This window comes from Papaver somniferum, chromosome 11, assembly GCF_003573695.1.
Source record: "Papaver somniferum cultivar HN1 chromosome 11, ASM357369v1, whole genome shotgun sequence".
Taxonomy (NCBI): domain Eukaryota; kingdom Viridiplantae; phylum Streptophyta; class Magnoliopsida; order Ranunculales; family Papaveraceae; genus Papaver; species Papaver somniferum.
Window position 1 is genome coordinate 25,892,022 of NC_039368.1, and position 72,089 is coordinate 25,964,110.

Here is a 72,089-nt window from a genome sequence, read left to right on the forward strand (position 1 = left end):
AGTAATGAATCCTAAACACTTTTAACTGAAAATTGACCTTTTTAGTCTAGCAACCAAATAAGAGAATCATTTCCTATAACAGGAATATTCATTGCTAGAATTCTATTTGCAAAATAAGGTTCAAATAAGTAATGAATTAGAAGATAATTCCAGTTCCTAGTTCCATCATAAAAGAGCTCAGAAACATAGGTGTAAGAAATAGTGTTTACTAGACCTTCATCATGAACAAGGGGATCATCCAAACCTATAACCCAACAGTCAAGCCAAACATTAATCTTAGTTCCACACCTGACATCCCAAACACTACTGTTCTTAATAATGTCTATGCCCCTATATATACCCCTCCATATCCAAGAACAACTTTTATTAAGTTTCTACAGATGTAGAATACTACAATTGTTAAAGTATTTAGCACTCAAAATCTGAACTCACAATTCATCTTGATCATTAATGATTTTCAAAACCAATTTACATATGAGAGCAACATTAAAAGTCTCTAAATCTCTGAAATCTAGACCCCCAAATCCTTAGACTTGTTAATGTTATCCCAAGCAATGTAGTCAATCTCGGCCGAGATGACTGAGATATCACCGATAATATCGGTTCAGTGTTATCCGAGATGCCGATATTGTTGATATTTCACCAATATTCTCCAATATTTCATCGAAATATCGTATTTCGGCCGTGGAAGATATTCACCGGAATCCGATAATGACCATTACTAAATTTGATCCTTTACCAGTTTTGTGACCCCACCAAAAATTTCTCTGTAAAGAATCAAGCTTACTGATAAGAGTAGTTGGAATTCTATAACAACCCATTTGATAAGTAGGCAAAGAGTTCAAGGCCGATTTGATCAAAGTAGATCTATCATCTTGGTTAAGAGTGGTACCCATATAATTCTTAAGCCTAGCTTCAAAATATTGGACTATAGGATCAAAAAAATTCAGAATGACCAAGTAACAAAGGAGCTCCAGGATATTTCTATGAATCAGTAACTATAAACATATTAAGAGCATTATCAAGATCAACACAAGTACCATGACCAATATTCTTAATAAAATACACACAATATTTATCAAAATTGATCATCTAACCAGAAAGCTGCCAAAATCCTTAATAATCTGTAAAATATATATGTTCAAACTGATCTCCGGGAGAACCATTAAGCAAGACATTTATACTAGTAGTGGAGACACACTGCATAATACTAAAGCCAAAACTCACAAGGACCTTATTGAGAAAATTCTATTAAAAATCAAGTTTGAGTGCCATTGTACCACTAAAACCTTCCTTTTGTTTCATAGAATGAATCATTTCATGAGCAACAATAATATTTTCATGAATGACTCTTCCTTGTAGAAAAGCTACCTGGCGGAGAGAAATTAACTTCTTTAAAAGAGGTTTAATTCTGTTAGCCAAAATCTTAGACACAATTGTATACCAATTGGTCTAAACTCATATGGTAATTTTGGACTTTCACACTTTGGAATAAGTGTAAGTCCCGTTAAGGATTCTAGGCATGTGATGAGTATGAAAAAACCTTCGAACCACACCAACAATATCCTTACCAACAAGATGCCACTGGGATTGATAAAACCCTGCTTGGAATCCATCTGGACCACGAGCACTCCATGCAGGCATGTTTTTAACAACATTTTCAATTTCCAATTCACCAGAAATAGCATAAAGCATTTCATTATCAACATTAGTAATAAGTCTAGGTACAATGTCAAAATAATGATCAGGTAAACCAGGATTAGAAGTACAAGATACAACACTAAAATGATTGGTAAGAAGCATATTCCTATCCCTGAGCCAATTACCATTATTATCACATAGAGCAGAAATACTATTAGTGTGCAATCTTTAATTTACCATGAAATGAAAATGTCTAGTATTATTATCCATATCAAATACAAATTGATCTCTAGATTTTTCTTTACAGAAATCAGATTGAATTTTATACCATTTTTCCAGATCACTGGTAATACAATAAAGCTAGAATCATTTTGAGCAGATTCTAACATATTTTGAAGATTATTGATTTTCTGTTGGATATCACCAAACTCCATCCTATTCCATTGGGATAAAGTTATTCATGCACTTTGTTATTTTTGGTTCAATTTATAAACAGGACTACCGTAAACATCAACGGTCCAAGAATTTTCAAAATTATGCTTAAAAGTGCTATGTTCTGTCCAAGTGACACTCCGTTAACACTAATATGATCTAACACACTCATTCGGTGAAACATGGTTTTGGTATGGAATTTACTATTTGCAAAACGTAGCATACACACTTTTGGTGCATAGAAACCACCGTTGAATTATTCGTTGAATTATTCGCCTAGGATGACCTATGCGCATGGCTCAGCCGCAGACTTCGCTCCACTTTAATTTATTAGTTTTAGAGAATATCTAGCGGTTATCAAGACCGTACATTTTGGGATATTGCATTTTCAACCAAATATAGATACGCAGCTTTTTGTTGATAAACATTACTACTATTTAGGGTTGGTTCCAATAGTTCAGTTTGTAGCCAAAACAGCTCCAAAATCTGAAATTTTCACCAGTTTCTTCTTCTCAAAAGGCTTAAACAGTTAAAAGTGGGTGATCAACCAAACAAAATTAAGGTAAAGTATGAACTTTTCTTTTGATTTATTTAATTTTAACACAAATTTTAACAGTATTGCTATTTTGCTGAACTATATTACTCACTTATGTTTATGATGATGGAAAAAGATTTACTCAAATGTTAGATGCTTTTTACAGATTTGTTAGTAAATTTTGATGATTTGTTAGTTGAATTAAACTTAATTGGCTTATAGAAATTATTCATGAAACTGGGTGTTGTTGCTTTTGCATTATGTCTCAGGACAGAAGATATGGATCAGTACCCAGTGAAATGCAAAAACATGTGTGATTATGCTAGTTTAAAGGCTATTAACACATTAATCAAGGAAGATAGGTTCCTCCTTGTTCGAAACGTGATTACTGTGAAGACTCCATTTGGAGAATTACTAAAGCTGGATCATAAAACAAGTATTCAAAAATTTCTTTCCCTTAATGCTATCAAGGCATGGAATGGTGAAAAGCTTGTTATTGGAGACCAGGAGTATGAAATTGATTCGGAGTTGGTCAAAAAATCTTTAAGTTTGTCTATTGATGGAACAAAAATTATAAAGCCTAATAGGGATGAGAATCATGTTCCCATCTTCATCAAACATGCAATGCCACAAATGTGCAAGGATAGAAATAGAAAGAAGTTTAATAAACATGTGGTTGCTGTATTTCGGTTCGAAGGATGACGCCGGGGTAATTGGTGAATTTGATGAGATCGTTAAGCTGAGTAAACTTTATGTTGCTCTGATATTCTCAGCACTGCTATTTCCGAGAAGTAAGCGTATTCCGTTTGAGTATTTGTATTTGTTAGATGATTCTCACTTTGACGACTTAAAGTCTTACAGATTTTTGATATAGAGGTAGCAAAGTTTCAGAGGGACGGCATTCAAACAGCCAAGAATGCAAAAACTAGATCTGCAAGTGTGAGCGGCTGTTTGCACATCATTGAGTGTTTATACTCTCAAGAGAAACTTTCCATGACTCCTATTCAGAATAAACGTGAACGATAGAAGGAAAACGATGTAGAGCTAAATGAGTCCACAGCAGAGACAGATGCTCCATTGTCGTTAAAAAGACCAAGGAGTAATAAACTTCTCTGAAGAGTATCGTCTCAAAAAGGAGCCACGGCCAGAGGATCCTGAGACAGAGGTTATTGACATTGAGGATAGCAGTAGTGAAGAGGATGTTAATGAAGAAGAAGTAACTGACGATGAAGTGCAGTCCAAAGAGGTGCCTAAGCCTTTTATGACATTGAAAAGACAGACGGATGATGAAGTTCAGTCCAAAGAGGTACCTAAGCCTTTTATGACACTGAAAAGAGAGACTATCGACAAAGTAACATCATCATTTGAGTATATGGGTCCTGGTCAACCATTTGTAGGACGGCATAGCAGTGATTGTGTGGTTCTAAATGATGGAAAATGTGAAAATGTAGGAGGCTTCAGTGTTCTTAAATCACATGCAGGGTTCTATGAGAAAATATGGATGAAATATGGCCATATCGCTTCGAACAAAGTTCTAAAAGATTCGTATGCCCAAGTACCGGTTGTCTCAGGAATAATGGATACTATTGTTCATATGCATTATTGTCGTTTTCCTGAGCTGACTTCCAGGATTATTGAGCGCTGGGAGGATAACATAAAGAACGCTGAGAAACTTGAATTCAACATTGGGTGGGTTCGTGACTGGTTAGAGTATGTCAAAAAAGTTTTTTCTGGAAAGGAAAAGCTTGCGGCTGCATTTATCCAGCAGGACGAATTACTGCAGGCAGAAAAGAAAAAGTCTGTAGAAGCAAAGAATGCGTATGAGGAGGCAGAAAAGAGTATTGTTGCTTTGGAAACAAAAATGAGTCTCTTGATCAGGGAAAAGCAAGAGTATGAAGAGAAAGATAGTCATTTACTCTCCCTAGAGTGGTTGCAGTAATTTGATGAGCATAGATGGTGGTATTTTGGTTGAATTAGACTTTTTGGATTGTTCAAAAAAAATAAAAAAAATCTGTTATCTGGAGACAGAAACACATAATTTCTGATCATTCAAATGTCAAAAAAAAACTTCTGTTCTAATCTAAGAAAAAAAGTCAAGAACTTCAATGAAAAACAGAGATGGAAAAGTTAATGACTAATGCAAAAGACATTCACAATCACCACTAAAGCAACCCCTCGAACAGTAGACTCTTACCTTTCCTTAGGAAAATTTCCACGTCTGCTAGTACAGTACTCTCTAAAACGGCCTTTTTCTCTTGTGCCCTCACCAATTCATCTTTAGCTGCGAGCAGCCCCGCCTGCAACTTCTGTACTTCATCATCTGCTCTGGCCACCCTCGCTTTTGCATCCAATAAAGATTGATGGTGCTCCTCTAGTTCAATTTCAAGCTTTTGCACCCCATGGAAGTCTTTTTTCACCTCCTCGTGGCGCTCTCTGAGCCACTCCACTTGGAAATCCAAACTTTCAGCCAACTTTAGTTTCTCCTCCCACGTGTTAATTATTTCTGTAGACAGCTCGTGTAGATGGAATTGATGCATCTCTTCAATGGATTTCATAATTTCGGAAACAATCAGTACTTGGGCAACATAAGAGGCTGACAGAATCTTGCTTGAAGCAATATGATCATATTTTACCCAGATCAGTTGTTTTTTTTTTGAACAAAGAAACAGGGGATTCATATTGATAAAAGCTCTAAAGAGCAAATACAGACCCCGAAAATAACTGACGTACCGAACAAATGACACCGTACTAATGACCCATATCGTAAAATTTTTAGCGAACAACAATTGCACATCCCCATGGCATATTAATGAGGGCAACTGAAATCCACACGGGAACCCAATACAAAAGATCGTACGATACATCAAACATCAGTCTCTAAAGGTATCACTAACAAGACCCAACCGTCGAGAACAAAGAAACGGTAGAAAGAAAAACGTCAACAATGTCTTCATATGTGTCATCCATTTGGCTGTGTCTCCCTTCTTCAAACAACTGACCAGCTCTTTGACTCATAAGCAAGGACACTGTTTCACCTGACTGTGTTGCTGGTTTAGGGTCTGTAGACTCATTTATAGTTGGTGCGGCATCTTCAACCCGTGGAGATGGCTTTACCACTTGCTTCTCTACTTTTACTTCTGCCGAGGGTTTAACTACTCCCATTCTCTCAGGTTCATTTCTTTTCCCTTCCTGTTCGGTTTGTGTCTCTGGCACTGGCACTGACTGCGTGACTGATGGGAAGGTGTGACCACAAACAGTAACCTCTGCTTCAACTACACAAGTATCATTTACGAGATACCACTAAGAGGCATGATCGATGAATAACCGCATTTAGTTTTTTTTTTTGCAGTAAATTGGTGGTCTGTGTATAATACAATATGCAGGAGGTTAAAGTTATCATTAGATTACAAGAGCAGTGATACAAAACTACCAAATACACAAATATTTCTTGAAACACAAAGAGACCAATTTGGCATAATAAACATATAGCTCTGGTTGTAACAATATTCACTGTTTAGGTCTACTAAGCAGAAATATCTTATCAGATTTACAAATTATGTTTGGGTGCTACAGCGACAAAAGCCTAAGTACTACCATAAACTAAAGCTAGCCTTTTCAAAAACTTATCATAACCGATGTTTGGTCAATATCTCAGAGATGCATCATTTTTTAGTATTCTTTTTTTTGTAAACAACCCCAGAACTTTCAGACCTTTCCAAGGAACGATACCCTTGGCCACAAAATTAGACAAATACAAGCATAACCCACAAAGAGGATACCTTTTCTCACTGTGTCCTTGTTATGGATTTGATTGACGATTGCCAAACTGAACTGTGCATGCCTACTCCACCCATATGGCAAATTACCCCAGTCCACAGCAACAAGGTCTATCTTGTGATTTAAAGGCAAATTTTGTGTCATTATATAGCAAATTTTAATTTGGCGGAAATTTGCATGACAAATTTTGGGCCGTAATAAAAAGTCACGCGAATCGTGATGTATATTGGAACGCAATGGTCGCAATATGGCAAATATTGAGCCACTTGGAAAATTTTGACCCCGATGTGAGCTTAGTCTATGTTGATTGGGTTCCTCCTACATGTGAACTTATTAGTGATGTGGCATCTAGTGGAATGGACACTGCAGGAGTGGGAGGTGTTATTAGATGTGATTCATGTGAAGGTTGTGGCTCGCACTATGCCATACGATGATAAAACTTTGTAAGAGCGAGAGCCAGATCCATGCTTGTATCTGAAATGTATAAATCAACTAGTCAGCATGATTCTGCAAGATTAACGAAGGAAGCAACAATAGATTATCTAGATACAAGATCGGTTTCCAATCCTTCCGTGTAATTCTCTAGAGACCGTAAACGGACAACCTATGTTGAGCAACAAATGCACAAATTCCAGGATTCGATCTAGCGTGATCCACCCATGGAAAATTGCTTTTAGTTGTTTGTCTTCGCATGCTCTGAGATAAACTAATGAAAAGAATGGGGCTGCTGTTTCCTCTGCTAAGTAAGCATGTCATGCATGCAGCTAACATAGTATTTTCCATTGGTTACTTGGTTATAGCTTACGGGTAGTAGGGGCCTAGTACATCCAGCTAATATTTGGTAATCCGGGTAGCGTTTTTACATTAGCATATTTCCACCCCACCTGTACGAACTCTCTCACTCGACTTGATTTCTTTAGCAGCTACTTAACAGTTGACACTAATAAATGTTAGCCTTTGTGCAAAAACCATGTATTCGACCAGGAATTTGAAAAGTCTACATGGTGTTGGGTGCAATAATCAAAAACAAGGAAAAATCAAATAAACAAAAATTATTGATACTTAGCTCATTTATAATGGAAGTGATTGATTTGATGAAATAGACGAGCTCCCCATATCTCAGCAACAACAACAAGGCAAAACTTTGAAAAAAACAGAGTGAGTCACGTGTTCAACACGTTGCCCTTAAGATATTAGCGCCCGGCTACACTCAAGAGTGATGCTATAGCCCTCACAGGACGGATATCTCCAGGATAAAACACCCTACTACACCTACTACTAGCATATGTAGTAGATGCTCAACTTGAGCTTGGCAACTCCGGGAAAAAAAAATCATAAAGGAAAATCTCGAACACTTGAGAAAACAATATAAAATATTTTTTCCCTTAGGGGTCCCTCTAAATATAGAGCAACCCCTTTCCCATCTATTTTACAAAAGTAGTGAATTTGTTTATATAATTGACAAATACAACTTAAGAAGAAAAACTCCCCGATGTGGGACTAAAAGATTTATATAGTTTCTTAAAACTACAAAAATTGGAAACTCCACAATGTGGGACTAATAAGTTTCATTCACAAAAGAAAACAATAAATTATAACTTTTATTAAAACTTTAAAAAATTATTTTTTATTAATCGCTTTCCAACAATCCCCACATGAATGAAAACTCAATAAAACATGAAAACACAGATAGATCTTGGTAAATCAACATCCCAATCTCACGATCCAAACATACTGATCGTGCAAGTGTTGAAATCATACTAGTCATTTCTACGTCCTCTCTCTCACACAAAAGTGTATTGACCCCAGGGTCATACTATGGATTGCACGAATCATAATAGTATTGAGAGATTTCATCTTTAGTTCTCACATGGTGAGACTATATGTATCTTTCACCAAAGTGAAAAAGCATGAACTAGTGAACCCTTAGTGACCTTTAGGTCCTAAGTTCCAGTAATACCAAAACCATCAAAACGAAAATCACATAAAAAACGCAGGAAATACCATTTTAGGCAGAGGTGTCCATGAGGTCTTAAACCTTTGCTTAGTGAGATATTACCGGAATTACTTGCTAGAGACAGTGAACTATGTCTTGAACTGCTAGCATTTGATGTAATTCGCGATAACAACCACGGGTGATATCTCCAAGGTTGCTGCCAAGCTCGTGCCGTTTTTTCCAATTTGGCCCTGGACATATCATGTCTCTCAGAATGCTCTAGAGAATCAAAGCTCATATTCTCATAGGAAGGGGCCCACTTCCTCATTCAGATAGGTGAGTTTCCATAAAGAGTGTTACTGCTACACCTCACTTCAATATTAAATTGAAACTATAGAACTCATTAAGACTTCTTAAAAGTCATCCTTCACATGCAGTCACACTATGACGTCTACACCATAGGGAAGGGATAGAGAATAAAATTCTCTGATAGTGTTTACCTTTACCCACCACAAATTAGTTGTCTCATTCGAAACCTTGATCTTGGGATCTCCAGTCAGCAAGGTTGAGTATCCTTCATGGCAAGTTTAATTTATGAGCTTAAGCCCCTTCCCCTCGATGCATTTCTAACCTTCTCTTGGGATAAACCTTTCGTCAAAGGTTGCGCGATATTCTCCTTGGACTTTATCCAATCAATGGAAATAACGCCGATTGAGATTAATTATCTTCAGCTTTAGCTATTATAGCTTGGATAACACAATGTATAGATATAGATGGAACATGCCTATGCCAGAGAGGAATGTCTTCTAAAAACATCTTTGGCACTCGGCCCCCTCTCGTGCTTTATCTAACTCAATACTCTCAGATTCCATGATGAATTGAGCAATATATGTTTGTTTGTAAATCTTCCAAAAACAAACCCTCATGCTAGAGTGAAACATATCCAGTCATAGACTTAGACTCCCTGAATCAACTATCCAGTTTACATCACAAAATCCCTCAAGGACAGCAAGATACCTTTCATAAATCAAATAAAAGGTAATAGGGTATTTTAGGTACCATAATACTCTACTCAGTGCATCTGAATGCTATTGCTCTGGACTACAATTATATCTACTTAAGTTACTCACAATATAGGCAATGTATGGACTCTTACAATTCATTAAATTCATCAAACATCCTATAACTCTTGAGTATTCAAGTTAAGATACTCCATTACCCTTTTTTTTGGAGTCTACAAGAATAATCTTACGGAGTACAAGAAGGCTTACAATCACAATGATTGTATCTCTTAAGCACAAATTCAACATAATGAGAATGACTAAGACTACATATGTTAGATTATTTTCTAATCCTCATCCCTAAGATTACATCAACAGGGCCTAAGTCTTCAAGTCAATGTTCTCATTCAGCGCATGTTTTTAGTGGAATTAATCACATCTATGTTTGTATCAAGTATAAGCATATCATCAACATACAAGCATACAATCACACAGGCATCCTTAACAAGTTACTTGTAAATATACTTATCAGATTCATTAACTTAAATCCACTATAAATTATCACATGATGAAATTTTCATGTCACTGTTTACGTGCTTATTTTATAAACCATACAAAATTTTGTTCAACTTACAAATTTTGTCATCATAACCTTTCACTACAAAGTCCTCAGGTTGGTCTATGTAAATTTCTTTATCTAATTCACAATTTTAGAAAAGTTGTCTTAACATCCATCTGATGTATCTCTAATTTGTTTATGACAGCAATAACAATTAGCATCTCAACGGAATTAAATCTCGTCACATGTGAATAAGAATCAAGGAAATATACACCTTCTTTTAGTTTATAGCCTTTAGCTACCAACTTACCCTAATATTTTTCCACTGTTCCATATACCTAATGTTTCCTCTTAAAGACTCATTTACATCTCATGGTCTTACTCTCTGGAGGTAAACTAGAAACCTCCCAAGTCAGGTTCCGAAGAACTGAGTCCATTTCACTAAATGAAGCTGCTTACCAGAATGGGGTTTCAGTAGATATCAAGGCTTCTTTACAAGTCCATGGCTTAGACTAAGCTAGGCATGTTATGAAGTCGGCTTCATAAGAAGTCTCAAGTCTAATTTTTTTACTTCTCTTAGGCTCAACCTTAACTTTATCTTCCTTTAAGATAAGTTCTGACTATTTGAAAATAAATTTAGGAGATCAACAACACATCTCTAATGAGGTACAGGTTTAAGAATAAACATGTTCAAGGAACTCAACATCCCTAGATAATGTAATAGTATTCACAACAAAGTCAGAAAAATCACACCAAAGTATGAAAAATCAGAACACACAACCAAAAATCTATATATAGAAGTATACTCAGCATACCCTATATGAAGACACAATCAATCATTTTTGGTTTATATCTAGTTCTTTTAGGAAGAGGAATGACAATCTTAGTCAAACACCCCCACACTTTGAGGCATTCATAAGAAGGTCATCTACCTTTCCATAAATCATATGGAGTTTCATCTGATCCTTAAGGGTACTATATCCAGGATATACTAGTTAAGAGGACTGCCTCCCTCCACAAGCCCGCAGGTAATCCTGAACTAATCAACATGGCAATTATCATCTTCTTAAGGATACAATTGTTATGTTCAAGGCTTCTAATTGGTTTTGAACTTCAAGTTTATACATCTTAAGGCTTCTAAGGCATCATCCTTATCCCTAAGAAAGTATACAAGATAGTACCTCGTACAATCATCCATGAAAGTTATAACCATCTTTTACCATAGTGGTTTTGGGTTGAACTCATGTCAACTAGGCCTAACTGAATTAATTCTAAGGACTTAGAATTACTCTGAACATTTGTGCTAAAAGATTTTATAGCATATTCATTTCACTTTTGTGTCCAAGATCCGAACTAAATTTGGGTACGAAGCCTATGCTAGGCAGTTTATGCATTGACTTATAATTTTACGGTTCCAAGTCTACCATGCAAAACATTCAAAGACACACAAAAGAAAGCATAAGAATCAACTATGTTCACTTCATCAGATTTTCCTTTAAACTTATATAGACCCTATGTCCTATAACTGTTGCCTAAAAAATCAATGTCGTTAGTTATAACAAGTTTTCCACATTTAATTAAGATCTTCAATCTTTTACCATCTTCAATAGAACAAGATACAAGATTCTTTCATATGCTCGGAACATGAAAACTTCATTCAGTGTGATAATATTACAGATATAAGCCTATGCTCGACCTTTCCCTTTTATGCAACCTCTGTCGCAGATGAGTTACTCATATAGAGTTTCTCGAAATCCCTTATCCTCTGGTAAGAGGTGAACATGTCTCTATTTCAACAAACATATTTAATGGCTCCAGAGTCCACCCACCAGTCTCTCACATTGGTTATTATTATTAAAATAATTTCCGACATCATGTCAATGAACTCGTTCTAATTTGTTTCAACTAAATTAGCATTAACTTTCTACTTATTAAGGTTTTATGTTGTCTACACTTTACTGTCGTATGGCCAGGAATTTTACAAACATAACAATCACCCTTAATTAAAGTAATGTCAGATTCAGTTTTACGAAACATACCTTTCTTATGAAGACTACGCTTAGAGTTGTGTTTGATGTTCTCTCCTTTGTAAGCTTTGGAAGACTTGTGTTCATCCACATGCGCATGGTAGCCATGTTCCTTTTCAATTTCATGTCACAAACTTCGTTTATACTCTGACCACGGACACGGTAATTTCCCAATCACCTAATACAACACATCTCACAAACCTTAGTTCAGATAAAATATGAGTTTTGAAGATAATATCTATATTTATAAACTTAGTTTGAACCACCATATCAAAAAACTCATGGTTACCCCATAAAAACTACTTTAGTTAACAACAAAATTCTGCCCGTCAGAATTTTTCAGGAACGTTTCTCTGTTTTGTAAAATATCAAAAAAATACTTTTACAACTCCAAAAATTCTGAAATTTTACATGGGTAACTATCAGGATGTCTAATACGTTGTGTCAAAAGGGTTCATCGAAATTCCTTATAGGTTAAGAGATAAACTCGAAACTCTACAGCTGACCAAAAATTCGTTTTTGTTTTTCACTCCACAATTAACATCCATGATTCACAAACCAACCAACCATTTTCGATTTTTTTACAAATTTATAATGTCTTAAGATTGTTGGGTGCAATAATCAAAAACAAGTAAAAATCAAATAAGCAAAAGTTATTGATACTTAGATCCTTTATAATGGAAGTGATCGATTTGATGAAACGGACGAGCTCCCCATATCTCAGCAACAGCAACAAGGCAAAACTTTGGAAAAAACAGAGTGAGTCACGTGTTTAACACGTTTCCCTTAAGACATTAGCGACCGGCTACACTCAAGAGTGATGCTATAGCCCTCACAGGACGGATATCTCCAGGATAAAACACCCTACTACACCTACTACTAGCATATGTAGTAGATGCTCAACTTGAGCTTGGCAACTCCGGAAAAAAAAACCATAAAGGAAAATCTCGAACACTTAAGAAAACAATATAAAATATTTTTTCTCTTAGGGGTCCCTCTAAATATAGAGCAACCCCTTTCCCATCTATTTTACAAAAGTAGTGAATTTGTTTATATAATTGACAAATACAACTGAAGAAGAAAAACTCCCCGATGTGGGACTAAAATGTTTATATAGTTTCTTAAAACTATTAAAAATTGGAAACTCCACAATGTGAGACTAATAAGTTTTATTCACAAAAGAAAACAATAAATTAAAAATTTTATTAAAACTTTAAAAAATTATTTTTTATTAATCGTTTTCCAACCCATGGAAGTTGAGAAGTTCAGAATTTTCCACCGTTTGCTTATATTCGACCTTCTCACTCACTCAACCATTATTAATTCCTGCTTTGGAAATTTAATTTTTACATTTTTTCTATGCTAAGGTGCAGATATACTAGCCGTACGACTCTTTATGACACGGTTTCAAGACTTGGTTTCAATCTGGGGAATATCAAACGGTTGGCATGAGCAAGATCCATCAAAAGAAGGGAAATGCAATGCAAAGCCTTCAATCAAAAAAAAAAAACTTTAGCTATCTATTTATTGATGAAAGATTTCTATGCTAGAGTTCTTGCAATAGTTCGGTGCACATAACAGGTTTCCTGACAAGGTTGAGCGTTGCTTATCAACCAAAAGATATTGAGGTAAAATCCGAACATTTCCTTAGATTTATCCTTCTTTTTTCACATCCATATTCATTCCTTAATCCAGTTATGTTTATGATATTATATTAGAGCATCTCCAAACTTATAAGTGAGTTTTTGATGATTTACCATACGAATTAAACTTATTTGCTTTTACATTATCAACACGTTACTTAACCAAGACAAATTCATCCGTGTTCGAGAAAAGATTCGTGACAAGACTCCTTTTGGAGATCTATTACAGATGGATCACAAACCAAGTAATCAAAAATGTGTTGCTCGTAAGGCGGTGAAAGCATGGAATGTTGAAAGTGGGAAGCTTGTTATTGAAAACAAAGAGTTTGAAATTGATTCCGAGTTGGTCAAAAAAATCTCTAAGTTTGTCCATCACTGGAGATAAAATCATAAAGCCTAGAAATGAGAATCAAGTCCCCAGCTTCATTGAACATGCAATTGGATAATAGGAAGTTTCATTTACAAGTGATTGCTATATTTCAGTCCAGAGATGTCGAGGTAATTGACCAACTAGAGGTCGTTAAACTGAGTAAACTTTACATCGCTCTTTTGTTCTCTGCACTGCTATTTCCGAAGCGTCAGCGCATCCCGCTTGAGTATTTTTATTTGCTAGATGATGATCATCACTTTGAAAACTTGAAGTTTTACAGATTTGATATAGAGGTTGCCAAGTTTCTGAAGGAGGGCATTGTAACCGCTAAGAAAGCAAAATCTAGATCTGTGACTGTGAGCGGCTGTTTGCACATCATTGAGTGTCTATACTATCAAGAGAAACTTCCAATGATGTTTCATATTCAGAACAAATGGGAACGGAAGGAAGATGAAGTGGAACCGGATGAGCCCATACCGTCTTTTAAAAGACCCAGGAATAATATTGAAACTTCTCTAAGGACTACCCGGTAAAAACGGAGCCACAGTCAGAGAATCCTGAGATAGAGATTATCGACATCGATGATGATAGTAGTGAAGAAGATGCCAATGATGAAGACTATGATGAAGAGTTAGACAAAGTACTTTTGCAGTATTTTATGACTCTGAAAAGAGAGACGATTGACAAAGTAGCATCGCCGCTTGAGTATACGAGCAGTGGTCAACCATTTGCAGGACAGCATAGCAGTGGTGGATGTGTGGTTTTAAATGATGAAAATGTAGAAGGCTTCAGCGTTCTTAGAACACAAGCAGAGCTATATAAGAAAATATGGTCGAGACATGGCCATATCGCTTCAAGCAAAGTTCTTACAGATCCGTATGCCCAAGTACCGGTCGTCTCAGGAATAATGACTACCATTACTGAAATGCATGATACTCGTTTTTCTGATCTGAATTCCGAGATGATTGAGGCTTGGGAGAAAAACATAATGAAATGTGAGAAAGTTGAATTCAACATTCGGTGGGTTCGGAATTGGTTGGAGAAATTCAAAAAAGTTTCTTTGCAAAAGAGAAGCTTGAGGTTGAATTAACAGAGCATGATGATTTATTGAAGGAAGAAGAGAAAAAGTGCGTTGCAGCGAAGAATGCACTGAAGGAGGCAGAATACAAAATTGTCGCTTTAAAATCTAACATGAGTCCCTTGAACAAGGAGAGGCGAAAGTGCGATGAGAAAGAGAGCTGTTTACTCTCGGAATGGTGGTTGCAGTAGTAGGACGAGCAAAGTTTTTGGTATATATTTTGATTGGATTAGACTTTTTGGATGCAACTAGAAACTCTTTTCTGTTAGAAAGGAAAAAAAAAGGCCTATTTTCCTGAGAGAAAATCACAAAAATCTCTGAGCACTCAAATGACACACTTTTTTGTAGTGTCTAACATTGAGATAATCCAGTAGTTTTTGTTAATTAGAATTTGGGGTTCTAAATACAGGGAGTGGTTTCATCAAATTCAATTGCTAACTGTATATACACTGTTTGACAGATGCACAGATAAAAAAAAAATTCAAGTTAAACCAGAAAGTAGTAAAACTTCAATGAGTGTGATGGTTAAACTTCACATGTGAAGATACGTGCGAAGTATGGTCTGTGCGAGAACGAGTGATTGTACATGAGCGAGTGTATCGCATAGAGATTCCGAAAATAAAGGACATCTTAGCTGTCATCCACTATGTAAACACCTATATAAAGAGAAAGGTATGAGAGAGAAAGTATGATCAAGAGAGGGAGGACACACTTGTAGAGAAAGAGAACAAAATTTGTATTATTATTGTCTCCTTCTTCTTCCTTCACCAACTTAGAGCTCCAAATACTCATTAATGGGGTCTCAATGTAATCCAAATGTAATTTCAACAATCCTAGTGAACCCTAATCCCGTGGATGTAGATCACATTGATCGAACCACGTAAATCTTGTGTCTTATTTTACATTTCCATCATTTTTATCTTCATTTTCATGTTAAATAAGTTTAGATTTAGAAATTGTTAAATGGATGTTAGTTGTGGGATTTCCTGCAACTACATTTTTGGCGCTAGAAACAGGGAGGAGTAAAGGATTTTATCCTACCTGCAACAAATCTTACCAGTTCTACAAATTTTAGAGGAAAAATCCAAAGTTTTAGTGGAAGATTTTGATGTCAGGAGAAAGAGCAAAAGGCAAATCGTTGAAGGAAGTCGAAGATAAGGATAAGAGGCAGAAGCTGTGGTTTTTGTCACAAACAGAAACCTGCACAGATAGTTCAAGGTTGAGCGAAGAAACAATAGATCATGGGTTCGAGTTCGCACAAATACATATTTTTCATTTTCTTACCATTTCGAGAGGCATATAAAAGATAAGATAAAACATAGTAGTTCCCTTTGCACAGATGCAGGCAGTACAGATGGTCACAAGCGAAGATAAGGAGTTGATCATCCCATGTTCGAATCTCACCTTACTCATATTTTTTACTAGGGTTGCTCCCAGTGAGAATATCAGAATAAGAAAAATATGTTATACGTTTAGCTGTCATCCACTATGTAAACACCTATATAAAGAGAAAGATATGAGAGAGAAAGTATGATCAAGAGAGGGAGGACACATTTGTAAAGAAAAAGAACATAATTTGTATTATTATTATCTCCTTCTTCTTCCTTCACCAACTTAGAGCTCCAAATACTCATTAATGGAGTCTCAATGCAATCCAAATGTAATTTCAACAATCATAGTGAACCCTAATCTCATGGATGTAGATCGAAGAAGATCCAAAGAAATTAGAGAAATCAAAGAAAAAGAGATAAAGATTTTAATCCGGAGGGGACAATAGCAGCAGTGAAACAAACATGACGACATCAGAAATCAAATTCAAAAGGATGAATTCCGCTCGTACTTTATTCTTTCGATTCCCAGATCTAGAAGCATCAACAGGGGGAGAAAAGAATAAACATAGAACAAGGGGATGAAAACAACGCGAACATGAAAAAGAAACGATGGATAGGAGAAGATCCAATTCACATAAACCATATGAGGAAAAGAAAGAATTGCTCTGTGCGAAGACAAAAGGAAAAATTCCAGCTAGTAGAAACAAAGAAAGGGAGTTACTATTTTCTTATGCGAAGAGGACACACCTTGAAGAGCAGGGAAACAACGATGCTACTAATAACAAAGGAAAGGTACCATCTCGCGCAACACAATCTAAAAATTCAAGGAGACAAAAAGCTAGGGTGTCCGAATAAATTCACCAGTTTCGTGCGAAGTATATATGAAGAAAAGAGACTATGCGAAGAAAGAAATGGACATCTACAAATGCGAAAGGAACGCACCTGAAATAACGAAACTAACTCAAACCAATAGCACCAGTTTAGCTAAAGCTAGAAACTTCAACGGGGGAGAAAGAACAAAGAGATCGATTCCAACTCTTCCTCAGTTAAGTCAGGATGCACAGCTCGAAGGAGACACGAAGAGAAGAGAGTGTGGGAAATAAAACATTCATAAGAGCCCAAAAGATTTCAAGTTTGTCTCCTTAACCATTCCGACATATCGACTTGTCTGCGAACAGCCCAACACTTCATTCCATGATAAACCAATTCAAAACTGGATGAGGACTTGTCTCGTCTATGATAAACCAGTTCAAATGATCATGATGTTGGAAGCAGAATTGATCAACTCATTGTCGAAAGCACCAGCCAGTTCCACCCGAAAATATATTACATGAAAAGAATCATCAATGATGAGATATGGCATCTACGAAAAGCTCGCATATTAAAGGCAACCTCGTTAGTAGACAATAAGGAAGAGAAGTAAAAATGAAAGGAAGAAAAAAAGAAAGAAGGAGATAGATTGTATCGCATACAATCTTTGTGAAAATGAATACACGCGAAGATAGCGAATAAAATGGCGGAAGTTCCATTGTTCACCACAAACAAGAGCCAGTATAGATAGTCCATAGAAAGGAGTACGAGATTGAGGTCAAGAGATCGATTCTCATCACCTCACTAATATTTTTTACGCATTGTGTACAAATGTCGGGAAGAAAAATTAGAATAGGTGTGCGGCTACGACTTTCTTTCCCAAACAGGAGACAGAGCAGATGGTGAAGGAAGAAGAAGAGAGTAATAACATGGTCATGGCTACGACTTTTGTGCCTTAATTTCGCACAAAAGATGTAGCACATATGGTTAGAAGGGAAGACTACAAGCCAGAGGTGATGTGTTCAAATTCGCACTCACGCACATTTTTCACGATATTTTTGAACTAAGAGCGAAGATGTGGATCAAGATACAATATTGTTTCATAATTTTGCGCAAAGGATGATGCACAGATGGTCAAGGAAAGACGGTTCAAGCCACAGATCCAGAGTTCAATTCCTACCTCCTACACATCTTTGCAGAATTTTTCTAAAAAGAGGTTATCATCGCATGCAACATACTAAGAAGAAAAGAAACAACAGAGATATAAAGGTCGATATCAACGCACCAAGAGAAACTCACATCAAGAGAAATAGAGAGCTACAACAAGAGAGAAAATCAAAGAAGAAAAGTCAAAAAGTAAGACCTTATAATAAGACCTTAATAAAAGGCACCAGAAATGATATTTATTATCAGATAGACTAGCAATCCGAATGTGGCGTGCAACCTAATTCGCATACATGCAAGAGGCAAAAAGTAAGACCTATCACACGTCATAGTCGGAGAAACCTCGAAGGCATGACTCAAGGAAAGGCTACATCAACCCCGGAACTTGAGTCATGGAGATTTGGGGCGAGAAAAACGATGATGCCCATTCGGGAGAGGTACCTTAAATTTTCAATCTAAGATAATAATCTTAGATTGAGAGACTAAGGTGAGAAAGTCTCTCCCAAGGAGTGCAGAAACTCGATCAAGGCGTCGAGGTACACGGTTGAGTCAAGCGTGCCGGGTACGTCTGGAGCGTATTCCGCCACTCTTAACAAGTCCTGACTATGATGCACTCAGTCCGAAGATACCCACTTAGGGTGCAGTCTCGTAACCATAAAACCTATAGGTAAAGGGAAAAGAGACCGCGAACTCAACTGGTTGTTGAAATGCCGGATGGGAAGAACCATAATCTTAACCCGATAGAGGTAAGCTTCCTTGATGGGGCAACCAGAGGGGAAGATAAGGACGACACCCTCCATTAGGGAGCTGAATTGTGTCAAAAGACGTAAGTCATGAGGCTTTTTATTCGCAAGAATATTAATACTTGTCATATTTATGCACGAGAAAACCTGCAGAGGCAAAAATAAAAGAGATGATAAGGCAAGATCAATGGGTCATTACTTGAAAGGGTAAAGACCACCTACGATTTTGCCGCCCGACCAAATAGAGGCAAACATAAGACCTCTACATAGGGAGGGGAAATAAGACCACACTAGAAACACATAGACCTATATATTGTGATTATATTATTATGTGATTCTAATAGTGCAGGAATAAATAAGAGAGGTAATAATACAATGCGATACGATGAACTAAAGATGGACAAAGAACAAAGGTAAGTAACTCAACATTATTTATACATTACATGAAAGCATCGCATAAACATTACATGACATAAGCATCGCATACACATTTCATTGCATAAATATTTTGCTCAGTTCGCATAAGCAATTTAAAGACATTATACTCAAAGAAGAAAGACGTGAAGATTAATTCACTCATCCAACACTTTCTCAAGAATTGTTCCCTCATAGATAAATAACAGAGGCAACTAAGGATTATCAAGAAAATATTTTTTGTTCTTTATCTTCTCGGTCAAAATCATTTCCAAAGAAGACACTCATTCATGAATAACAAGAATACTCACCAACAATGGAGTAAGAGAAATAGAAGACATGTAATAGAAATCACACACAACAGTTTCGCATGATTGACAACAACATCAAATCACATGAAAGCTAGCATAGCATGAGGCAAAGAACATGGAGCAATAATTTCGCACGATTAGTTCGCAATACTTCTTGTATTTCGAGGATTAGTACTTCTATACTTCTTAAAGGATACTTCATACTTCGCATACTTCAAGGAATGATACTTCATACTTCTCAATGCTTCGGAACTTCACAAAAGAATAGAGGCAAATACGTACTTTTCAAGAAAAGTATTCTTTCGCGTAGTTCCTTCATCAACCCTACTCCAACAACTATAACAATGGATTTTTTTCTTAAAGATAGCTCTTCAAGCAATATTCAAGAAAAAAGAGGCAAAATGTAGGAGTAAAGCATCGCTCATTCAAATTATGCGAAGAAAAGAAGATATAAGGAGAGCGAATATGATCGCACACAGTTAAGTCAAGATGACGTATCAGATGAAGTCAGCATAATCAAGAGTAAAATGTGAGAATCTGTGCGAATTATGGAAGGTCTGCGATGTTAGCAGATATAAGTGTGCGATAGTCGCGCACGGTCATTCCGAAATAAAGGGATATCTTAGATGTCATCCCCTGTGTAAACACCTATATAAAGAGAAAGGTATGAGAGAGAAAAGGGAGACACACTTTAGAGGAGGACACATTTGTAGAGAGAGAAAACAGAATTTGTATTATTATTATTATCTTCTTCTTCCTTCACCAACTTAGAGCTCCAAATACTCATTAGTGGAGTCTCAATGTAATCCAAATGTAATTTCAACAATCATAGTGAACCCTAATCCCGTGGATGTAGATCACATTGATCGAACCACGTAAATCTTGTGTCTTATTTTACACTTCCATCATTTTTATCTTCATTTTCATGTTAAATAAGTTTAGATCTAGAAATTATTAAAGGGGTGTTAGTTGTGGGATTTCCTGCAACTACACTAAACAAACTAATTAGCATACCTCCTCTGCACGTAGCGTCCAGTATTGATCATTGATGTTCTCGATCCTTTCACTGAGCGGAAAAATCTGTATGATACAAGTTCAGTATTATTGACAAAAATTCATAAAATACAGAAAATAAACTTGCATGACTCGGCCTTGACAACATTAAGTTGGGCCTCAATTGCATCACCAGGGAAACCTACAACAAGCATCATTTGTCTGGAAGACGGCATGCAACTGTAAAAGTTTCTCTACTTCAGAAAGATCTGCAGAGTCTCATAACAGTTGCCTTGAACAATTTAAGTTTTGGTGGCACTCTGTCTTAGTCCGACCAAGTTGGGAAAACCAACAAGGATATTACCTCCATATTTGATATTTGACACTAAATAAACTAGCTCCACTAGCAAAGAAGATGTGATACAGATAACTTTAGCGTATATGTAACTAACACATTCAAATGCTAACACAGTACCTTATAAATCTTGTGGTAGAAAACTTCCAACAATCTAAGTTCCGCATCGGGATGAGACAGCTCAACCTTCAGAGAGCTAATACAGGCAAACAAATTTGTATAAGGGAAAATAATTGGGATTATCCTGTAACATCTTTCGGCTAGTAAGTACAAAAGGTAATTCTGTAACCTGAATGAAACATCTTTCTGCTAATAAGTATAACGTGACAATGTTTCAACACCTTGGTACTTAATAGCTTGGGGTTTAGGTTGCTGAGAGTAACAGTTATGAGGGGTAAGTCTGATCTTGGTTGGGTAATCCAAACCAAGATGGTGAGCATCTCTTTCCGTGACATCATCATATGTTAAGACCTTTGACCTGCATAATTACAAAAAAATAAAAAAGCGAAATGAAACTCAAATAGACAAATAAATCACAGAACACTTTTTAGGTATGGAAGTACTTACAGCTCTAAACAAAAATCATCTTCCTTTGGCTTCTCCAAAGATCGGAAATGCACAACCTAACAGGCCAAAATCAATAAAGACTTTAAAATAGGTTACAATTCATGAATACACTCAACATCATTCTACTGTGTCAATTTTCCTGCCACCAATTCTGTTGTTTAATCCAACTACTGATCATACAATAATGTGTGTCACAAATACCTGATGGTTATGAACATATTCCAGAAAAGAAGGAACATCAGGATAGCGGCATAGTGTTATACTATCAACTGAAGCAGGCTTCTGGAAGCAAATAATGTCTCCATCTTCAAGCTGAACAAAAGAAGGCAATCCAATAAGCAAAAAGGAATCATAAAAACAATAAATAAAAACATCCCAACAGGTAGAGATTATGCTCTTCATCTACATTACATGGCTAGCACGGAATGTAAGCTTCTTGTCTATGTGCTCACACATAACTGTGGGCTCAAACTTTATTTCCTGGCATCAGAAGATGAGCCCTAATCAGATGCATGCATTAATGTATATTTAAAGCTTCAATATCTGGGTAGAAGACTACTGAACAGAAAACTAAATACAGAAACAAGTTATTGAGTCACTCCAAATCTCAAAGAAGGGCAAACCTCATAAAGTTCTATTTCTTCATCTGGAGAAAACCCAGCCATCTCATTAAGCTTTTTAAGAATTTCCAAGGGCTTACCACTACCCTTCACAAAGAGTCTCCCCACATACCTGATATATCATTTGAGTGTCTCAAAACTCATAAGGATAATAAATTCTGACCAAATGAAAAATATGACAACTCAAAACTCAATACATACCGAAGTTCTTCTTTTTCAGCATCATAAAGCTTGAAAAAAAGAAGAATATCTTCTTTTGTTCTATCAGGAGGAGGAATGGGATGTGATTCCTGTTGAGTAGTACATATGAGAACATAGAACAATAAAATGCATAGATCCAAACCAGATTGATGTGTTATCCTAACAACTTAGGAGGACAACTCGAATTAAATTAAATAGTCCAGAGATCAATTTTCTATATATAACAATTACCAGCCCAAGCTCAATTTCCAAGAATAACTTTAGTTCCGCATTGTGAGCCTTATTTGGAACTTCTCTCAACTGTCCAACCTACAATTCAAGAGGAAACATGATGAGCCGTGCGCTGGGTTTTTCCATGTTTCGCCTCAGTCAAATAATGGAGATTAGAAGATCTAGATTCTAGAATCTAGTCTTATAAAGAAGTGGCTCATGAGTCATGAGAAACTCAAAGAGCAAGCGTGTTAGTACTTCAGCAGAAGGAAATACATGAAAAATGGCAAATATTTATGGCCAAGTAGTTACAGATTGTGTCTCCTGTTGAGGCGTTAACGGTCGGTTTGGACGATAAGTATGATTTTGACGCTTTGCTCATAACCAAAACCGCTGAAATTGCACAGGTAACCAAACTCTTTAGCAACCTCCTCCTGCAAACAACTTCAAGTAAGAAAACCGCTATATCCCAGAAGACAAACAAACTATGAAGCCAGCTACAATCTTATTTTGTTAAGAAGATTACAAGTAAACATAAGTTTCAAAATACTGGTGAATAATGAATATAATAAGAAGATACCTTGAAGAGGTTAAAAGGCATCTGTTTCTGGATACGAAAACTGCGAACTTTGTTGTGATCAACAAGATCAAAATAGATATCTCTCCCAATCTGTTCAAAGAGGTCCTCATTTCGAGCAACCTAGTAGCAACAATTACCACACTCAGCATCTGTGGGTCAAAAACTAGATACAGACAACAAGAGAAGGGTGAATGCAAGTACCTTTATAGTAGTATAGAGGTGAGCCTCTCTGCTTTTCCCTTTTTCATTTTCTTCCTCTTCTTTCTTCAACCCAATCTGTAAGATGATTATTAGTTCAAGTCAGCGTTAGCCCTTCAAGAGGCCATTGAAAGAACATATGCCTGGCATCCTATCCCTCAAGAAACAGTTGTTTATGGTTTCAACCATCTCACTCTTTCAAGAGACGACGACATAAATTAGGGTCTTCTCTGTTTTTGTAAAGTTGAAATTGGGGTTTCATTTGTATGATTTATATTTGGGGTTTCACATGTACCTTAGTGATTAACTTGGTGATTGTGATTAGGTTTTAAAAACCAATGACAAATCAGAAATCTTACCTTGGTTTGATAATCTATCTGTTGCCGATTTGGGGTTGTGAATCGCAAAATAGTTCACAAAATAAATAAATAATAATAATAATTGAGTCGGTTCGAGATGTGAGAGGGACTAGTAGATATCTAGAAAATAGTGACTGAACAAGCAAAGCGGGAAGTAGATACAGCCTTCGGATTTGTAAACCGAAATAGATATCGGTCCGTCCAAAGGCAGAAAAATTCTTTTAGTAGGACGTGGACAGGTTGACTGGTCTACTCCATGACCCGATGACCGTAGTCCTCAAAAGTCAAACCGACCGCTGGTTTTTTTAACAGACCCCACCTGAAACACCGGTCTTCTCTGAAATCACTAATGAGTAGGGCTGCACATACCGGACCCAACCCGTACCCGACCAAAAATACCCGCACCCGATCCAACCCGCCGAGGCATGGGTCGACTATGAGTGAGGCACGACAGAACCCACCTATTTTGGATCGGTTGCGGATAGAAACTTCCGTCACCCGAACCGACCCACCCACCCGCCCAAAACTAACGTAGGATTCCTGACCCTTAGATCTAACCTAGGATGAATTATCAGAGCCGTTGAATTGATGTATAAAAGTAAAAGACCTAACCTAATCGCATTTTCCTTCTCTTCTCTTCCGCGGCCTCTTCTGAGTCTTCTCTCCTTCTCAGACAGACTCCAATCTCCATCCAAGTCTCCAACTCCGTTCTTTTTTCTTCGCTCAGTCTCAGATTCGCTTTGTGGATCATCGGCATCACCAGAAGCAAACCAATAACGGAAGGTAAGATTAGGAACCGTTGTAAACTTGTAATTTTTTGATGATGTGATTTCTTGTAATTTTCAATTTAGGGTTTATCTGTTTAGGGTGTTGTTTTTTAATTTCAGTTTGGAATGAATTGGTATGATGTTACTATGTTAGAACTCAGTAATGAAGAGTTTAATCAGTAGATTCAAAGGATTCTTGAATGTTTATGTGTTTAGGCAGCGCTCAATTTATCTGAATCTAATACCCTTTATTTTATTTTTCCATGTTAGGGTTTGTCAAGATTGAAGAACTGAAGTTCAGTTCATTGGAGCTTGAAGAAGAACTGGTCAGAGTTGGTTTAAGAAGAACTAAGAAGGTATATCCAACTATGAAATTGTTTTGATTATTTAGGTTCCTTTTATATGTCCTTTCCATTTTATGGTTTGTTGTTTATCTGAATCTAATGTTTTTTTTATTCCATGGTAGGGTTTGTCAAGATTGAAGAACTGAAGTTCAGTTCATTAGAGTTTGAAGAAGAACTAATCAGAGTTGGTTTAGGAAAACTAAGAAGGTATATCCAACTGTTTTGCTTATTTTGGTTCCTTTTATAGATGCTAACTATTAAATAAATTTATATCTGTTTGATGTTTGTTATACTGTTTTCTATGGTTTGAGAATCTTGAAATTTGGCTTTTCAAATTTTGCTTTGATCTGTGTATTGTCTGTTATCTTGATGTTCTTAGTATTAGGATATTTTATATGTTCTTATAGTTGAATTTGGATGTTGAGATTATGATGAAGCTGAGTTTTTTTGCATAGGTCAGGGCAATCATTTTTTGCATCTGAGTTTTTCAAGTTAACGACCTAAAAATAGGGTTGTGAAGCTTTATGTTTGGGCATTATGTTATTGAGGTCTTTTGGTTATTGGGGTCCTTTGGTAGTGAAGCTTTATGTCATGTCTGTCTAAACTTTGTGTTCTATATTGAGGTCGTTAATGTTCAATTTATGGTATTGTGTTTGTATTAGTATCTAGAAGGATAATGCTCAGATTAGGTGGTGTACTGATTAGAGAATTTTTGGGGTTTTTCACTTCAAGACTTCGAATAGCAGGCAGGACATCTAGCTATCCTATATTTAGAACGTTGCTGTAAGAGAAGTACAATAAAACTGTAAAGCACGCGTAGCTACCGTGTACTATTTCATCTAATTACAGTGACTGTCCGGTGTACTGATGGGCAGTTTGTGTTGGTACTTGCTGTTGTTGTGGATGGATAAACTAAAATGTTCATTTCGCTTGCAGAGCTATTTTACTTGTTTCAAGAAATTCATCTACCCTTTCATTCATTCTAATTGTTCATTTCGCTTGCAGAGCTATTCAGTTTCAGTGACCTTGCTTCTTCTTCTATCGTCATAGACTCATAGATGATTGATTCTGATGAGTGCCAAATATTGTATATATTTATCCCTTTTTGTTGGCATTTAACTCATCTTTTATGCATTAATTCTACATTTTATCCCATATTCTGTGTTTTCATTGTTTTCAAGAATAAATATTTTTATTAATTAATTTTGCATTTTTAGGTAATAAATAAAGTCTGGATGACTTGCGGAGCAAAAAGAGCAGAAAAGTAGTGAAAAGCCGGGAGAAATCACGCAAGGAAGCCGCGAAGAATGGTGCGCACAACCTCATTTTCTACACACAAAAACGCCTCCGTTCTCAGCCATCAGATCAGTTCTCAGAAGCATCCGATGGTCGCTCCTTCATAGAGCATCAAAATCTGAAGTCTCTGCCAAGCACCACAGCGCTGAAATTCCAAGCCTTCAGATTAGATGGTAGTTGAATCCAACGGTTGCTCCCTTGTTGTTCATCAAAGTTTGATATCTCCGCCTTACACTACAGCACCTAACCTAATCTAGCACCGTTCGTTTCGATGTATCCCTTCATCCGACGGTCGCTCCTCGCTTGCCTCCGCATCACCGTCCGATCTACCTACCAGCTCCACATCCCACGGCTCATCCTCGCTGTTCATCCAATTTGCTACAACCGCCCAACACCCAAGCACCCGAACCCTATGACCTAACCAAGCACCCCCCTTCTTCCCAAAACAGTCGAGCTCTCCTTCTCCCCCATCTCCCCATTCCTCTGCAGAAAACCCATGTCCGCCACCGTACACCACCACCTTCTCCACCTCTGTCACCACCATCTCTACCACCTAACCTCCACCAAATCACTACCAAACACCACATCATCACTCCCTACCTATCTAGACCCCTATTCCCTCCATCTCTCACGTTTCATCCATGAAACCCTAGGCGTGAGAGGTTGATGAAATAGGTGACCTAGAGATGAAATAGGAGCATGGGAAAGGCACCAGGAGAGTCAGAGGAAGAATGGGTCGAGTTTAATTTGATGTTGCTACATCAAATTAGGTAAAAAAAATCAAACCCTAGTCTACTGTTAATTTGGGATTTTTTTTTGGTAGAACCCTAATTGTGTCTGTGGGTATAAATAGCCTTGTGGGTGTTGTTGTAAAACTTTATGCTGGACTAGCCAGTGTCCAGGACTGTAAAGTTCTGTTAATGTTTAATTTTAAATTTCAATTTCAACTTTAGTTAATTTTCAATTTCTGTTTTATTTCATGTTTAATTCCATGTTCATTTAATTTATGTTCTTATAATTTCTGTTTGTTTCTAATTTCAATTTGGTTTTGTGTTTAATGTTAGTTCACTGTTATGTCAGTTTTGTGTTTAATGTTTAGTTTTGTGCTTAATGTTAGTTCACTGTTAGTGCCATGTTTAGTTCACTGTGTTTCAATTCATTGTCAAGAAGTGATGGTATGCTAGGTTAGAGCTTTGAAGCTTTGATTTGATTGTGCAATGGGAGAAATTAGTGCTCATAGCAAGCTAATTCTCTTCCCATTCCATTTGTATGCTTAGGATGCATTGTGTTGATTGAGTAGTGGGGAGAAACTAGTGCTCACTAGTGACAATGAGCAAGCTAGTTCTCTTCCCACTCTGGAAGAATGCCTAGAGCCATTGACTTGGCTTTGTTTCTTTTTCTTATTCATTTTCCTTAGCTATCTCCACATCCCTGCCCTTGGCCTTAGGCCTTGGTTTGTATTGTCATCTTTCTTTGCTGTCTAGTATTTGCTTTGTTTAGTTCTTGGCTGTTCTTTTGTTTTCTGTTTTGCTTCCATCTTTGGCCATTGGCCACTGTTTTTTCTTCCTCCTCCCTACCCTGCTACTCAGTGCTTTGGCCACTGCCTTGCAAACTGCTAGTGCTGCTGTGCCTCTGCCCTGCAGTACTGCTGCTGCTGCTGCTTCCTTTTACTTGCACTGCTTGTGCAGCTACTGTGCAGTATTGCTGCTGCTGCTGCTTTCTTTGCCTTGTGCTGCTGTTGCTGTTGTTGTGCTTCTCCACTGCTGCTGCTTTTTCTGTTGTCTGCTGCTGCTCCACTGCTGCTGCCTTTTCCCTGTTGCTGCAGCTGCTGTTGCTGCAGCTGGTTAAGGCCTAAGTCCTACTGCTGCTACTGCTTCCTCTCCTAGGCCCAGCCACAGTTTAGGTTAAGGCAAGCCCAAAGGCCTAGCTAAACCAAGCCCAGTTTCTAAGACCAAAAGCCCATCAGTCCACTGAACTTAACCAAAGCCCAGTTCATTAAGGCTCCAAGCCCAAGTTTATTATTAAGGCCCAGTTCAATTCATTTTAAGACCAACTGAGTCCAAGGCTCAGTTCAATTCAAAGGCCCAAGGCCTAAAGCACTTCATCATTACAAACAAACCCACTAAGCCCAATAGCAATTTAGAGCCCAAATAGCTAAACACTACAAAACACTCCCAATCTCTGTGGATCGACCCGTACTTGCACGAGCTACAACTGACGACCGTGCACTTGCGGTATTACTGTAGGCCTGCGTTTTATTGCGCTTCATTTTTATACACTCCTCCGGGCCCACCAGATTCCTATTGGCTTAGATAAGGTAATGACGCCAAGGGTCATTGTCAGTAGCTTGATCTTTCTGAGTTCATCTTTGTTACTGTAACTAATTTACAGACTTCGTTTTATTTCAGGCTTTCAGCCATTCGGAGGTAAAACATCCACAAATTTGCAGGCTTGCAGCGACTCGCTGTTGGTCGCTTTATATGATATTAGGCTTTAGTATAGTAGGCAATACTCAATAGTAATGCACTCTTTTATCTTTTGAGCTTTGAACAATTGAACTCTGTTCCTTTTTATTGTTAGCTTTATCAACTTTGTTATACACTTATACTGTTATACAGTTGTACTCAATAACTTTGTTCCTTGTTAATGTAATGTCATTTTATTTTATGGTGGGTAACCCACCACCCACCCGACCAAACCCGCCGTCACAATGGGTCGGGTGAAAACCGACCCATTGTGTTGTTGGGTCGGTTGCGGGTGACAACTTCTGTTACCCGCCATCAGTGGGTCGGGTGGTGGGTGAGGCCAAAACCGACCAAAACCGACCCATGTGCAGCCCTACTAATGAGTATAGCATCAACTAATCGAACCTGCTAGTAGATAGGTTCCAAAATTTACTAAATTTCTGTTGTTTGTTTCAAAATCGGATCTTCTAGTGATATTGTTTCTCATTTACCTTGTTGGCTGTTTATTTGGTCACCTGTTGAAAGTTGATATAGCTGAAAGCTGGGGAGACTCTCAGCGAACCAAAGAAATTAGAGGCTACTTGCAGTGAAACTACTTGAAATTACCATTTGATGGATATGCAGACTGGGTAGTTCCTGACGGATAAGTTAAAAAACTCGTCGGACCGAGAACTACCCTGTGTGAGATGGGGAAAACTAGCCTTGGTATATGAGACAATTGATACTATCTTTACAACATGCATTACTTGAAGGAGCCTTTCTTTTTAGTCTGTGTTAGCAAGATTGATCTCCGGTTCTTTACTACTTGAAATTCAACATAAAGTTTAGGAATTACCCTGAAACTTGGCTTGAATGTGTTTTGCTTGTAACAATTATAATGCGATGTGATGATTAGATAATTTGCAATGTTGAAGCAAAAGTAGCAAGTCGAAAAGATAGCAAGGATAGTAAGAAAGTGTTTCTTTTTTAAGGAATAAACTGCTAACAAAGGAAGAATCCAAAATGTACTAACACAGCCAATACATATCCCTACAGCAAACCTTGAAATAGTAGACATCTACCTCTGTCCATGGATACATTTGCTTCTCTGAGTGCAACAGCGTCATCCTACTTTCCATACCCGAAACATTTTCCTGCACCTTCCATTTTCTCTGAATGTGGAACAATTTACTCATCTTATTCCTCCAGCAGTACCGAGTACAAATTAAAAAAGAAGAGCATAAAGGAGGAATGTGGAACAATTTACTCATCATGTCAAGGTGCAGTGCTGCCATGGAAACAAGAGGTCAGAGTCGTGGACAGAGATGACACTTGGCTGATCAAAAGGACTGAGAGAGTTGGAAGAGGAATCCAAAGAAAAAACAAATAATATAAAAATATGATAAGAAAATGATCAATTGAACAGTTGCACCAGAAAAAAAAAAAAGAAAAAAGGAGAGTGTCAAGGGAACAAGGTGAAAAGCGCAAGATGAAGTCACTCATAGATGAATGATAATTTGGAAAACTCGATATTATGTGCTACCTGATTGGTTGGATAAGCTCTCTACCGAGAACTGTCAGAATGCTCCAAGCCAAGGTACTGGTCCGAAGCTCCACAAATATCTCTTCTCTGAGATGAGTCATCATTGCAGGTTAGCTCGATACAAATAACAGAAGAAAGGTTGTAAAAAATATATAAAAGAAAAGAAAAGAGATAACCAGACACACCAGAAAATGATTGGATACTATGTCCATGTCAGTAAGGTAATCAGGCTGACCCAAAGATAGAATTGCAAGCTTCCACTGATAAAAAAATAAATTAAACCACGTTAATGCATGAATATTTCAGCTGAATATATAATTGATAGTAATTTACATGTTCTTGCAAAATTACATACAATGACATTAGGTAATGTGACTCCTCTATAATAGAATAGCTTCTAAACCTCGAAAACAAGTAATGAAGAACATACCTTTGTGAATTCCTCGTCGGGAACATTCAATTTCTTCTGAATACCCAACTTGACTTCAGCTAATGTGTGTCCTTCACGGATGATCAATAAAAATGGTTTCCCAAAATTCTTTACCTGTTGCCGAAGCACGCAAAAACAACATTCCAGCACGTCATGCTTCACATGCAAATTTTGATGAAATTCTATTAAAAATACAATGTACCTTTTGGGGCTCAGATGCATCTTTTGTGAAGTGATGAACACGAACCATGCAATCCCAAGGACCCAAGTTCTTCTCCTCCTCTAGAATCTATAAGCATGAAAACAGGAGAAAATAGAAGAATAAAGTTAGATGTTGCACTTCACTGGATTGCACAATATTTTAGAAGATAATCTAACAACAAACTGATCACTGCCAAAAACTTAAGGAAAACGAAACGAAAATTGCAGAATTTGCTGCAACATAGAAATGGACTTACCTCCTCTGCACGTAGTGTAAAGTACTGAGCTTTTATGTTCTCGATTTTTTCACTAAGTGGAAAAACCTGCAAGGATATAAATCCAAAAATATGAGGAAAAAATGCAATATATTGGATAATGAACTGATCCTGGCTCGTCCAAATGGACATAACTTGGGTGGTTAATTGGGCCTCAACTGCATGCATGACTGGGGGAACCGAAGTCCTTGTACACTTCAAAGTGGTCCGCAGTCTCGCCAGAGTTGCAATTGAACAAATAAAGTTACAACGAAACCCATTTTGAAGATTTGTACTTTAGTCCAACCAAGCAGTAGGACAAAGATAAAACTCATCGGTGAATAAAGCAGCTGAACTAGCCAGGTAAAATATATATGTACCTTCAAAGCCTAATTGTGATTAACAAATTCAAATGATAAATACATTACTTTAAAGATCATGTGGTTGAACACTTTAAGCAATCTGAGTTCCGTATTCGTATGAGACAGCTCAACCTTCAAAAAGTTTAGCCAGACAATTAAAACATAATTCTCAACTGCTAAATAAATCAATAAAAGAAACATCTTTTCACAGAGAAGAAAATTGGTGAGCATGCACTACCTTATAAAACAAGTTACGGAGACGATGAACAATTTATTGGTCAAAAAGAAACAGTTACCTTTGTCTTCAGATCATTAAGCACATCGCCTACTGTACTTGTGTTTGGAAGTCTAATTTTGTGAATGACAGTCTGCAAACATCAGTCAGTTTAATAACAGCCTGAACACGATTAAGAGTAACTTGTTAATGTGGAACATGCTTACTCACATCTTTTTTAGCATGATGAAAAGAAACATTCAGAGTTTTTAAACCTTGCAACACTGGTAGAGGGATGTCCAAGACTTCGTAGTACAAAATATTAGATATCTGTTGATGGAAAACCTTTCAAGGAAATTTTAGCCACGCACCCAAATTTAACCGTTACTCTAGTTGATAAGATCGAGCAAGCCTTAGAAAGCTAGGTTCAGAGGATGAATTACCTGGTTGCGGTAACTTAATATCTCGGACAAGTGGTGAAAACCTTGGTACTTAATGGCTTGGGCTATAGGTTGCTGTGAGTAACAGTTGCGAAGAGTAAGTCTGATTTTGGTTGGGTCATCCAAACCAAGATGCCGAGCAATTCTTTCCGTGACATTATCATAAGTTAATACCTTCGACCTTAATGATTTAAGTCATAAAAACAAGGCACATAAATTACTGCAAGAAAGAAAATAATTTTAAAAATAAGACAGCAATAGACTTTTGGAACATGAAAGTATTTACAGCTCAAGAACGAAATCATCTTTCTTCGGTTTCTCCAGAGATTGGAAGCGTACAACCTAACAAAGCAGAGTAAACAATTTTTTTAATAATTGTCAATCAATATGCTCCAGCTTCTTCAACTGTGTTAATTATCTTTGGCATGGTATCCTTAGTCAAATTCCTACCATCTACATTTAAACATTATCAGAAAGTGTGAGTCACATATACCCGACGATTAAGAATATATTCTAGAAAAGAAGGAACATCTGGATAACGGCATCGTGTCATACTATCGGCTGGAGGCGGTTTCTGGAAACAAATAATATCCCCATTCTCAAGCTGAAAGATGAAGACAAAAAAGGCAATATCAGCCGAAAGCTGAAACAAAAAATAACAATAAGAAGAAAAAAAACAATTGCATCGGTAAATCATGCACTTCATTAAATTACCTGGCTATGGTGGAATGTGAATTCCTTTTCTATGTGCTCACACATAACTGTGGGCTCAAACTTTATTTCCTGACATCAAAAGATGAGTTTCTATTCAGATGCTTGCATTGATAGACATTTAAAACTTACATTTCAGGGTAGATGAGTACAGAACAAAAAAAACTAAGCGCACAAACAAAAGTTCCAGAGTAAATCCAAATACGAAAGAAGGACCAACCTCATAAAGTTCAATTTTTTCATCTGGAGAGAATCCAGCCATCTCATTGAGCTTTTTAAGAATTTCCGCAGGCTTACCACTGTCCTTCACAAAAAGTCTCCCCACATATCTGATAAACAATACAAGTGTTTCAAAACTCAAACGACGTCTGTATCTTATCTGATAAAAAAAATGGCAACTGAAACCTCAATTCCTACCGCAGTTTTTCTTTTTGCGCATCATAAAGCTTGAAGAAGAGAAGTATATCTTGTTGTGTTATGTCAGGTGGAGGAATAGGATGTAATCCCTGTAGAGCACATAAGTAAGAACACTGAACAATACAAGGTCCGTAATCAAGAAACTGATTCTCATATCTAAAAACAATTACCGCCCCATGGTAATTGTTTACTTCCAGGAACAAATTTAGCTCCGCATTTTGAGCCGTTTTAAGTTCTTCTCTCAACTTTCCAACCTACAAATTCAAAAACAAAGCATAATTAACCTGTGTGGTGAATTCTTCGCTTCTTCCATATTTTATCTCGCTCAAAGCACTCAGACTAGAACTCTAGAAATACAGTGAAGTGTTTTGGCTGTCCATCATTAAAATTCGGAAGTGATAATGCAGCTGTAGCAGTCGGAATAACCATGGTACATAGCAAAATATTCATGGCTAAGTAAATAAATTACAGATTTCGTCTCCTCTTGAAATGTTAACGGTCGGTTTAGACGGTAAGATTGATTTTGACGCTTCACCCATAACCAAAAACGCTGAAATTGCACAGGTACACCAAGCTCTTTAGCAACCTCCTCCTGCAAACAATTTCAAGTAATAAAATCGCCATATCCCAGAAGACAAACAAACCATGAAGCTAGCTTTAATTATTTTAACAGCCAATAAGAAGATTACAAATAAGTAAACATAATAAGATACCTTGAAAAGTTTAGAAGACATCTGCTTCTGAATACGGAAACTGCGAACTTTGTTATGATCAACAAGGTCAAAATAGATATCCCTCCCAATTTGTTCACAAAAGTCCTCATCTCGAGAAACCTAGAAGTAAGCATATCGACCGAATTACTATATTTGAACTTGAAAACTTGGACGTTGATAACAAGGGAATTGGTGAAAATGAATAGTGGTGAAAATGAATAGTACCTTTATAATACTCCCTCCGTTTTTTTTTAATAGGCCAGTTTTGTTTTTAGCGAAATTTAAGGAAATTAAGAGAACTAATCATTGAAAGTGGTCCTCATGACACTTGTCAATAAAAGAAGTAAAGTGAAATGGTCCCCATGACACTTGTTAGCAAAAGAAGTAAAGTGAAGTGGTCCACATGACACTTGTCATCAAAAGAAGTTAAGAGAAAAATGGTCCCAAAAAGTTAAAATAACATTTGACTTTCCCAATTAGGAAACTGACCTATTTTTTTAAATTTTTATTTATAGAAACTGGCCTATTAAAAAAGAACGGAGGGAGTAGTATAAAGGCGAGCACCTGCTCTTTCGTTTTCTTTTTGTTCTTTGGTTAACCTAATCTGTTGGATGATATAGCAGTCAATTGAATAAGAAATTTAACCAGAACAAGGGTTTAACAACCCTTTTGGAAAACAAGGGCTTTCCGAATGTTGTTTCAAGAATCAACAGAGAGGGAAATATAGAGAGTTACCTTCTTTCTTGGATAATCGTTGTCTTGCCGATTTAGGATTTTCATTACGAAGGAGAGGGTTTAATTTTTTAGAGAAAAATAAAACCTAAAAACCCGAAAAGAAGCTAAAGAGCTTTTTTGAGAAGCTTGTTCGGAAAGCGGGAAATGAATTCGGTACATTAAAGTCGGCGGAGTCGTTTCCCATTTAAATAAAAAATAAAATCGATGCAGTCGTTGTTGGAGTGGCAGTGCCGTGGTACAGGTACTCCGTCTAAATTCTTTTTTTACTTAATCCCATAAGTGGTACTATAAGTGGTACAATTATTACCGGCCGGATTGAGGTATGCCTGAACTAATCTTTCAGTGCAAAATTCGGTTTCCTTTTTGGGTGTACCAATCATTATTATTTCTTCACAACCTAACAACCACTAGTCCTACTTTTTTCTCTTTTGTTGTCATTTCGTCTCAAGAAAAACTTGTAGATCAAAAATAGACACTTGTTTTCATCCAACTCAAATTCTTCGTTCCAACCTTATGACTAGTACTTTATTTTGTTGTTTGAATGTCAAATGAGGTTAGTAAAATTGAAATTGTTGATTTGCAGTTATATAATCGTCGAGGTATCTCTTCATCGGCCTTGACGACTTTTCAAATTTTATTTTGGTAGTCATCTTCTTGTGATGAATAACGACTTTTTATCTCTGAAAGTAACATTCACAGAGTCGTCATGATATTCATCCCAAACCTTAGGGGTCAATTAGACGTCGGGTTATGAAAATCTAAAGCAAGCCGACTAATACTATCAAAAACTTATTTTTCATGTATTCCATTTTGTTACTAGTCGTGGGGGTTACAAAACCTAACTTACCGGTTAGGTTATGGTCATCACTTTTGTACATTTTCGACCTAGACAATGATGAGTGCTAAAAAGTGCATATTTCTATATATTTTTGATGAGTGCTAAAAAGTGCATATTTCTATATATTTTTCTTGGCATTTAACTCATCTTTTGTGCATTAATTCTACATTTTATCCCATATTCTGTATTTTTCATTGTTTTCAAGAATAAATATTTTTATTAATTAATTTTGCATTTTTAGGTAATAAATAAAGTTTGGATGAATAGCGGAGCGAAAAGAGCAGAAAAGTAGTGAAAAGCCGGGAGGAATTACACAAGGAAGCCGTGAAGAATGTTGTGCACAAGACCAAAAGGCTAGAAGTGGGCTTGAAGAGGAAGAATTGTTCTTAAAGAAGATATGGGCTTGGCATACCCAAGGCCCAAAACCCTCACCCAAACCCATTTCCAATATCCATACCCGCATTCATCTTCAGCCGTCAGATTGGATCATCTCAGCATCCTACGGTCGCTTCATCATAGTGCATCAAAATCTGAAGCTCCTGAAAAACACTATAGCACCTAACTCCATCTTGAGCCGTCAGTTTCGTTGTACTTTCGCATCCAACGGTCGCTCCTCGCTTCCTTCCATCTCGTCGTTAGATCGATCCATCATCTCCACATCCCACGGCTCATCCTCGCTGTTCATCCAATTTGCTACAACCGCCCAACACCCGAGCACTAAATATCTATACCCAAACCAAACAACCCCCTTCTCTCTTCGTTCATCTCATTCTTCCCCTCTTCTGCAACAGCGACGCTGTCTCCATCACCACCATAACCCACAAATCACTCAACCACCACCACTCGAGCCATCATCACTTCTAACAACCAAGACCTACTTTTCTAGCCACTTATTACATCACCTCCTAATCGTTTCATCTCACAGGAACCCTAGGTTAGGAGTTGATGAAATAGGTGAGGTTAGAGGATAAATCGAAGGCATGGGTAGCATCAGCAGACGAGAAGGAAGCATGGGTGAGAGCTATCAGTCGTTTTCAGAGATTAGGTAAGGATTTTTTGTAAAACCCTAATTTCATAAATTGAGGATTTTTGGGGGAAAGTTAGTGTACGTCTAATTAGGGGCATGGGTGAAAGTTTTCGAGTAGTGTTCAATGTATTAGGTGATTTAATCTCACTTTTTGTCAGAACCCTAATTTCACTGATTTGGGGATTTTAGGATTTTTTTTGTTGTAACTATAAAAGGGTGTTAGGGGTTGTGAAATTCGGCATCTCTGGGCTAGACAGTGAGCAATATTTGCAGTTCAATATTAATTTCAAAATTCATTTTCAATTCATCCATGTTGAATCTCTCTTATGCATAAAGGTTGAATGTGAATTGTATGCTGTGTAATGTGGAGCATGTTTATACCTGTTAGTATCATGATTACAAGCATGTCCATGTTCTAATTCACTTGCTAGGGTTTAGAGGAAGCTCTTGATCATATGCTAGGAATGTTAATGTATTTGTATGTTCTTTTATTGAGCTGAATTGCCTTAGGATGAATGCTTAGCCATTTGGGCTACCTGCTTGTGATCACCTGTGCTGTTAGAAGACAACTGATACTAGGAGTGGAGCTAGGTCTTTGGCCAAGAATTCAATCCACTAGAGAGATTTCCTTAAGCTAAACTAGCTAGAGGAGCTAAATGCCTGTGATTAGTTGTGCTGATTAAAGACAACTGATGCTAGGGGTAATTTGGTTAGGATAGTTAGTAGAATCCTCATTGTAGTCTTTCATGAAAGAACAAGACATACATTGCATCATAATTTCCTTAGCCTAGGGTCAAGTAGTGGAATCAAAATCCTTAGTACCTTCTTTTGAATTCAGATAACTTTAGAAATTTAGAAAACTTTAGCAAATCCTCCAAGTCCCTGTGGACAAACCTCTATTTACATTCTATCTTCATCAAGACCCTGTATACTTGTAGGTAAAACATAGGTTGTAGTTTTTAGGTCTCATTCCTTGAGCTACCACTAGACAACAACTGCTAAAAAATCAATTTTCATGTGTCCATCTTTTCTTTTAGTTGTCATGTTTTTGAAAACTATAATCGTGACGAAGTTTGATAATAGTTAATCAGTGTGGTTGGAATAAATACAACATGACGACATTTGATTTATTATGAAAAATCGTCATTTTGTTGTTATACTATCATGACGACCATGCCTAGTCGACATGTTGTTGGGCAATCGAGCATGACGGTTGTTTATGTCTGAAAATCCTGAAAATGTCAATTTCTTTTGTAATTTGAAGAATTGAACCAACAAAACGCTATTCAATTTCATTTTAAAAAGTGTTTGACTAGAGTAGTTTATTTTCGTTACAAAATTCTCAAAAATAAAAAGGTTTGTTAAAAAAAATTCTGACAAGATTCATAAGCTAAATCTAACAAAAATAACAAATTTTCTTAACAAAATTTAATTTACCATTATGAACTTAACTAATTTAAGAGATTAGTAGTACTAAATAATCAGGGAACAAATTATGCATTACCAAAGATATATGGATAACGGGCTTTGAATTTTACTTTTGAATGATCATGTTTGTCTTATTACCTATACCTCAATTAGTTTGTGTATACCTCAATCTCGCGAGTCTATTATTTGTTAGCTTTAACCTATGTTCAAATAGATAGAAATGAAAACACAAGAGTATTAGTTTTCTTAAAATTGAGGCAGTATTATTTTATTTTATTTTATTTTAACTTTAGAACATATCCAACAGCGGGTGTAAAAAATTATACGTAGAAGTCTTATTAAGACCTTTTGGAAAGGAGAGGGTACCAGGTACACCACCAAAAAAAATTCTCTTTGATAGGAGTGTGTTCTTATGTAGTAGTTTTAACAATCTAAAGATGCGAAAAATAAAAAGCACATGCACAAGAATTTTGTTAACGAGGAAGTTGCAACTGCAGAAAAAAACCGGGACCTCGTCCAGATTTGAACACCAAACTATATTAACTACATACACTAGCCTACTATCAAACTTCGGACTGGAGTATAGTTGAAACCGAATTCACCCTCCAAGCGATTCAGTTACAGTCGCGCTCCTTCCGTCTCTTGAACCTCGTAAGGCTCTACGTAATTGATTCCCTAAGATGACGTCTTTTACAGCCTAAGAGTTGCTTCAGACGAAATGAAGATTTTTGATACCAATTGGCCTCATAAGCATATTTTATTTCCCTTTAGATTAAAGATCAAAGCTTATAAATATAATTACAATAAATAAAGCTAGAAAACTTCATAATCCGTAACACTTACACTCAGTTAGACAAGAAGCCTGAGTCTTTTAACACCTCTTAAGAAAAATATTCAACTTTTCAATTAAGACCAATTTTTAGATATCCATCTTGAGGAATCACAAAGATTGAGATGGGGATAACTTTATGATTTATATCTATCTTGCTTAAAAAAAATTATGAAAACCTCGATAACAGAAAAACAAGATCAGGATACATGAATTATCAAGGTAAATATAGTTGTACATGGCTTCACGAATTCCCAAAGTGAAGTGTTTCATTCGTGGACCTAGTTATGTTTCTCAGAGGAAACCTAGGTCAATAGAAGACGACTTTAACAATCAACTAGGACACAAAGTGTCAAGGATTGAATTTTCCAGTTGAAAAAGCATCTCTATTTATAGTTTTCAAGAATGGGGGTTGCTTTGAACTCAAGCTTAGATAACTTGACAATCAAACAAACAGTTTCTCGGTTTAAATGAAATAATAGTTAAGGTTATTAAACATGTGTGAAATAAGTCTTGAAAATGCAAGAGAATAATATACACTATGATACGGTTACGGAACCATGTATAATGACTGTTTGGTTTGGCAAAAACCCCATATAAACAATAAGAAATTTGATGTTCATTTAAACACCTGATAGTTTAATCACGATGCACACACATAAATGTTTAAGTGATTAATAAAGTATTATAAGTATTTTAGAGAGTCATAAAAATCCAAATATATTTTAAAAATAAGTATTTGAGCATCTGCTAAATTCTATTGTACCGTTGGTAGATAAGTTCATGATCCGTAAGGCTTGTTCACGAGTCAAGGTGCTACGGTTCGTGAACCAGGAGAAGACTCTCGAACTCAGTTGAGCACGTACGGTTCGTTATCTGGTTTCTCCAACTGCTAACCTTATATACGACCTTAAAAATTCAGTTCACCATGGTTCTTGAAATGTCCCAATCTAAACTTACGGTTTGCGAACTGGTTCGCCAACCTTCCATGTATTTCTTAAACTCATATGTATGGTTTGCGAAGTGGTTCTCCAACCTACCTTGAGCATAAATATCAGAAGTTATGGATTTATCTCTTTTGATGCTTGAAACATTCCCAAGTGATAATCATTTGCATGGGAAATTTTCAATTTATCTACAAACTCAAAAAATTAGATACACGTTACTCAAAAATATTCTTAGAAAGTTTAGAGGAAAGCAAAACATGCTCAGGATCGTCACTAACTCAAATTTTTTATAGAAGCAAGACAAAATCACATATCCCAAACATTTAAGTTTTAGTCATATCAAATAAATAATATAGTATTTGGTTCAAACATTCCATTGATAACATATCTATTGTAGTAGTGCAATGATCAAGTTCAACAAAAAATTTAATCTCAATCTTGTTTAAAACAAGATAGGCGGAAACTAGATTCTTTCTCATTTCGGTAGTATGAACATCTTCAACAAGATAGTTCTACCTGAAGTGAATTTTTGAGACCATACCAACACCAAGAGTCCCACATATGTGAGTATAACTCAACACCACTTTATTTCAAACGATTAGGTCCAACTTTTGAACCACAACCTATCAAAACAAACATGGTGTAAAACACTAATATATATATCAACCTCTCACCGTATCCATAATCCATATTAACTTAGATAGAAAAGCATTGTTAATAACATTTGGTATCCTTGCAATGTCGAGTCATAGGACTTGGTTAAATGCAAATATTTAAAATAACTTCATAATTAAACTTATGTTCACTTCACCAGCCATCAAGTGCTTTGAGGATTGGGTGAATTTTCTGAGTCGACTCGGTCTTTAAATTTCTTCATCTTTGTTAGATTCCCATGCCTTAAAGTTAGTTCAACCTCCTTATAAATGAACTTTTACATCTGAATTTTTTTTCAAAATGAAAGTTTTCATCAGATTTTCAATTTTTTGTTTTAGATTATCAAAATTTGTTAAAACTATGGCTAACTGATTTATTCTCCTAATGTGCTTGCAGTTGGATATTGCCCAGTTGGTGTTTACCATGTTTATAGTTGTGATTCAAGCGTTTGCACAAGTCTTTCTGATGCTTTTTGAAGCTATTGTGTTCCTGCAGTTTGCCATCTATGATAATCTGGAAAATCTTTCTTGCCGAATTGAAGATGGGACTCAGTGGGTTGGAAGATGCCGCGTTCCTAAAGAATTCAAATTTCAAAAATTTCGTTACAAATTTATTATGTTATTTACTCTAATTATTATCGGAAGCTTACACAGTTGTTATCTTACCTTATCTGCAACAACTATATCTTTGGAGAGAAGCAGTCGGTCAAGATTTTTCGTTCAATTACGGGATACTAAGATGAATATCAGTCATAATTCAACTTCAATCTAAGATTTTCTAGGTTTACAATCTTATAAAGGAGGAAAATATTGTGGTTTTCTCAATTGAATTTTTACTTCATATCACCGTCAACTTTTCTTATTTACAATGGCAGAAAGCAGTACTTCCTCTATTACTGATCTTGCTTAAAAATTCATGCAAGCTGCTCTGGATCTTGGTGATGCGGAAGAAATTGTTTATCATTAATCTGAGAATGTTGGTGAACAAGCTATGTCTGTGGAGGAATTTAGTCTCATTGGAAAAATCTCCATTGAAGGAAAAATGGATTTGAAAACTGTTGAAAATTTTCCGTGTTGTACTTGGGATTTCATACCTGCTGGGGATGTCAAAGTTTTTGAATTGGAAGATAAAATTTTGGAATTTAAGTTTAAGAATCTCGATACTCAGAAAAAAAGTATTTGATTCTCGTCCATGGAGTATCAATGGTTTTCTGGTGAATCTCCGTTATTATAACTCAAAGATTATTTATCAAGAACTGGACTGGAGTAAGCAGTTGTTTTGGATTCAGGCTAAAAAAATTCTCCCAAAACATATGAATGTGAAAGTGATGCGTGTCGTAACTACAACAAATTAATTAATATTTTCCCACCTAATTAACAAGTAATATAGTGTAGTCAAGTTCGTTCCCACGAGGAGCAAGAGGTTTTAGTTGTTTAGTTGTCGCAAAAAAGGGGGATTGGTTTTAGATTTTAAAAACAAAAGAAAATAAATAAAGCAATTAAAAGTGTATGCTGAAACCAATAAGAGAGATTAGATCAAGGAATCCTTCTTCGTTGCAAAACAAAGATTCAAGTTATGTTCTTTTCCACTTTTTATTAGTCACAGATTATCACCAAACGCAGGTAAAGCAGCTAGCTCAGTGCTAAACCCCTAAATCCCTAGTATCACCGGATACGGAAGTTCTCGACTACCGGATTCTGTTCACCAAACCACCTAGTAGTAGCTCACTCAAGATGTAATTTAGTTAAACACATTAAGATTTATGAACTTATTAGGTTGATATTAGTAGTTAGACTCTTAGCTCAAGGTCTACTGCTAACGTTGTTTTCACACACAATTGCTCCACGGAATCCCTCCGCAAGGTCTCATGTTTGCTACTTGTGTAAAGAGTCAAGAAACGATTACTTCTCCCCCAACTTTCACTAGCTTTAGATCAATTAACAAATCAATTTAGTTGGCCACCTAAACTATCTATCAATCAACCATGAATGTATAAACATTCCTATTAGTAAAAACAAACGATAATCATGTGAAAAACTTCAAAGTAGATTTAAAAACAAAACTCAAAACATGTTAAGAACTAGGAATTCATCCTTAATCAATAAGAAAATTATCTACTCATGTTTTTGAAATTCACACAAATAATTAAAGAGAGAATTTTTAAATTTCACACAAATAATTAAAAGAAGAATTTTGAAAACAAGCAAAAACACAAGTGTTGTGTGTGTAGAGAGGTGTGTAGAAGTGTGTGGGGAACTTCTCTATTTATAAGCTTCAATATCCTTGCAATCCTCTTAGGAATAAAATCCCTTTCCTTTTGTAGCTCAAATTCCAAATCCTTGTTTTTGTAAAACTCTTCCACCTTCTCCTTCCAAATTCAAGCCCAATTCCTCAAACCCATTCCAATTCTAGGTATTCACACCCCATGAAAGAAAATCATACAAAAATATGTTATTTTGGTCGCCGCGAAAATCTTGGAATCACCGGAATTCGGCCGGAAAAGTCACTAACGTCCACCTGAGTATCACTGTCGGTCACCGGAGGAATATACCGTATGATGCCGTTAAAGTGAACGGTCAAACTAACGGTCGTTGGTAGTCAATAGAGTCAAGGGAAGAGAGAGTCATCCATTGAGTCAGCAACGAGTCAGATGATAACTCAGCTGACTGGTCTTACTTGTTTGGGTTGAATCGCTCATCGGCCGGTATTGAGTTGACTCAGTTGAGAAATGATTTCAGTAGAGTCTCCCCTGTTTCTGGCTGTTTCCCGACCATTTTTCAGGCCATTCTTTTAGTCTTCACCTGTGACAATCCTAACATTCATCTACCACAATCAAATCATTCATCTGCTACTTCAGCAATAACGAGATCCCCTTCTGTTCTTCTCCTTATGTATTGTCGATTCACTGCAGCTTCAGTTCATATCACTCGAACCCCCCTGTTTCAATTGCAAACACCTACATTTAAGTCATTCTGCAGCATCAACACATAACCCATTCTCTGCAGCTTCTTTTTGTCTTCAAACAAATTCAGATCAACAGACCTATTATCTTCTCTATAATCTTTACAACACCTCGAATACCAAAATCCATTCAAACTCGCCTGCAACTCTTGAATCCATCTGAACTTCTTAGCAGCAACCCAAACCCAGCTTCTATTTCCGTATACAACCCATTTAAAACTTCACCCATCGTTTCAGAGACAAACTCATCTTCTTTATTCAACAGAGATCCCCAATTTCTTCTCAGCATCATTAATCTATTCAACATAAACCAATTCAAACCCATCTGCAGATACCCATTTCTCAATTCTTCGAATCCCATCTTTGATTCTTCTTCTTCTCCAATTTCTTCTTCCAATCCAGATCCCCTTTTGTTTCTTCGAGAACACCAACCCTAATTCCTAAATCCATTCATCTGTTATCTACTTCATTTCCATGTCTTGCTCGAATCAACAACACCAACCACCACAACATCTCATCAATTCTTCTTCAATCAGTCTTGATTCAATAGCAATGACTTTAATTTCTCTCAACTCGGTTCCAGTAGCAGCAGCCGCTGCTTTAATTTCAGGTGAAAGAGGGATTGTGAACGAAAGACGATGTCTCTCGTATTTAGGGTAGGTTGGATTTGGGTGGGATTTGGACACCCAACTGTAGAACCACCCAGCTGGAACCCCCTTAGCCTCAGATGGTCTGTATTTAATACACCTCCAAAAGAGTTGTCCCTTATCCTTAACTGGGCTCCAGATAGTGTTCTCCCATGAAATTTCCTTTTTGCCCTTTCGACTCAATTTGGGTGATTTCTTCTTTTTCTCCGTGCGACTCCAAAATACCTAAAACACTCAAAACAAACGTAAAATACAAAATTCACAAGAAAAAATAGCAAAGAAAGCATAACTACTACATAGTAAATTAGGTATTTTAGACACCTATCAAATTCCCTCACACTTAAACTTTGCTAGTCCTCGAGCAAATCAAACTAAAACTTACAACTTCAAAGCATTCCAGCGTCCCAAACATCCAAAGAGTTATGAGGACATAGAGTTTATGCATGCTAGTTATAAGAAGTTAGAAATACTAAAGAACGTATTCTCATTCTTAAATGTTGAGTGAGAAATAACCACACCATAATGAGAGAACGCGTGTTTGAGAAGCGATCAATAAGCATTTCGCCTCGACTTCTGCCTCACCAAAAAGGATTTTCTGATAATTGCACTCAAAAGACGTATTTTATGGGTCTCACATGTGTGCAGGTAGGAATAAAGAGAGAATTCCTACAACACGTTGAATGGTGGGTAGGATAACTTCCTAAATATTTTAAAAACCCACATCTTTTAACATTTTGAAAAACCATTTTTCTGACGATCTCTAAGAAAGGAAATCAACCACTATTATCGAGGATGAGATTACTTACTTACCTCCACATCCTATTCCCAATTATGGTAATGCCACTCTCACGACATCCAATAGAAACGTCTTCCGCTCCCCGTCTTTATCTTCTTGATCTTCGTCTTTGGCTTCAACTATTGATGATAATAAACTATTGAATTTCATAGATCCTTGACAATTTGTAACTCTTTACCTTAAAATCCTTGTCGCTTGAAACTTCTTTATAGATTTTCCTTCCCCACGGCTTATTAAATAAAAGATAAAAACAAAACTTTCTCTTGCCATCATTTTTTTTTAGAGACAAGAGAAATAAAATACAAAACAAAGTGAAAATAAAAACAAACCATAGCCGTGGGAAAAATACTTTACCGCTTGATTCTTCACAACTTGTATCGTCTCGAAATCATAAACTTCAATAATTCTCACCTTTTGCTTTTCTTTGCTCTTGTAAATAAGTCTTCAACTTGGATATAAAATTATGCTCCTTATATGTAAGTCTTCAACATGCATATATAAAAATCCGCTCGTTATATTTGCTTTACTTGGGTATGAAATTTACTCTTTTCTTGTTATGTTGCTTGTAAACCTTGAACTTTTTCAACTTTCCTTGTAGATTTTGATGTCGCTCCCTTGTTGATGAAGACGGTGTTTCTATGGATCCGTTTTTGTTGAGAGAGAGAATGGTGCTAACTGTAAATCGAACTACAAGAAGAAGGCTTTCATCTATAGACGTCACCCTCATGATTGACAAAATTAGCACTCAAGAGATCAAAGAGTAGTGCTTCTATTGGTGGGAGGTTGGGTAGCTCACCATTCTACCCGGAATTAACGTATGGTGACACACACTCAAAAGAAAGCTCTTTAGTTATTTATAAAGAAATCTAGTCGGTGCCTCGCATGATATAAATAGGGTAGTCTCCACTAATGATTGATCAACAACTCTAATAATGCATGTCTCCCTGCTCCTAATCTGCATCACCAGCATGATTAAATTCATTATTTAACACTCTAACAAGCAATAAATCCGAACGTAGTTCCCTAACACTTCCAAGTTCAATTATGTCGGTCAGAATTCTCTATGTAAATATACCTAGAAGTATGCTAGTGACTCTAAAATCTCTAAAAGTTGGAGGTTTTATGCAAAAATTTTTTATTTTAAATAAATGCTTTACCACTCCCCCACACTTAAACCTTATATTTTCCTCAATGTAATTGAATCCTCCTAGCAAAGTCAAGGTGGGAAATCCTAATATGATATGGAACAAGAAAAATAAATAAACGAAACAAACAGAAAATGAAAAGCAAAAGGATAAGAAATACAAAACCTATGGGTTGCCTCCCATTAAGCGCTTGTTTTAAAGTCGACGGCCCTACTTAGATCTTGCTTCACATTACTCCTCCAGAGGGAGTGAATTCTCAAATGAAAGTTCATCAACATTCACATATGTGATGTTCTCGTAGTATGGCTTCAATCTATGGACGTTGACCTAGGAAACCGAGTTGTCTCTAAGACTAGTAATTTCAACTGCACCATAAGGAAAAACATTAGTAACAACATATAGTCCAATCCAACGGGACCTTAACTTTCCAGGAAATAGTTTAAGGCAAGAATGATATAAAAGGACTTTTTGTCCCACTTCGAAGCTTTTTCGAGAAATCATCTTGTCATGAAAAAGCTTGATCTTTTCCTTGTAAATACGGGCACTCTCCTATGCATCATTACGTATCACCTCTAGCTCATTTAGTTGTAACTTCCTTTGCTTCCCCGCTTCGTCATACTCCATGTTGCACTTCTTTATCGCGCAATAAGACTTATGTTCAAGTTCAGCCGGAAGATGACAAGCTTTACCATAAATCAACCGATATGGAGACATTCCAATTGGTGTCTTGTACGCCGTTCTATAAGCCCAAAGTGCATCATTAAGCTTAAAGCTCCAATCTTTCCTTGTAGTATTCATCGTTTTTTCAAGAATGAACTTGATTTCCCGGTTTGAAATTTCCGCTTGTCCACTAGTTTGTGGATGATAAGGCGTACCAATCTTATGTATAATGTTGTACTTCTTGAGGAGAGCGTGGAAAGTCTTCTTGAAATGTGAGCCTCCATCGCTTATCACCACTCTTGGTGTACCATGCCTAGTGAATATGTTTTCTCTTACAAAATCACAAACAACTTGAGAATCATTAGTTTTGGTGGATCTAGCTTCCACCCATTTCGAAACATAATCCACCGCAAGAAGTATATAAAATTTCCATTTGAATTGACAAAAGGGCCCATAATATCGATTCCCCATACATCAAAAATCTCAACGGTGAGGAGTGGATTGCCCGTTCTTTGACATCTATCACACGATTTACAAAAAACATGTGCATCTTCAAACAAGGTGGACCAATAAAATCCACTCTCGAGAACTTTGAAAGCGGTAGGTTTAGAACCAAAATGGCTACCACAAGCAAGAGTGTGATAAAAAGAGAGAATAGATTGATATTCGGAATTAGGCACGCACCTTCGTATCATATGATCCACGCCATATTTCCATAAGTATGGTTCATCCCACACATATTGCTTGGCTATCTTCTCAAGTTTCATCTTTTGGAAGTTAGACATTGTATTAGGTACCTTCCTTGTTACCAACTAATTCACTATATCCGCGTACCAAGGTGTAGAATTTTCCAAGGAGAAAAGTTGTTCGTCCGAAAAGCGGTCTTGTAATGGAAGTTCTTCTTGAGACATAACAAGTCTACTGAGATGATCCGCAACGGTATTCTCCACACCTTTCTTGTTCGAATTTCTATGTCGAATTCTTGTAGCAATAGGATCCATCGGATTAGCCTTGGCTTAGCTTCTTTCTTCTTTATTAAGTATTTAAGTGCGTCATGATCGGAATATACAATAACCTTTGTGCCCACCAAGTATGATCGAAAATTTTCCAATGCAAAAACTATAACCAATAACTCCTTCTCCGTGGTAGAATAGTTGATTTGTACATCATTAAGGGTCCTCGATGCATAATAGATAACATGGTACAATTTGTCCACTCTTTGACGCAAAACGGCTCCAACCACATAATCACTAGCATCACACATTAATTCAAATGGAAGATTCCAATCCGGTGATTTGATAATTGGCGCACTCGTCAACATTTCCTTCAATTTGTCAAAGGCATCCTTGCATTCCTTGTTGAAGTCAAAAGGTACCTCCTTTTGTAATAACTTGCACATCGGCATGGAGATTTTGGATAAATCCTTGATAAACCGCCTATAGAAACCTGCATGGCCAAGAAATGAACGGATTTCCCTCACCTAAGTGGGATATTGTAAGTTCCTTATTATCTATCTTTGATTTGTACACTTCGAGCCCTCGATAAGACATGATGTGACCAAGTACTATGCCATGGTTTACTATAAAATGACATTTCTCCCAATTATGGACGAGGTTTGTGTCTATGCATCGTTTAAGAACTAGTTCAAGGTTGTCTAAACAACTATCAAAAGAATTGCCATAAACACTGAAATCATCCATAAATACCTCGATGATGCGCTCCACATAATCCGAGAATATACTAACCATGCATCTTTGGAAAGTATCCGGTCCATTGCAAATACCAAACGACATCCGTCTATATGCAAACGTTCCAAACGGACAAGTGAAAGTGGTCTTCTCTTGGTCCTCCGGTGCAATAAAAATTTGGTTGTATCCCGAATAACCGTCCAAGAAACAATAATGAGAATGCCCTGCTAACCGCTCCAACATTTGATCAATGAAAGGTAAAGGAAAATGATCCTTTCGAGTTGCAGAATTAAGCTTTCTATAATCAATGCACACTCTCCAACCGGTTTGAACTCTTGTAGGAACAAGTTCATCGTCTTGATTTCTAACAACCGTAACACCGGACTTCTTTGGTACCACTTGTACCGGACTAACCCATTTGCTATCGGATATTGGGTAGATCACCTCCATACTTAGCAACTTGAGTATCTCTTTCTTCACAACCTCCATCATGGGAGGATTAATCCTACGTTGAGAATCACGTACCGGCTTCACGTTCTCTTCCATTAGAATTCTATGCATGCACACGGATGGACTAATGCCTTTGATGTCCGCAATTGTCCACCTAATAGCCTTTTTGTGCTCTTTCAAAATTCTAAGCAAACGGTCTTCTTGTACCGGTGTGAGGTTCTTTACAATAATCACCGGAAGCTCATCTTCATCTTCCAAGAAAACATACTTCAAATTTTCCAGAAATGGCTTCAATTCTAGCTTAGGCGCCTTCACAATAGATGGTACAAGTAATTCATCATCCATGGGTAAAGAAATATATGAAACATTACCCTTTTTATAGCTTCTTGCAATGCCGTCAAGGCACCACACATCTCCACCAATTCCTTGGAGATTTAAACATCCAAATTAGACAAGCCGAGGACGTCCAATTCAATGCTCTTTTACAACACCACCTCAAGTTCGTCCTTTTGACTCAATTCCACCATTTGTTGCCTAACGAACTAACCACATCAATGGAGTAAGCGGAATGCACATCACTTGGGTAGCGCATGGCTTCAAATATATTGAAGTATATTATCTCCTTATCGAATTCCATAGTAAGTGTACCCTTATCAACGTCAATCTTCGTCTTTGCGGTCTTCATAAATGGCCTCCCAAGAAGTAAAGAAGTAGATGACCGATTCTCATTGTTTTCTATATCCACCATGAAGAAATCAACCGGAAAAATTAGCTCATTCACTTTCACTAGCACGTCTTCTACAAGTCCCTTAGGATATATGTTAGACTTGTTTGCTAATTGGATAATAACTCTGGTCTCTTTCAAAGGTCCAAGATTCAAGGTGTCATATATATCGGTCGACATTACACTTATGGAAGCTCCCAAGTCAAGTAAAGCATGTTCAAACCTTTTTGTACCAATAGTAATTGACACCGTGAAACCACCGGGATCCGTGCACTTTGTAGGCATCTTCTTCAATAGCATAGCCGACGCACTCTCGCCAGCTTTAGTAATTTCATTATCAAGAAACCTATCCTTCTTTGTGAATAATTCCTTCATGAACTTAGCATACCTTGGCATTGTCTTTACGTCCTCTATGAATGGGATGTTGATTTCTATCTTCTTGAAGATATCCATGAGTTCCTTGTCTTTAGCTTCTTTCTTGGACTTAGCAAAGCGACTAGGAAAAGGAGGTGGAGTAGTGAAACTAGGAACCGGTTCCTTGGATTAGTCGGTTGGTGTTGGATTCTCCTTTGGTGCGACTTCCTCCTTGTCTTTGACTACCTCTTCACTAGCTTCTTCATGATGACTTGGACTCTCCACTTGTCTCCCACTTCTTAACGTAACCGCATTAACATTTTCTCTTGGATTCACAAATGGTTATGAAGGAATCTTTGTGGATGCTTGAGATTTCAATAGATGCACATCGGTTTCCAATTGTCCCATTTTGGTTTCCAAAGCCTTAATGGCCGATTCATTTTTTTGTTGGCTTTGTTGTAACATAGAATTAAGACCTTGCATGCCTTGCATTAACGCATTGAGCTTGTCATCACTCGAAGAATCACGCTCCTTGACTTTTTGTGGTTGGAATTGTTGTTGAGGTTGGAAGCGTGATTGTTGAAAACCACCTTGTTGCACGTATGGATTAGGAGCCGCCGCTTTCTTGTTCGCATAACTAAAGTTAGGATGATCCTTCCAACCGGGATTGTAAGTATTGGAGTATGGATTGTACCTTGGACTTTGATTTGGATATAAAGCATTTACTTGTTCGGTCTCATCATCCAGAATAATTACCGCGGACATTACCCTTTATATGCTCCCCATCCTTTGTTCAAGGTATGATGATGAATCACTAACTTCATGCACTCGCCTAACCGTTGGTTCTTCTCTTGTGTATAATTGTTGCGAGTTTGCATCCATACTTTCAATCAACTCTCTAGCTTGGGTCAACGTCTTGTTCATTAGTGCACCATCACCTGCGGTGTCAAGAGGAGATCTATCACTTGGGTGGAGATCTTCGTAGAAGTATTGGAGTATCATGACGTCACTGAATTGATGGTGTGGACTGCTCGCCACCAATATCTTGTATCGCTCCCAACATTCATACAATGAGTCTCCCACATTTTGCTTCATCCCATAAATCTCCTTGCGAATTTGAGTAGCTTTTGATGCAGGAAAATATCTCTCGAGGAAAAGTTTCTTCATCCCATTCCATGTGGTGATACTTCCGGAAGGAAAATAATACAACCATTCCTTAGCATTGCCCGCCAAAGAGAACGGGAAAGCTTTCAACATTGATCCATCCGCATTAGTTTCCGGTGGAAGCATATCCATGACTATGGTAGAGAAGTCCATAAGATGTTTGTTTGGATTTTCATTCACCATGCCATGAAACTTTGGAAACTCTCTAATCAACCCCGGCTTGATCTCGAAGGTTGAGTTAGTTTGGATACACCATTGTTGTGTATCGAGCTTGTGAGAAGCTAGATCCTTGAGTGTACGATCAGCCAATTCTTCTTCGTCTATATCGGAATCTGCGAACTCACTAGATGAATAAGGAGGAAGCGGAGTGTTAACCGCTCGAAAGAGGTTCTTTAGTTGAGTGCTGGATCGAAGACGTATACCAATTGGTTTCGATTTTCCCTCTTTAAGAATTCACCAAAGATATAGTACCTGAAACAAGATTCTCGAAAACTAAGTTAGATACGATATAAAATCTAACAAAGCAAGAATAAAGAAAAAAGAAAAATAAAACAACTAAAATCGTCCGCTGCTCCCCGGTAGCGGCGCCAAAATTTGATGCGTGTCGTAACCACAACAAATTAATTAATATTTTTCCACCTAATTAACAAGTAATATAGTGTAGTCAAGTTCGTTCCCACGAGGAGCAAGAGGTTTTAGTTGTTTAGTTGTCACAAAAAGGGGGGATTGGTTTTAGATTTTAAAAACAAAAGAAAATAAACAAAGAAACTAAAAGTGTATGTTGAAACCAATAAGAGAGATTAGATCAAGGAATCCTTCTTCGTTGTAAAACAATGATTCAAGTTATATTGTTTTCCACTTTTTATTAGTCACAGATTATCACCAACCATAGGTAAAGCAGCTATCTCAGTGCTAAACCCCTAAATCCCTAGTATCACTGGATACAGAAGTTCTCGACTACCGGATTCTATTCACCAAACCACCTAGTACTAGCTCACTCAAGATGTAATTTATTTAAACGCATTAAGATTTATGAACTTATTAGGTTGATATTAGTAGTTAGACTCTTAGCTCGAGGTCTACTTGCTAATGTTGTTTTCACACACAATTGCTCCACGGAATCCCTCCGCAAGGTCTCGTGTTTGCTACTTGTGTAAAGAGTCAAGAAACGATTACTTATCCCCTAACTTTCACTAGCTTTAGATCAATTAACAAATCAATTTAGTTGGCCACCTAAACAATCTATCAATCAACCATGAATGTATAAACATTCCTATTAGTAAAAACAAACGATAATCATGTGAAAAACTTCAAAGTAGATTTAAAAACAAAACTCAAAACATGTTAAGAACTAGGAATTCATCCTTAATCAATAAGAAAATTAGCTACTCATGTTTTTGAAATTCACACAAATAATTAAAGGGAGAATTTTTAAAGTTCACACAAATAATTAAAAGAAGAATTTTGAAAGCAAGCAAAAACACAAGTGTTGTGTGTGTAGAGAGGTGTGTAGAAGTGTGTGGAGAACTTCTCTATTTATAAGCTTCAATATCCTTGCAATCCTCTTAGGAATAGAATCCCTTTCCTTTTGTAGATCAAATTCCAAATCCTTGTTTTTGTAAAACTCTTCCACCTTCTCCTTCCAAATTCAAGCCCAATTCCTCAAAGTAGGAATTACCTATAGGTCCTATTATAGTGTTCCTACTTAGTGGAAGGTCCACCCACTAAAGCCCAGTAATCGGAGGTCCATAATAAAAAGAAAACAGAAAAATGGACCCAACTTTTTAAGCCCTGGTCCTGCACACATGTGGAACATATGGGGACGTATTTTTAAATACCGAAAACACCCTCAAGTATATAAAAGCAGTAACCAAATCCATTTCTTCTTTCATTTTCTCGATCCATTCTTCTTATTCTTTATTTTCTCATATGTGGTTCGGTGAAGAGCTCCGGCTATGAAGATCTTCTGAGGTGTTGATCAATTCGTGAACTCAAACTAAGATTAATCGGTAGGTTCACTTCCTTACTGTTGGTATAGTTTAGGTTTTTATTTTTCCTTTCTTCTTCAAAAGCTTATTTTAATTTAGGTTTTTTTCTTCTCGGATTAGAGAAATTTTCATGTTTATAGCAAAATCTAATGTTTAGGTATTAATCTGATGTTGATAGTAAACTGGAAGAGTTTACTTTCGTCGATTTTGGTATGATCTCTGAGTGTGTTTGTGTTGCACCGCGTTTTTTAATTGATTTTTGGGTTCGATCCATGAGTACGTATATGTAATAATGAAATGTCTTCTTTGATTCGGTTATATTCAGAGTTTTTTCATTGTTTTTGGGTTCGATCCATGAGTACGTATGTGTAATACTGAAATATCTGCTTTGATTCGGTTATATTCAGAGTTTTGTCATTGTTTTTGGATTCGATCCATGAGTGTATTTGTGTTGCACCACGTTTTTTAATTGATTTTTGGGTTCGATCCATGAGTACGTATATGTAATACTGAAATATCTGCTTTGATTCGGTTATATACAGAGTTTTGTCATTGTTTTTGGGTTCGATCCATGAGTACGTATGTGTAATACTGAAATATGTGCTTTGATTTGGTTATATTCAGAGTTTTGTCATTGTTTTTGAAGAAGTTCGTTATGCTGTTAAGGAGCTGAAGGTAGTTTTTCCAATTGATGAGTTTCACTTGTTTGAATATAGGTAATGTTATCATCTTGCTATTGGTATCATTTCTAATAGATTGGTTATCCAGATAATTGCTGGCTTGTGGAGTCTCTTGAGCTTAAAATTAGGTTGTTCTGTCACTTATGGTGATGCATTTTGGTTAGTCTTTTTTCTTGGAAAAACAAGTCTAATTGTTATCATGAATCATTTGACTTGCAGATCCTTAAGTCATACTTTCCGACAGGATATAATGTTAAGAAGGAACGCGAGGGCAAATGATAGAGAGCATTTGGTGTAGAAGCCTGAGCAATTTTTCAAACCTTTGCAGCAATTTTTCAGTTCTCTGCGGGGTTATGGTACCCTTAAGACAATTACTCATAGAACCACTACTCAAGGGCTGGGAGAAGTCGATTGATAATTGGAATTCAAAGATGCTGTCACATGTGGGATGGTTGGTTAAATGGAACTGCAGTATCCAGTAAGTTGTCGCTTATATACCTCTTTGATTTGTTGATTTTGCAAACAACTTAAAATCACATGAAGAATGCCTGCAGCTTCTTATTATTCTGCAGTCCTCTTCTGATTTTGCATGATCCCCTTCTTCTAACAATCTATTCTTTTAACAAATTTAAATTGAAATGAATATCTGCAGGCTGAGTAAGCTCTTTATGATTGATACAATTGGTGATGGGTATTGCACTCTCAGTTCTATATTACTTTCAGATTCTTCCATTTTTGCTTAGACATCTTTTCTGGTTTCAATTTAAATTGTTGAACTTTAGGGTAATGACATATCTGAAATGTTTGATTGTTGCATTCATTTCATTATATTTCATCACCTACTACTCTTCATTAACATAATGTACGAGGTTTTCCTTTTGGTTTCCTAAGCTGGTCATAAAAGCTGCTATGAAAGTTGTTGCTTGTCCTGGTTTTGACTCAGGTGTCTGTTGAGTGCAAAATAGTTACTTATGCAATTGGAAAAAGTAGAGATAAAGAGTAAATGGGTTCTCAAGGAGCTATTTAGAGTACTCGTTTGAGTTCTCAAAGTCGTGTTCATATGGACTGTTATTCACGTATTTGAAAGGTCATAACAAAAGTTATGCGCTTTGAAGGGTTTCACTTTATTTTCTTTTGGGCATATCCATAGGTAATTGTGTTGAATTTGCAAAGAGAAAAACCTTTCAAATTATTTATTTTCTTTGAGATGCACATATGAAGTTTAATTCTACTACACATGCCTACACTTTCCTTAGTAGCATATACTGCCAGCCACTTTGGCAATGTAGCCTTACTCTGTAAGAATTGTTAATATTGTCTCCTCAGTACCTAATGGATAGGATTGCTTATCATTTGTTATAGGTAATGTTTTTGTTATTGGAATCTTTTCTTATAGTTTTGTTCCCTAGATAATTGCTGGCTTGTCGAGTCTCTTGAGCTTTAGATTAGGTTGTAATGTGATAGGTTTTGCTGTTGTTTGATTAGTATTTTATCCATGGAAAAACAAGTAAGTGTTGTCAGGAATCGTTTTAATTGCAGAACCCTAAGTCAGGACGTTACACCAAGAAATTTTTCGGACATGACATAGTGTTAAGGAGCATTAGGATAAGTGATAGAGCATTTGATGTGGTACCCTGAGGGCCTGAGCAGTTTTTCAGCTTTCGTATGACTATTACTTTTAATAACACTACTCAAGGGGCTATGTGTAAGAATTCAATTGAGAATTGGAATTCAACTGGATGCTGTTACATGTGGGATGGTGAAATGGAACTGCAGACCAAAAGTGATTGCTTTTATCACAATATTATTCAGTGGCTTATATACATATATTTCTACCATATGTTCCTCTTCTTTTTAACAAATTTGAACTGAAATGAACATCAATAAGCTCTCTTATGATTGATATTGTTAGTGATGGGATCTGGTTTCAATTTCGATAGTCGAACTGTAGGGTAATCAGTAATGAGATACCTGAAATATTTGATTGTTGCGTTCGTTTCCTTCTCATCCATAGCCTGCTACTCTTCATTGACATAATTTACTATGTACCCTTTTTTGGTTGCCTAGGCTGGTCATTGAACAGGAAATGCTGCTACTTAAAATTGTGCCTGGACTGATTTGCATCTAGTTTCTGTTGTTTGAGTGCAAAAGGAACTCAGCGGTGATAACTTATCATGTAAAGCCCATTGAAGATATGACCCCTGCAACCGTAGCATGCGCATAATGTACCTAGAATCTCTTTGTATCTACCAAATTCAGTTTCCTGACTGAAAGTACTAATACTAGTCAAGAAAATCAATCATTGTTTACTTAATCCTTTCGAATCTTTGCTCTTTTTCTTGGCAATTTTATTATTTTTTCTCTTTCTTGCAGCAAATATGTACTCGAATTTGTAAGCATTCGGATATATAATCGGATTTGTAAGCAGTACGACAGATATGTACTCAGATTTCTAAGCAGTGCGACAGACATGTACTCAAATTTGTAAGCAGTGTAGCAAATATGTACTCGAATTTTTAAGCAGTGTACCAGATATGTACTCAAATTTGTAAGCAGTGTAGACACACACGTTTGGTAGTAATGGGCATTATGGACATTTCCATGTTTTAATTAATTTTGGACCTCCGGATAAAAAAAAAAACCGGTTGGACCCTACTATAAATAACTATATGGGCCTAGGACCAAACAAGAAATTTTCCTTCCTCAAACCCATTCCAATTCTAGGTCTTCACACCCCATGAGAGAAACTCATACAAAAATCTGTTATTTTGGTTGCCGGGAAAATCCTGGAATCACCGGAATTCGACCGGAAAAGCCACCGCCGTCCACCTGAGTATCACTGCGGGTCACCGGAGGAATATACCGTATGATGCCGTTAAAGTGAACGGTCAAACTAACTGTCGTTGGTAGTCAATGGAGTCAAGGGAAGAGAGAGTCAGCCATTGAGTCAACAACGAGTCAGATGATAACTCAGCTGACTGGTCTTACTTGCTTGGGTTGAATCGCTCATTGGCCGCTATTGAGTTGACTCAGTTGAGAAATGATTTCAGAAGAGTCTCGCATGTTTCTGGCTGTTTCCCGACCATTTTTCAGGCCATTCTTTTAGTCTTCACCTGTGACAATCCTAACATTCATCTACCACAATCAAATAATTCATCTGCTACTTCAGCAATAACGAGATCCCCTTCTGTTCTTCTCCTTATGTATTGTCGATTCGCTGCAGCTTCAGTTCATATCACTCGAACCCCCCTGTTTCAATTGCAAACACCTACATTTAGCTCATTCTGCAGCATCATCACATAACCTATTCTCTGCAGCTTCTTCTTGTCTTCAAACAAATTCAGATCAACAGACCTATTATCTTCTCTGTAATCTTTACAGCACCTCGAACACCAAAATTCATTCAAACTCGCCTGCAACTCTTGAATCCATCTGAACTTCTTAGCAGCAACCCAAACCCAGCTTCTATTTTCGTCTACAACCCATTTAAAACTTCAGCCATCGTTTCAGAGACAAACTCATCTTCTTTATTCAACAGAGATCCCCAATTTCTTCTCAGCATCATTAATCTATTCAACATAAACCAATTCAAACCCATCTGCAGATACCCATTTCTCAATTCTTCGAATCCCATCTCTGATTCTTCTTCTTCTCCAATTTCTTATTCAATCAGATCCCCTTTTGTTTCTTCGAGAACACCAACCCTGATTTCTAAATCCATCCATCTGCTATCTACTTCATTTCCATGTCTTGCTCGAATCAACAACACCAACCACCACCACATCTCATCAATTCTTATTCAATCAGTCTTGATTCAACAACAATGTCTCCAATTTCTCTCAACTCGGTTCCAGTAGCAGCAGACACTACTTTAATTTCATGTGAAAGAGGGATTGTGAACGAAAGACGATGTCTCTCGTATTTAGGGTAGGTTGGATTTGGGTGGGATTTAGACACCCAACTGTAGAACCACCCAGCTGGCACCCCCTTAGCCTCAGATGGTCTGTATTTAATACACCTCCAAAAGAGTTGTCACTTATCCTTAACTGGGCTCCAAATAGTGTTCGCCCATGAAATTTCCTTTTTGCCCTTTCAGCTCAATTTGGGTGATTTCTTCTTCTTTTTTCCATGCGACTCCAAAATACCTAAAATACTCAAAACAAACGTAAAATACAAAATTCACAAGAAAAAATGGCAAAGAAAGCATAACTACTACATAGTAAATTAGGTGTTTTAGACACCTATCAGAAATCTATCACTAAAATAGGGAATATTATGGGTGAAGTTCTTGCTATTGAGCCTGAAGATGGAGTACCAGTTAATGGTGTGCCTGTAAAGGTGTGTGTTCAAGTTGATTTATCATATCCATTGAGGAGGGGTGTTATGGCTATTAAAAATGTTGGGTCTGCAAGATGGATTAAGTTTTTCTATGAAAAACAGAAGCATAAGATTTGTCCAAATTGTTTCATCATAAACCACACAAAAGGTTCCTCTAATGCTGTAACAAATTATTTGGAAAAAGCTCATGCTAAACCACACTATTTTGGGGAGATGAAAAAAGTGGAAAGGAAGCAGATTGTTATTTCTAGAGGGGGTGATCGAGTTCCTAATTTTTCTCAAAAGATTATTAAGAGAGGAATTGCTTTTGTTCCACCTAAAAATGGTTACGATGTTTGTCCTAAGTTGGTGAGTGGGGATGAGTCATAACTGTAGCTGAGGGAGAAAGACTTGGCAAAAGGTAAAGAAATGATTTTCCAGATACTAATGTTTTGGAACTTGGTGATGATAATAATGGCAAGCTGGAGAACACACAGAATTCTCACATGGTCACATCAAGGGATATCCAAAATTGTAGCACAAAGGGGATTAAAGTAATATTAGAAAGCCTTTTTCTATTTATTTTTATTGGTGATTTTATTTGAACAATGAATATTCTATCTTGGAATGTGAAGGGAATTGCTAATAAGTTTACTAAAGATCAATTTCAAAATTTGGTTAAAACTCAAAGTCCTGACTTTATTTTTCTATGTGAAACAAAAATATATGAGGATAAAATGGTTTTGATTGCTCAATCTGTTCATTACCCAAATTATGTTTACATTGATAGAGTTAGGTATGCAGGTGGTCTCATTCTCATATGGAAAGATGGCATTGATGTTGAGGTTATTGGTTGTAAGAATAATATGATTCATATTGTGGCTCAACTATGTCCTAGTAAGCATAAAGCTCTAATTTCCTTTATGTATGGTTCCAGTTACTCTGAATCAAAGAAAACCCAGTGGAATTTTCTCTCTGAATTAGTAAAGATGTCCAACAACCCTGGATTGTTATGGGAGACTTAAATATTTATTTAGACAGGAAAAATAATAGTTCCGATTCATGGGTTCAAAATGCAGCGAATGAGGCTGGCTTAATGGACATTGGTTATGAGGGTAGGAGTTATACTTGAACTAGTAATTATTATGGCACAAGTACTAGGAAAGATAGATTAGAAATGGCTCTTAGTAATAATGAATGGTCTTTAAATTTCCATAATGCTAAATTGTTGCACTTGAATTTTATTGCTTCAAATCATTGTCTTGTGTTGCTTATTACTGATCCCATTCCAAAAATTTATGGAGACCTTTTAAATTCTTTAGACTTGGATTCGTCATAGTAATTTCAAGATTAATCTTGAATCTTCTTGGAATATTGATATTAATGGTAGTCCCGCTCATATACTAAATCAAAAACATCATAGTGCTAGGATAGCTTTATCTCAGTGGAATAAGTTGGAATTTGGTGACATTCAAAAAAATATCAATAGTCTGCAAAAGTTGTTGAAGATATCTTAAAATGATACTAGCTCTAGTGATCAGCATGCCAAAGTTAAGTCTATCACTAATGACTTAGAGAACTGGTATAAAATTCAGTCTGAATTCTATAGGGAAAATCTAGGGACAAATCTGTTTTTGACATGGATAACAATACTAGATATTTTCATACTATAGTTAATAAAAGATTGCATACTAACTCTATTCATGCTATTTGTGATAATAATGGTAACTGGTATTAGGATATAGATGATATTAGTTATATCTTGACTAATTATTTCAGCTCTGTTGCATGTACTTCAAACATTATGTTGAATGATGATGATTTTCACATTATTCCTAGAATTGTCCCTGATGTTGAGAATGAAAATATTTATGTTTTTAGAGCATTGCTCGGTCAAACTCGCAAGCGTTGATATCTCAAGCTTGTTTGTCAAGTTTAGTTGCCAAAGCTATAAGTTTTGATTTCTAGTCTACTTATAGCTAGGTCTAGGATTAGGATAGTAAGTGTAGTTGAGCTCTAGACTCCACAGCGTTCATCATATGAAGACGAATAACTACTCAAGGAACTTGTGGAACTTCATCGACAAAAGGTATGTGGAGACTTGAACTTATCTATCACTCAAAAGTCTATCTACTCTATCTCCTATTTGAGACAAAAGTCGTATTGCTATATAGACTTCGATTATACAAATTTTCTATTTCGAGCCGAGTTTTATCTCGCTTATCTATTTCTCGAAATATGTGTTTGTAAGCTTTCACTTTAGCCAAGTTCATCTTTACTCGTGATGAAAGTCATGTTGATTATTTCAATAACTTGAAAATCGCTTTTATCAAAAATAGTTTGTGAATAACAACTATATAACATCCTCTAAGAAAGTTTCAATGATTGAAATGAGAGTTTAGAACATCTAACCATCTTTGGATATCAATATACCGTGTTCTCATATTTGGGTAAAAGTCCAAAACAGAAAAACCAAAGTATGCGTACTCGTACGCGTACTGGCAGTTGTTGGAAATCCGGGTGAGTATGCGTACCCATACCCATACTGGCGGAAAGTTCACGTTCGTGAATTTCTGCTGGAGTTTGAAAGTGAAAAACAAACTCAATCCGGTTACTTAAGTATGCGTACCCGTTTGCATAGTTAGGTAGGTTACTTTCTAAAATCGGTTTGTTCATGAACTAAAACATTTATATAATGAGGAATGCAATCTTTGAAAACTATGGCTATAATGTTCATGAATCGATTCGAGTGAATCAAAACTGATTTTACTTCGATTGTGTCTTGTATACTTCTATGATATCTAAGCAATTGAACAACTCTCTAACTAGTTCATTTGAGTCATTTGAACTAGTTATGATAAAGATGAATAAGGTTGATATGAAAGTGCTCATATGGCTAACCATTGGTTAACTATTGTTGAACCAACTAAGTGTACGCGTTTAGGTACGGTTACTCAAACCTAAATGAAGTTACATTTCATTTGTGTATAACAAGGTAAGTTCGATCTAACAGCTGAAAGATATTAGCTTGAATCTAATCAGGTTTTCACATAACGGTGAATATTGAATGCTTTGTTACCAAGGTAACTTAGATTGCAAACCCTGGTTTGAAGACTATATAAAGGAGAACTCTAGGAACTGGGAAACCTAATCCCCACACCTCCTGTGTGATACTAGTTGTATAAGCTAGAGTTGATTCTCTTTTAACCTTGGGTGTTTCACGAAACCTTGTAGGTTAACGACTTAAAGACTTCATTGGGATTGTGAATCCAGACCCAACTATTTTCTCTGTAGTTGCATGATCTGATATTGTTGTTTCTATCGTGATTGAGTGCACTCGTAAGATTGGATTGAGATTTATATCTCCGATAGGCAAGATAGAAAAGTAATCACAACCACCTTCGTCTCATCGTTTGTGATTCCATAATATCTTGTTTCGTTAATCGATTAAGATTATTGCGAGGTGATTGATATTTCTAGGCTGTTCTTCGGGAATATAGGTCCGGTATATAAATTGGTTCTTGTTCACCTTGATTTATCAAAATACGGAAAACTCGTAGGTATTTATGTGGGAGACAGATTTATCTATCCTCATAGACTTTTTTGTGTGAGACAGATTTGTTTATTAAGTATTCGACTTTGGGTCGTAGCAACTCTTAGTTGTATGTGAGATCAGCTAAGGGAATCAAGTGCGTAGTATCCTGCTGGGATCAGAGACGCAAGGAACATAACTGTACCTTGAATCAATGTGAGATTTATTAGGGTTCAACTACAGTCTAGACCGAAGTTAGTTTGTAGTAGGCTACTATCTGTGGAGGCTTAATACAGTATGGTGTTCAATCTGGGCTAGGTCCTATGGTTTTTCTGCATTTGCGGTTTCCTCGTTAACAAAACTTATGGTGTCTGTGTTATTTCTTTTCTGCATTATATTTTGTTATATAATTGAAATATCACAGTTTGTGCGTTGAATCGATCAATTGGTAAATCCAAACTTTGGTTGTTGATTGAAATTGATTGATCCTTGAACATTGGTCTTTGGTACCATTCAAGTTATCTCTCTTATATTCAATCGGGCTCGCAAATTATTCTTTGTTTGATTGCGGATTGAATTGGGAGATTGAGATATAACTCTTTGATACACTTTTCTTAAGATTGAGTCTAACTGTCTAGTTGATTCTCTTGTAAGTATATTGGACTTAGTCCATACAAATTGCTAAGCGAAATATTGGGTGAGGTTGTTAGACCCCCGCCTTTTCAATTGGTATCAGAGCAGGAAAACATGTTTGAAGACTTCAAAAGTCTGTGTTTGTAGCGATCTGACTCTATGGACGGCAGTACTATCTCTGATAACGCAACACCTGTCCAGAGTTACTCTGATTTGTTTCAAAATCCTAAGACATCTGAGAAATCTCCTTTATCTTCTCCTTTGACTGAATCTGTGCTCAACTGGGAAAAATGTCTAGATGAACAGTTGGATGATCTTTCAGATGAAAGTGATTCAGAAGAAGGACAAAGTATTGATGAGGAAGTCTCTTAATATATCAAGCTCTTGACCATGTTTTAAAAGGAAAGAAGTAAATAACTTGTTTGGGTAAATATCTGGCACCTCTCTGTCAGGAAACATAAAACTAAGAAAACTCTTTAAAGGTTATGATTGTGGCTACAACCTCTTACAATCTACCGCCAAAGATCGAGAAGAAGATGTACGTTCAAAAAGGTCCGAATGTGATAATCTTGTTCGAAATCTCTTTGTGTTGAAAGAAAGACTTGCAGATCATATGAAGCAAGATATGACTCTCAACAAAAATGTTTTAATGACAGAGAAATCAGTCTTCTCGCCAAAGAAAAACTATTGGAGACTGATCTTGCTACTGCTCTTGACAAGGAAAATTCACTGGAAGAGAATCTGAAAAGATTCAATTCTAGCTCTACAAAATTATCTTCTATGCTGGGAGCATGTAAATAACATTGTGATACACGTGGTCTGGGATATAAAGGAATAGGCGCTCCAAGTACTAGTAAGATCAATTTTTTCTGTGCTAATGACAAGTCTACATGTGAAAAACGTTCTTCAGCAACTGATGTTCCTAGGAACAAGGATTGTCCACCTTCGAAATCAACTCACATGAGAACAATCAATAAAAATTCCTTTAACTGTTATTATTGCGGAAACAAAAGGATACCTTGAAAGGAGATGTCGTTTCCGACTGAGGAATGAAAAACTTCATAACATTCTTTTATGGATGTCTAAAGAAGTAATCAAACATGTCTCTCATCTAGCTGGTGTAAACGACATTATCTGCAATCAAGAAAAATGTTGTGATGAGCCAATTCTTGATTATGATTTTGAGACAAAAAACGCCTACAATTGTAGAAGAAAGAACGCCAGGTGGACAACTGACTCTTTAAATTACTTTGAGAAGAGAAAAAATCATAGGAGGAAGGAAAAAGGTTAAAACTCTTTTTCTCTCTCTAAAGAAATCCTTGAATCCAAGGTGTCTGCTCCAGACTTCATTCATATCAATAATCGAGTCTCGGAGCTCAAGACAATTATAAACAGACTCGAACGGAGCATTAAGAAGGCAAGGAAAGCAGCAGTTTCAGGTATCCCTTGTTCTCCTCTGTTTAAATCTCTTTCGACTAATCCTATTGATTTTTCTGAAAATCTTCATGAAGGAAAGAGAGAAGAAGTCAATATTCTTGATAGAAAAATGCTCATCAAAATACAACTTGACTTCTCAATGTAATATCCTCCTTTTAACTATGGGAGGATGCTCATAATTCTCAAGAAAATCTTTTGTCTTGAGAAAGTAGTCGTTGTTATATTATTCTTTTCATTATCTTTTCCCTTTACGTAATGATGATCATAAAACTGTTGAGCCTTGCTCCAGTACATTACATGGTGTAACATTTTTGATCTTCCACTCTTGAGAATATTTCTTTGTTGATTGCCTTGAAGGATTTTTGTTCTCTTCCCATTGATAAATTAGTTGTTGTTCATCAACAATTATCTTATGTTCTTTTGAACTAAGGCTGTATTCAACTTGTTTAGAATGTGTCTTTGAGTTTTATCAAGATTACTTCTAAATTGGGCTTCATTACTCTCTTGGTCTTGTACCGCAGAGACCAAGTCCCTAATTTGGTAATAAACAATATATTCCTACAAAAAGGTATGCAAAACCACTCCCCCACACTTGAAACTTACATTGTCCTCGATGTATGCTTTCAAAGCAAACTTCAAGGTGGGAAATTCCTACTATGCAAAAAGTGAACAAAGAAAAATAAAAAAAATATGGTAAAGGGAACAAAACTGATGGGTTGACTCCCACGAAGCGAATGATATTTGTTCCCTGCTTGCGCGCTGCAAGTAGTCTCAAACAAAGTAAGAATTAGTATAACCATCTCACGACTCATAAATGATAATGTATACTAAGAACCTACTCACAGAGGTAATAGACAAGGAGAACCGTTGCCTCCGTATATCTCCATTTTATGCATCGAAACTCTCGTTCAGCTGCTGAAAGTAACAATATGATTAGAGGTCATAAATTCAACGATAATTGTCTGTATATATCTCATCTTTTTTTGCTGATGATGTTTTGTTTTTTCAAAGCTTCTCCCTTTCAACTAAATATTTGCTTCCATATTATAGATGTTTTTTCAATAGCTTGGGGTCAAGTTATTATTATGACAAGTTCGGGTTTTTTCTAGTCCTAAAATACATCATAAGCATGTAAGAATGCTAACCAAGTGTTTGCAAATGAGATTTCTATCTAAAATAGAAAAAATATTTGGGTTCACCTTTGTTTCTTTATAGTGTTAAATCTAAGTCATTCGATTTTCTTACAGAATTTGTTTTTTCGAGACTAGCAAACTGGAAAAAAAATTCTCTTAATGTGGCGAATAAAATTGCTCTTAGCATGTGTTGTCTAATCAAGCTACTATCATGTCTTCTTTTCGTCTCTTTAAGAAAGTGATCTATAAAATTTGTTCCATCCATAGATCTTTCTGGGGCCAAAAAGAAGACCTTAAGCATGATGCTTATTTCAGATCTTAGAATTATATTGGTTCCGAAAGTCTTGGAGTTTGTAATTTCCATTACCTTGATAGTGCCATTATTTCAAAGTTAGGATGAAGACAATTTAAGAACCTTGTTGGGAATATATGTTTTAAAACAATTTTTTTCTTTTTAATATCTTTTTTTAAAATTATTATTAATAGACTTGATGTAGGGAAACAAGCAAATAAATTGTTATTCATAAAACTGTCTTCCAATTATGATTTTGTCCAAAATATGAGTCGTGATACTTGAGCATGGATATTAAAGATGTAAGAAATTTCAATAAAAATCATGTTTTTATTCTAGTACTTCATGTTCTTATATTATTAATGAAAACAAGATTATTTTTAGCTATCAAACTAGTGCACCACATATATTTGATAGTATGCTTAGTAGAAAGTTACAGATATATGATGTTATAACTATAGAACTTTAAATCTTTGTTTGAAACTTAAGAGTAACTTGGAGTACAAATTTATTAATCTATTTTTAAGTAATTACATAAGTGCATACCTTTCTTATTTTTGGTTCGAAATGCTCATATGTAAATGATTGTGACAGGTGAAAATCCACTTACTTGAGCAAGTTTTTATTTTCCAATGAAATAAAAATTGCGGGATATTAATCGATGTGTGGGAAAACAGTTTGATTTCTTCGTTGGTATGCAAAGAATGGATGATGGTTTATGACCATTTAGATTTAAAGAAAAATGACGTATGTTTGATGAACTATTTGTAGTTAATGTTGTGATTAGATAATTGGATTCTAGATTAAAAATAAAATGATTATTCAATTTAAGAATGAATTGCACGGAAACAAGATATTGAGAATATATATTTATTCTTTATGATAGTAAACGTATGACTCATACAAGTTTGAAACTTATGAGATATAATTTGATACCAAAGCAAAACCGAAAGAATAAGAAACCTAGTCAAAATAAATATGAATACCAACTCTCACCGTTAAGCGAACATAATTTATTTATTTTTATTCAAAAGAGTTGTTTTATTGATATTAAGAGGGAATTACAGCTGCTTCTTGATAGGCACATTTTTGTGTCTGATATAATCTCAATTGTATATATTGTTAGTGCTCGATTTTGTATTTATTTTGGTTTTTTATGTCTTTGTAGGTGTTTTTGGAAAAATAAGATTTTGCGGCGAAATTGGCTCGAAAAGTGTTTTTTGCGTTCATGGGAGGACATTTGTTATTCAGACCCTCACTTTGGATAAGGGGTAACCTAATTACTAAGGGGCATCCCATTTCCAGGAATCTGCTAATCGCACCCCTACTCTGGATAAGGGGCAACCATCTTCAACATTCAAAAATCAGGTTTTGGCGGGAAAAAAGTGTAGTTAAAGAGCAGTTTTGGCAATCATGATTTGGAGGAGTTTGAGGCCGATTAAACCTCTGATTTTCATAGTATAGACTCCTTATGGGTCTAGGAATCTGATATGGGTGTTTAATCGATTAGATTGGGCTCAAACGACGGATTTTTCTCACAACAAGAAAATATGGAAAGTCACGTGTGTGACTTGTTTTAGGGAATTTTAGAGTGATTAAAACGCTGTAAACCTTCCCAAAGATTTGTATCTATCTAAGGAAGAGTTTAGAATAAAAAGGAAAGCTCAGAAACACGTAGAAATCCTAAAACAAGAAATTGTCGCAACTTGGCCGTGAAGAGAAGGAAAGAGATTTTGGAAGATTTGGGAGAGATTTAATCGGTATTTTTGATATAAATAGATGTCTTGGGTCATATAGAAGAGGTTTTGAGAGTTTGAGAACCTAAGGAGAGCCAGAGAAGAAGAAATCAGAGCTTTACCAAACTCTGTTTCTGCTGCTGCTGCTGCTGTTGAAGAAGAAGAACAACTGAAGAACATTGACCCTCGGTAGACAGTCGCAGAAAAGTGTCGTTGTTTAACAGCTGAAGAACATTAAGCTGTTCATGGCAGTCTTATTCTAGGGTTTTAAAATCAGCGACAAAGCAACAGTTTTTCTGTAACAGTTCCATTGTAACTGCTGTTTTGCAACACCAATACACTGTTGCAAACAGTCTGTGTTATTACTTTTCACTTTTTTAATCATCTTTTGAGAAACAAACATATTTTGAGATCATGATTAATATGAGGAGCTAAACCCCAACACTGGGATGACGGAGGAAGCCATATTTCATACGTGTGGTAATTATATTTAATTCTTTTCATGACTTTTTGCATTAATTTAATCGTTTTATGATTTTTCTTAATTAGTTGTGAAGTCGTATGATGATGTATGATTGGTATAAGTGCTTTTGGTGCATCATGCTAGTAATTTACAATTAATCTTTTTAAAATCTACCCGACAAAGAATTAGAGTCAATAAACAAGAGCTATAATTGTCTAAGAATTGATTTTTGAACCACATGGTATGAGGTTTGGTGGAATCCTGAGTCTCAGTAATCTCTCGACATTGTGACAAACCTTGTGTATATATTTTCTTTATTTTTATTGTTTCCTGTTATTAAGTCTGAAATTGAGTCTACACAAGTCCGAGTTGAACAAACTTTATTTACCACTTAAAACTTCTCTTGTGACCCAGTCCTGTATGTCAGGTGGGAAATCTTGAGTTAATTGGAAATATGACTTCAATTATCTATCCTTTTTGGCTATTTTATCAGCTACTCCATTATAGACCCTTCTAACAAACAAACATTTCCAATGACTAATCTTACTCAAAATAAACCTAATATCCAAAACTAAAGACTGGTTCATCTAGTGAACATAAAAATATGGTTCATTAATTGACTTAACTAAGGATTTATTATCAGACTCAAAGGTGATGTTGTTGAGACTTTTAATTGTTTCCCAAATTGCAATAGCTTTCAATGCTCTACGCTCCAGCTCCTCAACTTCAATCCCATTCTTCATTCCTCAATTGAATTAGATTCCTTGGACTCCAATGCAGGTACCTGCACAATCTCTCACAATTAAACCTATGCCACCTTGCAAAGTCTCTTTCACAAAAGAAGCATCAAAATTAATTTTAAGGCAACCATTTTCAGGAGGTATCCATCTTAGATCCTTCAAACTACCAGCAACATTAGTAAAAGTGTTTTAATATTTATATCGCAGCTGATCTCATTTAAGGAAGAGTACCACCAAATGGAGTGTGAGGGAGTTGTAGTGAGGAAGGTGAAGGTGGGAAGTAGATGATGACATTATATTGTCAATGCATTTGATTCTTGTCGATTATAGCATGACATATCAAGATCTAACAAGTCCCTGATTACCAAATTAGGGACTTGGTAACGGTAACTATTTAGAAGTAATGAAGGTGTGGGGAATCAAGGAATTTTGTAATCAACTTATGAACAATAAAAGGAATAACAACAAGATCAGATCACGCAACTACAGAGAAAATAGTTGGGTCTGGCTTCGCAATTCCAGTGAAGTCTTTAAGTCGTTAACCTACAAGGTTTCATGAAAAATCTAACGTTACAGGAGAATCGACTCTAGCTTATACAACTAGTATCACACAGGAGGTGTGGGGATTAGGTTTCCCAGTTCCTAGAGTTTTCCTTTATATAGTCTTCAAATCAGGGTTTGTAATCTAAGTTACCTTGGTAACAAAGTATTCAATATTCACCGTTAGATGAAAACCTGATTAGATTCAAGCTAATATTAAAACAGTTTTGAGATCAGCTGCGGTATAAACAAAAGGAAGTGTACTCGACAAAAATGGTGCAAGTGTACCGGACCATCACTGAGTAAGCCTCACAAAAATGGTGCAAGTGTACTCGACAATGATGCACGACTGAGCATCCGGATGCACAAACGAACATCCAAAAACATAGACAGATGAGGAATCCTACGCAAAATTGGAGAAAAAACAAAAAATAATAAAATAATAAGAGGCGCCCAGGGGCCGGGCCCACTGGCCGGCCGGCCATGCCATAGCCGTGGCCGGTCCCATGCCTCCTTTATTTTTTTGCCCTCAAAACTCCTTGATTTTAGCAACTTTCCTTGTTTGTGCAAAACTCATGAATTCTCCATAACTTCATGGATTCATGAAATAATATTATAAAATAGGAAAAGGTGTGCGGGACCGGGCAACTTAGCCGTCCGGCCATGCCCAAGCCGTGGCCGGTCCCACACCTCACAATCCCTAGCCTTTTATAATTATTGCTCCCAATCTCATGAAACTCCTCCATTTCAACAAAACTCATGGATTCTCCATAATTTCAAGGATTCATGAAAAAATAATAATATAAAATTAGGGAAAGGTGTGCAGGACCGGGCATCCTAGCCGGCCGGCCATGCCCTAGCCGTGGCCGGTCCCACACCTTGCAATCCCTGTTATTTTATAATTATTATTTTCTTCAATTCATGAAACTCATGGGTTTGAGAAAAATTCATGATTTCTTCATATTTTCTCAAATATTGCTCAAATCATGAAAAACCAAAAGCCCACATGGTCGCACGACTGGCTAGCCTCTCACGACAATTTTAAATATTAAAACACTTTTATTTTAATATTTACAAAATATGTTTGGTATTAGAAAGAAAACATAATGTCATCATCTCACGACTCATATTCATTTCTTACATCCACCAGTATAAAGGAAACATAAGATGATGACATTATTACCAGCAACATTAAGGATCAGGTTTTCATCTAACAGTGATGAGCCAATTCTTGTTTATGATTTTGAGATAGAAAATGCTTACAATTGTAGAAGAAAGAACGTCAGGTGGACAACTGGCTCTTTAAATTACTTTGAGAAGAGAAAAAATCATATGAGGAAGGAAAAAGGTCCAAACTCTTTTTCTCTCTCTAAAGAAATCCTTGAATCCAAGGTGTCTGCTCCAAACTTCATTCATATCAATAATCGAGTCTCGGAGCTCAAGACAATTATAAACAGACTCAAACGGAGCATTAAGAAGCAAGGAAAGCAGCAGTTTCAGGTATCCCTTGTTATCCTCTGTTTAAATCTCTTTCGACTAATCCTATCGATTTTTCGGAAAATCTTCATGAAGGAAAGAGAGAAGAAGTCAATATTCTTGATAGCAAAATGCTCATCAAAATACAACTTGACTGCTCAATGTAACATCCTCCTTTTAACTATGGTAGGACGCTCATAATTCTCAAGAAGATTTTTTGTCTTGAGAAAGTAGTCGTTGTTATATTATTCTTTTCATTATCTTTTCCCTTTACGTAATGATGATCATAAAACTGTTGAGCTTTGCTCCAGTATATTACATGGTGTAATATTTTTGATCTTCCACTCTTGAGAATATTTCTTTATTGATTGCCTTGAAGGATTTTTGTCTTCTTCCCATTGATCAATTAGTTGTTGTTCATCAACAATTATCTTATGTTCTTTTGAACTAAGGCTGTAGTCAACTTGTTTAGAATGTGTCTTTGAGTTTTATCAAGATTACTTCTAAATTTGGCTTCATTGCTCTCTTGGTCTTGTACCAAGTTTGTAACCATAAGTGCACGTACTTACAAAACATATACGAGTAATCCTAGGGTTTCCTATGAAACACTCATATATGTATATACATATATATATATATCATGCTCTTTTTGATACATACACGTTCCGTAACGTCAAAAAGTTCCCCTGATTTTTTTTGTGGTGAATAACGCTGACAAGTATTTTCATACCTGAAACAATTGTGTTCACGGATCTCCTGGTATTGTAGTCCATACCTGTATTCTCCGAGAGAATTGGGCTCATCCTCTCGATAAAAAGTCATCGCAGCAACAAGAGTACCTGAAAAGAAAATTCTAAAAGAAAAATATGAAAAGGAACTAAAAAGAAAATAAAAGCGAAAATACACTATGTACAGAAACTATAACTAGAAAATTGAAGATATCAATAAGAGTGTTTCGCTACCTCTGCTAAACAGCTTGACGAAACCACTAAACAGTGATTGAGAAATGTCTGCTAAACAGCTAGACGAATCCACTAAACAATGGTTGAAAGAAGTCTGCTAAACATCAAGATAGATGATCTGAAAGACCCGCTCAACAGATGATCATGTCATGCAATTTTTTTTTTTTTTTTTTTGAAAATTCCTACAAAAGATATGCAGAATTATGTAAGAATTTATATTAATATAATGTCATCATCTTATATGTGTCTTCATCTTCTGCACAAAACTGTTTTAGACTCCTTGGTGACATAATTTATATAACCTAGTTGACTTTAAGGATCCTCAATTGTTCAAGTTATTATTATGCGCATCTAAATTTTTATTTGAGTTTTTCCAGACTCGTCCTCTAAAGATTCTCTCAAGATACTATCTGAAAATACAAATAGATTTTCGATAGAGAGGAACGAAAGACTTGCTCGAAATAATCTTAATTTCCAATATAGTGTTTCCAATAGTACCCTTGAAACGAGGATAATCAAGATGACAAGGTTAGAATTGGTAACACTACTTGTTTAGATGAGGTTCAACCATTTTCATGTTATTATAATGATGATTATGATGAGGATAGTGCTGGTGAAGAATATAAAATATGTAGGAATAGTGATCGGGAATTTATTACTCCACTTGAGCTTTATGATGATAATATTATTTCTAGTTCAAATCCAAATAATTTTAATAATTATTCACCTATTCAAAAGGACGAGGATTTGACTAGAAATACCCCCGTTTTAGACGATGTCGACACTGGATGGGATTTAGGAACATGAGTGGTGATAGAGTAAGAATAAGGTGTATAACCTTAGATAGCTACTGGCTTTTTATACACCCACATGGATCACACTTGATCTTGTAATGTGCAATGGACGCCCACCAAGCTTCCAAGCCTTAGAAAGTGTATAAGATGATCGTATGTGTACGCGGCAGTGCAGCTTCGTCTAGAAATATCCATTTAGCCATTTTTTTCCGTGCGAGTGGATTGCACTTGTAATTCCTGTAAAAGCTCTAAAATATAATTATTAGTAAAATATTGAAACCTAGATAGTATAAATGTGGGTATAAAAATGCCGCACTTACGTGCTTAT

At 36.4% G+C, this 72,089-nt stretch overlaps 2 protein-coding genes and 1 pseudogene across 3 annotated transcripts; 1 reads left to right on the forward strand and 2 right to left on the reverse strand.

Moving 5' to 3' along the window:
* The first annotated feature begins 2,486 nt into the window (after positions 1-2,486).
* On the forward strand, positions 2,487-4,718 carry LOC113323475. Of its 2 annotated transcripts, none has more exons than XM_026571791.1 (2): positions 2,487-2,635; positions 2,878-4,718. In XM_026571791.1, exon 2 carries the CDS (start codon positions 3,870-3,872, stop codon positions 4,545-4,547), a length of 678 nt encoding a protein of 225 aa, XP_026427576.1. In that variant the 5' UTR covers positions 2,487-2,635; positions 2,878-3,869; the 3' UTR covers positions 4,548-4,718. The 2 variants fall into 2 exon arrangements, with proteins under 2 accessions (XP_026427576.1, XP_026427577.1); XM_026571792.1 differs by having other exon boundaries at positions 2,883-4,718.
* A 15,600-nt stretch (positions 4,719-20,318) lies between these two features.
* LOC113324234 lies at positions 20,319-23,598 on the reverse strand (annotated as a pseudogene).
* A 6,239-nt stretch (positions 23,599-29,837) lies between these two features.
* Positions 29,838-34,091, reverse strand: LOC113324345 (ubiquitin carboxyl-terminal hydrolase 13-like). The gene is made up of 18 exons (XM_026572661.1): positions 33,992-34,091; positions 33,748-33,870; positions 33,449-33,532; positions 33,279-33,367; positions 33,082-33,190; positions 32,865-32,933; positions 32,644-32,754; positions 32,437-32,492; positions 32,154-32,331; positions 31,942-32,040; positions 31,793-31,864; positions 31,563-31,628; positions 31,138-31,203; positions 30,882-30,968; positions 30,680-30,793; positions 30,435-30,509; positions 30,250-30,336; positions 29,838-29,994 (listed from the first exon to the last, which is right to left on the reverse strand). The coding sequence occupies exons 1-17, from the start codon at positions 34,010-34,012 to the stop codon at positions 30,271-30,273; spliced, it is 1,485 nt and encodes a 494-aa protein (XP_026428446.1). The 5' UTR covers positions 34,013-34,091; the 3' UTR covers positions 29,838-29,994; positions 30,250-30,270.
* Positions 34,092-72,089: the final 37,998 nt, after the last annotated feature.

Coding starts and splice junctions, on each gene's coding strand:
- LOC113323475 (XM_026571791.1), top strand. CDS start 3,870: ATGACATTGAAAAGACAGACGGATGATGAAGTTCAGTCCAAAGAGGTA.
- LOC113324345 (XM_026572661.1), bottom strand. CDS start 34,012: ATGTCTTCTAAACTTTTCAAG. Junction 33,191..33,278: donor GCGCAAAAAGAAAAACTGCG/GTAGGAATTGAG, acceptor ATTGTTTATCAG/ATATGTGGGGAGACTTTTTG. Junction 30,510..30,679: donor CCGACGAGGAATTCACAAAG/GTATGTTCTTCA, acceptor TTTTTTTATCAG/TGGAAGCTTGCAATTCTATC.